Genomic DNA, 72,089 nt, shown 5'->3' on the forward strand with positions numbered 1-72,089 from the left:
TATTAAAGAGGCTGGAGTTGAGTCAGTGTGTTGGTAGCAGCCATTCAATGCTGTTTAACAGTCTGATGGCCTTGAGATAGAAGCTGTTTTTCAGTCTCTCGATCCCAGCTTTGATGCACCTGTACTGACCTCGCCTTCTGGATGATAGCGGGGTGTACAGGCAGTGTCTCGGGTAGTTGTTGTCCTTGATGATCTTTATGGCCTTCCTGTGACATCGGGTGGAAGGTGTTTAGTCTCAGGGTCCTTATCTTAGTGATGAGCTTTGAGGGCACTATGATGTTGAACGCTGCGCTGTAGTCAATGAACAGCATTTGCATCATGTTGTGGATCTGTTGGGGTGGTATGCAAATTGGAGTGGGTCTAGGGTTTCTGGGTGTTGATGTGAGCCGTGACCAGCCTTTCAAAGCACTTCATGGTTACAGATGTGAGTGCTACGGGTCGGTAGTCATTTAGGAAGGTTACCTTAGTGTTCTTGGGCACAGGGACTATGGTGGCCTGCTTGAAAAATGTTGGCATTACAGACTCAGACAAGGAGAGGTTGGAAATGTCAGTGAAGACACTTGCCAGTTGGTCAGCGCATATTCGGAGTACACGTCCTGGTAATCCATCTGGCCCTGCGGCCTTGTGAATGTTGACCTATTTAAAGGTCTTACTCACATCGGCTGCGGAGGGCGTGATCATACAGTCGTCCACAACAGCTGATGTTCTCATGCATGTTTCAGTGTTGCTTGCCTTAAAGCAAGCATAGAAGTAATTTAGCTTGTCTGGTAGGCTCGTGTCACTGGGCAGCTCTCGGTTGGGCTTCCCTTTGTCGTCTGTAATAGTTTGCAAGCCCTGTCACATCCAACGAGCCTCCTCGATTCGATCTTAGTTCTGCATTAACGCTTTGCCCGTTTGATAGTTTGTCGGAGGGCATAGTGGGATTTCTTGTCAGCTTCCGGGTTAGAGTCCCGCTCCTTGAAAGTGGTAGCTCTACGCTTTAGATCAGTGCGGATGTTGCCTGTAATACATGGCCTCTGGTTGCGGTATGTACGTACAATCACTGTGGGGACGACGTCATCAATGCACTTATTTATGAAGCCAGTGACTGGTGTGGTGTACTCCTCAATACCATCAGAAGAATCCCCGAACATATTACAGTCTGTGCTAGTAAAACAGTCCTGTAGCTTAGCAGCTGCTTCATCTGACCACTTTTTTATTGACCTAGTCACTGGTGCTTCCTGCTTAATTGTTGCTTGTAAGCAGGAATCAGGAGGATAGATTTATGGTCAGATTTGCCAAATGGAGGGCGAGGGAGAGCTTTGTATGCATCTCTTTGTGTGAAGGTGGTCTAGAGTTTTTTTCCCCTCTGGTTGCACATTTAACATGCTGGTGGAAATTTGGTAAAACGGATTTAAGTTTCCCTGCCTTAAAGTCCCGGGCCACTAGGAGCACCTCTGGATGAGCGTTTTCCTGTTTTCTTATGGCGGTATACAGCTCATTGAGTGTGGTCTTTGTTCCAGCATCGGTCTGTGGTGGTATGTAGACAGCTACGAAAAATACAGATGAGAACTCTGTAGGTAGATAGTGTGGTCTACAGCTTATCATGAGATACTCTACTTCAGGCGAGCAAAACCTACAGACTTCCTTAGATATTGTGCACCAGCTGTTGTTTACAAACATACATAGACCATCGCCCCTTGTCTTACAATAGGCTGCTGTTCTATCATGTCGATACAGTGTAAAACCTGCAAGCTGTATGTTGTTCATGTCGTTGTTCAGCCACGACTAGGTGCAACATAAGATATTACAGTTTTTAATGTCCCGTTAATAGTTTAATCTTGCTCGTAGGCCATCGATTTTATTTTCCAATGATTGCATGTTTGCCAATAAAACGGATGGTGGGTGGAGGTTTACTCGCCCGCCTATGAATTCTCAGAAGGCAGCCCGACCTCCGCCCCCCTTTTCTCAGTCTTCTCTTCAAGGAAATTATGGGGATTTGGGCCTGTTCCTGGGAAAGCAGTATATCCTTCACGTCAGACTCGTTAAAGGAAAAAGCTTCTACCAGTTCGTGGTGAGTAATTGCTGTTCTGATGTCCAGAATTTATTTTCAGTCATAAGAGACGGTAGCAGCAACATTATGTACAAAATAAAAAAAAATACAAGTTACAAACAACGCAAATTGGTTAGGAGCACTTAAAAAGCCTGTCATCCTCTCCTGCACCATTCTACTCATACAGCAGCAGTAAAGAGTTTGGGCACGTACTCATTACATGGTTTTTCTTAATTTTTACTATTTTCAACAAGTGCTCAGCATATGTGGGAACTCCTTCAAGACTGTTGTCAAAGCATTCCAGGTGAAGCTGTTTTTGATAATGTCAAGGGTGTGCAAAGCTGTCATCAAGGCAAAGGGTGGTTACTTTGAAGAATCTCAAATAGAAAATATATTTTGATTAGCTTAACACTTTTTTGGTTACTACTTGATTCCATGTGTTATATCATAGTTTTGATCTCTTCACTACTACTCTACAATGTAGAAAATAGCAAAAATAAAGAAAAAAACCCTGGAATGAGTAGGTGTGTCCAAACTTTTGACTGGTACTGTATTTCTTTATCAGGACTCTATAACTTTCTCTAAACAGTAAGCCTGGGCTGCACAGTATGTATGTTGCGATGTTTACAACATTACAACACCGGATGGCCTTATATGACTAGAGTAGTGGCGGTGGTGACAGATAGTTTGGCTGCATTTTTTGCACTGTGAAGTAATGTGTTTTGGACAGTGGGTTCACTGACTGGCTTTGTCTGGCTCTTTTCTACTCCAGCAATCAGGCAGGCTGCCAAACAAACAGATGAAGTCAATAGAGACATTTCCTGTGTCTTCTGAGATGTGACTGCAACAGATGCACAATGCTGACACGGCGCTGACACGACACTGACACAATGTGACAACCTGCTGTGATGTAGTGTGTACACAGAGGATTCCACCTCGCCTTATTTAGGCGCTGACACCACACATGATCACACACAAGCTAATGTTTGTCAGCGTGTAGCTCTGTAAAAAAGGGGAAAATAGATTTTGCAATGTAGTCTGAATGTGTGAAAAATCACTGTCTCAAAGAGGAAGCTTGACTTGCGCAAGAAGCTATACATCTGAGATACAGTATTTGAGATATTTGCAGTGCACATCATTCAATCTTTGACTTGTACCATATCCATTCCACCAAGGTCAGTGGCTTATTACTTTAATGCGATTTTAGCCATATCCGTTCCCAGTTACCATCCATTGAAACATCCCAAACAGACAGGTGAAATAGCTTGGAAGCGCAGCAACCGTGGTTTGCCGAGTTTTTACCTTTAGCAGGGAGTTAGGGTGTGTCTGTATACAGGTAATTACCATCTGTGGGGCACAGAGGCCCACTGTGATTACAGATGAGCCCAGTAATAGATTTGACACTTAGAAACGAGGAATGCTGCATTCCTCCAGTCCGACTGCAAGGTGGGTAGATATCTGCAAGATGGATTATGTGGGGTTTGTGAGTTCAACATTGACACAGATTCATCGTAAATCATTATGCCGGAGACCCGAGTGATTTTTGCATTAGGAGCAGAGAATGGAGTTCACCCAGTCAATGAGGAGGGCATATTTCACATCAGTCACCCTACTTTCATGTTACATTTCACTTCCGTTACCAAAAGGGTTCATGGTATATAATAACAATCAGCATGATACCGCGCTAACAATAGGCCCTATACGGCTCCTGCACAGGGGTCACTGCATGGGGTGCTATCTTTCTTTTAAAGCAAAGACAAAGTTCAAACTAATGTTTAACTAAATAAATGCATGTCTAATGTAAAATCTTTAATAGATGGTTTAGAATATAGCGTATTGTCTTTTTAAGGCATTTGGCACAGAGCTGTGAGGAGGACGTCTTTTTGGGGGGGTATTTTTTTGGTGCGGTCCGGACAGACCTTGATTTCAATGTCCACAGATGGTGCTTTTTGGTTCGGTCCAGAACAAATCCAAACCGATCTTAGACGTGTCTGTTTGGTTCAGATTTGGTCCGGACCGGCCTTGATTTCAACATCCACAGACGTCTGGTCTTGTCCGGACCAGCCTATATTTGGCCCAAACATAGTAGTCTATAATTGATTTGGTCTGGACCAAATCTGAACCAATCATAGACATCTATGCTTCACAAGTTTGGACAGCACAGTACAGTAGAGCACATTACAGTACACTATAGTACAGTCTGATGAAACCAAGATTGAACTCTTCGGCATGAATGCCAAGCGTCACATCTGGAGAAGACCTGGCACCATCCCGACGGTGAAGCATGGTGGTGGAAGCATCATATAGTGGGGATGTTTTTCAGCTGCAAAAATCAAATCAAATTACAGTGAAATGCTTACTTACAAGCCCTTAACCAACAATGCAGCTGTAACAAAATAAGTAAAAAATATATTTTTTTAATAAAATAATTAAAGAACAGCAGTAAAATAACAGTAGCGAGGCTATATACAGTACAGGGGGTACTGGTACAGAGTCAGTGTACGGGGGCACAGGTTAGTCAAGGTAATTAAGGTAATATGTAGGTACTGCAGGTAGAATTAAAGTGACTATGCATAGATAATAACCAGTGAGTAGCAGCAGTGTAAAAGGTGGGATGAGGGGGGGGACAACAATGCAAATAGTCTGGGTAGCCATTTTATTAGCTGCTCAGGAGTCTTATGGCTTGGGGTAGAAGCTGTTAAGAAGCCTTTTGGACCTAGACTTGGAGCTCCGGTACCGCTTGCCGTGCGGTAGCAGAGAGAACAGTCTATGACTAAGGTGACTGGAGTCTTCAACAATTTTTAGGTCTTTCGTCTGACTTCGCCTGGTATGGAGGTCCTGGATGGCAGGAAGCTTGGCCCCAATGCTGTACAGGGCCGTACGCACTACCCTCTGTAGTGCCGAGCAGTTGCCATACCAGGCAGTGGTGCAAGCCGCCAGGATGCTCTCGATGGTGCAGCTGTATAACCTTATGAGGATCTGAGGACCCATGCCAAATCTTTTCAGTCTCCTGAGGAGGAATAAGCTTTGTTGTGCCCTCTTCACAACTGTCTAGGTGTGTTTGGACCATGTTAGTTTGTTGGTGATGTGGACACCAAGGAACTTGAAGCTCTCAACCTGCTCCACTACAGCCCCATCGATGAGAATGGGGGAGTGCTCGGTCCTCCTTTTCCTGTAGTCCACAATCATCTCTTTTGTTTTGATCACAGTGAGGGGGAGGTTGTTGTCCTGGCACCACAGTGCCAGGTCTCTGACCTCCTCCCTCATTGTTGTCGGTGATCAGGCTAACCACTGTTGTGTCAACGGCAAACTTAAATGATGGTTTTGGAGTCGTGCCTGGCCATGAAGTCATGGGTGAACACGCACACCTGAGGGGCCCTGTCATGCCAAATAGTGGTCCCATGGTGTTTATACTTGCGTACTATTGTTTGTACAGATGAACGTGGTACCTTCAGGTGTTTGGAAATTGCTCCCAAGGATGAAACAGACTTGTGGAGGTCTACAATTTATTTTCTGAGGTCTTGGCTGATTTCTTTAGATTTTCCCATGATGTCAAGCAAAGAGGCACTGAGTTTGAAGGTAGTCCTTGAAATACATCCACAGGTACACCATCAATTGACTCAAATGATGTTAATTAGCCCATCAGAAGTTTCTAAAGTTTCTGTACATACAGTATATAAGCTATGCGAAATAGATAACATTTCAGGACTATTGAAATTATATTATTTTATTGTAGATAAGGGAAGGGCAGGTTAAAATGAAAACATGACAGCCAGACAATCCAGTGTATGAATCAAACGGATTTGCATATGAATGGAGTGGAAATTAGCTGATTTCGTAATCTGTAAGGTAAATTACTTTAATGTTCCAAGCAGATTACAACCTTTCTTTGCCATTTCCGAAACAGCAATGTTTAAGACATAGATTTCATGTTGTACCGTTAACAAGATACCAAAAGTAGTTTGAATTAATGTTTTCATTTTATTAGCTAAACAAAACTTGTTTAAACAGGAAATTGTCGAGGATTTCAGCCTTGTTTGGATAGCGAAGATGAAAAGAGTGCCGTTTAGGTTGTATAATGATCTCCAAAATTCGAATCATTAGTTCATCACACCGTTGATATACAGACACTAATAGTTTATCGAACCCCATTGTGACGTAGAAGGGGACACTATTTGGCCGGGGGACAATATTTGGCATGACAGCTCCCGTGTTGAGGATCAGCTTGGCAGATGTGTTGTTACCTACCCTCACCACCTGGGGGCAGCCCGTCAGGAAGTCCAGGATCCAGTTGCAGAGGGAGGTGTTTAGTCCCAGGGTCCTTAGCTTAGTGATGAGCTTTGAGGGCATTATGGTGTTGAACGCTGAGCTGTAGTCAATGAATGGCATTCCCACATAGGTGTTCCTTTTGTCCACATGGGAAAGGGCAGTGTGGAGTGCAGTAGAGATAGCATCATCTGTGGATCTGTTGGTGCGGTATGCAAATTGGAGTGGGTCTAAGGTTTCTGGGATAATGGAGTTGATGTTTTTATTTATTTTTATTTTACCTTTATTTAACCAGGTAGGCAAGTTGAGAACAAGTTCTCATTTACAATTGCGACCTGGCCAAGATAAAGCAAAGCAGTTCGACACACAACGACACAGAGTTACACATGGAGTAAAACAAACATACAGTCAATAATACAGTATAAACAAGTCTATATACGATGTGAGCAAATGAGGTGAGATAAGGGAGGTAAAGTAAATACAATATAGCAAGTAAAACACTGGAATGGTAGATTTACAGTGGAAGAATGTGCAAAGTAGAAATAAAAATAATGGGGTGCAAAGGAGCAAAATAAATAAATAAATAAATAAATAAAATAAATACAGTAGGGAAAGAGGTAGTTGTTTGGGCTAAATTATAGGTGGGCTATGTACAGGTGCAGTAATCTGTGAGCTGCTCTGACAGCTGGTGCTTAAAGCTAGTGAGGGAGATAAGTGTTTCCAGTTTCAGAGATTTTTGTAGTTCGTTCCAGTCATTGGCAGCAGAGAACTGGAAGGAGAGGCGGCCAAAGAAATAATTCGTTTTGGGGGTGACCAGAGAGATATACCTGCTGGAGCGCGTGTTACAGGTGGGTGATGCTATGGTGACCAGCGAGCTGAGATAAGGGGGGTCTTTATCTGGCAGGGTCTTGTAGATGACATGGAGCCAGTGGGTTTGGCGACGAGTATGAAGCGAGGGCCAGCCAATGAGTGTGTACAGGTCGCAATGGTGGGTAGTATATGGGGCTTTGGTGACAAAACGGATTGCACTGTGATAGACTGCATGCAATTTGTTGAGTAGGGTATTGGAGGCTATTTTGTAAATGACATCGCCGAAGTCGAGGATTGGTAGGATGGTCAGTTTTACAAGGGTATGTTTGGCAGCATGAGTGAAGGATGCTTTGTTGCGAAATAGGAAGCCAATTCTAGATTTAACTTTGGATTGGAGATGTTTGATGTGGGTCTGGAAGGAGAGTTTACAGTCTAACCAGACACCTAGGTATTTGTAGTTGTCCACGTATTCTAAGTCAGAGCCGTCCAGAGTAGTGATGTTGGACAGGCGGGCAGGTGCAGGCAGCGATCGGTTGAAGAGCATGCATTTAGTTTTACTTGTATTTAAGAGCAATTGGAGGCCACAGAATGAGAGTTGTATGGCATTGAAGCTTGCCTGGAGGGTAGTTAACACAGTGTCCAAAGAAGGGCCAGAAGTATACAGAATGGTGTCGTCTGCGTAGAGGTGGATCAGAGACTCACCAGCAGCAAGAGCGGCATCATTGATGTATACAGAGAAGAGAGTCGGTCCAAGAATTGAACCCTGTGGCATCCCCATAGAGACTGCCAGAGGTCTGGAAAGCAGACCCTCCGATTTGACACACTGAACTCTATCAGAGAAGTAGTTGGTGAACCAGGCGAAGCAATCATTTGAGAAACCAAGGCTGTCGAGTCTGCCGATGAGGATGTGGTGATTGACAGAGTCGAAAGCCTTGGCCAGATCAATGAATACGGCTGCACAGTAATGTTTCTTATCGATGGTGGTTAAGATATCGTTTAGGACCTTGAGCGTGGCTGAGGTGCACACATGACCAGCTCTGAAACCAGATTGCATAGCAGAGAAGGTATGGTGAGATTCGAAATGTTCGGTAATCTGTTTGTTGACTTGGCTTTCGAAGACCTTAGAATGGCAGGGTAGGATAGATATAGGTCTGTAGCAGTTTGAGTCAAGAGTGTCCCCCCCTTTGAAGAGGGGGATGACCGCAGCTGCTTTCCAATCTTTGGGAATCTCAGACGACACAAAAGAGAGGTTGAACAGGCTAGTAATAGGGGTGGCAACAATTTCGGCAGATCATTTTAGTAAGAAAGGGTCCAGATTGTCTAGCTCGGCTGATTTGTAGGGGTCCAGATTTTGCAGCTCTTTCAGAACATCAGCTGACTGGATTTGGGAGAAGGAGAAATGGGGAAGGCTTTGGCGAGTTGCTGTGGGGGGTGCAGTGCTGTTGACCGGGGTAGGAGTAGCCAGGTGGAAAGCATGGCCAGCCGTAGAAAAATGCTTATTGAAATTCTCAATTATGGTGGATTTATCAGTGGGGACAGTGTTTCCTATCTTCAGTGCAGTGGGCAGCTGGGAGGAGGTGTTCTTATTCTCCATGGACTTTACAGTGTCCCAGAACTTTTTTGAGTTAGTGTTGCAGGAAGCAAATTTCTGCCTGTGTATAAAGGGGGGCTGTTCGATGCTAATGCAGAACGCCATAGGATGTTTTTGTGTTGGTTAAGGGTAGTCAGGTCTGGGGAGAACCAAGGGCTATATCTGTTCCTGGTTCTAAATTTCTTGAATGGGGCATGCTTATTTAAGATGGTTAGGAAGGCATTTAAAAAAAATAACCAGGCATCCTCTACTGACGGGATGAGATCAATATCCTTCCAGGATACCCCGGCCAGGTCGATTAGAAAGGCCTGCTCGCTGAAGTGTTTCAGGGAGCGTTTGACAGTGATGAGTGGAGGTCGTTTGACCGCTGACACATTACGGATGCAGGCAATGAGGCAGTGATCGCTGAGATCTTGGTTGAAGACAGCAGAGGTGTAAGGGCAAGTTGGTTAGGATGATATCTATGAGGGTGCCTGTGCTTAAGGCTTTGTGGAGGTACCTGGTAGGTTCATTGATCATTTGTGTGAGATTGAGGGCATCAAGCTTAGATTGTAGGATGGCTGGGGTGTTAAGCATGTTCCAGTTTAGGTCGCCTAGCAGCACGAGCTCTGAAGATAGATGGGGAGCAATCAGTTCACGTATGGTGTCCAGAGCACAGCTGGGGGCAGAGGGTGGTCTATAGCAGGCGGCAACGGTGAGAGACTTGTTTTTAGAGGTGGATTTTAGAGGTGGATTTTTATAAGTAGAAGTTCAAATTGTTTGGGTACATACCTGGATAGTAGGACAGAACTCTGCAGGCTATCTTTGCAGTAGATTGCAACACCGCCCCCTTTGGCAGTTCTATCTTGTCTGAAAATGTTGTAGTTTGGGATGAAAATGGTGGTCTTCCTAAACCAGGATTCAGACACAGCTAGAACATCCGGGTTGGCAGAGAGTGCTAAAGCAGTGAATAGAACAAACTTAGGGAGGAGGCTTCTAATGTTAACATGCATGAAACCAAGGCTATTTCGGTTACAGAAGTCATCAAAAGAGAGCGCCTGGGGAATAGGAGTGGAGCTAGGCACTGCAGGGCCTGGATTCACCTCTACATCGCCAGAGGAACAGAGGAGGAGTAGGATAAGGGTACGGCTAAAAGCAATAAGAATTGGTCGTCTAGAACGTCTGGAACAGAGAGTAAAAGGAGGTTTCTGGGGGCGATAAAATAGCTTCAAGGTATAATGTACAGACAAAGGTATGGTAGGATGTGAATACAGTGGAGGTAAACCTAGGTATTGAGTGATGATGAGAGAGATATTGTCTCTAGAAACATCATTGAAACCAGGAGATGTCATTGCATGTGTGGGTGGATATTGGTTGGATAAGGTATAGTGAGCAGGACTAGAGGCTCTACAGTGAAATAAGCCAATAAACACTAACCAGAACAGCAATGGACAAGGCATATTGACATTAAAACTTCTTTCTCCTACTTGAGACGCAGACGTCTCAAGTAGGCACCTGGAAATGCAAATGTGCTACGCTAAATGCTAAATGTACTCATTAAAACTCAAACGTTCATTAAAATACACATGCAGGGTATTGAATTAAAGCTACACTCGTTGTGAATCTAGCCAACAAGTCAGATTTTTAAAATGCTTTTCGGCGAAAGCATGAGAAGCTATTATCTGATAGCATGCAATACCCCAAAATGCCTGAAGGCGACGTAAACAAAATAATTAGCGTAGCCGGCGCTACACAAAAACGCAGAAATAAAATATAAAACATTCATTACCTTTGATGATATTCTTTGTTGGCACTCCTATATGTCCCATAAACATCACAAATTGGTCTTTTTCCCGATTAAATCCGTCCATGAATGCCCAAAATATCCATTTGTATAGCCTGTCTGCATCAGGAAAAAAGCTCTCTTCCAACACGCAACGTCATGTTTAAAAATTATATAAGTTGCCTATATTCTTTGACAAAACACTTCAACCTACTTTTATAACCCAACTTTAGGTATTTGTAAACGTTAATAAGCGATCAAATTGATCACTGGGCGATCTGTATTCAATAGCAGCTACTCAAGAAAACAGTGTCCATTTTTCAATCTTCCAAAATCGATTGAGGTAGGCTGGATGGAATGACGGATCTATTGGTAATGTCTCAAAGGATTTTTGTCAATGAAAATGACGCTGTAGGAATTGCATCCGTCCGTTTCCTTTAAACAATACATGAAAGGGGCGCATGGATACTTTTTTCAGCTTTCAGTGACCAGTTTTTCTTGCGCTTTTCGATGAAACACACGCTCTGTTATAGTCACAGCCGTGATTTAACCAGTTTTAGAAACTTCAGAGTGTTTTCTATCCACACATACTAATCATATGCATATACTATATTCCTGGCATGAGTAGCAGGACGCTGAAATGTTGCGCGATTTTTAACAGAATGTTCGAAAAAGGAGGGGGTAGGATGAAGAGGTTAAGGAGAGGCATGTTTAGTCGAGTGATCAAAAGGGTCCAGTGAGTAGTGAGGTTGGTTGGGGTCACGGCGATTTAGACAGCTAGCCGGACCATCGGTAGCAAGCTAGCATAGGATGGAGGTCTGTTATTAGCCACCTCGTGCGTTTCCGTCGGTAGGATTAGTGGGGTTCCGTGTGGTAGAGGGGATGAATCCAATTCACACAAAAAAAAAAAAAAAACAATAGATATAGTTATAGAGGCCCAAGAATTTTTATTTTTTTTTAATTAAAAAAAATTGTCCGATAGGTCTATTCAGATAGCAGCCGATAAGACAGCTAACGGTTAGCGGACCGCAGATGGGCGTTCAGGTAACGTCGCGACGGAGGAGCCAGCCGGATAACTCCCTCGGGTAGATAACGTCGTTAGTCCAGTTGTGAAGGCCCGGTGGGGCTCCGCGTTGGCAGTAAAACGGGTCCAGATAGGTGATTGTAGCCCAGGAGTGATTGATGGAACTCTTCAGCTGGCTAGCTCCGGAACAATTGATGTTTGCTCCGGAATCGACAAAAGCCGGATAGCAGCTAGCTAGCTACGAGATCCAGGTATAAATGTCCAGAGTTAGCGGTTGAAATCCAGGGACATGGAGAGAAAAATAGGTCCGGTATGTTCCGGTCCGAGCCGCGCCGTACAAAACTGGCGATAGATTTTCGAGCTAAACCGTGGTTAGCTGAATACTAACGATTAGCCAGTAAAGAAGCTAACTAGCTTCTGATTAGCTTCTGATTAGTTTCAGGCTAGCTTCTGGCTAGCTTCTGGCTAGCTTCTGGCTAGCTTCTGGTTAGCTTCTGGAAAGCTTCTATGGAGGATTACAGATGAGGTAAATAATACTTTCTTTTTTTTTATAAATATAAATTGGTGAGGTGGGTTGCAGGAGAGTGTTTTGAAGATGAGTTTATGGAAAATAAAAAATATATATAAAAAGGTATGCGAAGAAAGTTGTAAATATATATATATATATAATATATACAGTACCTGCGAAAGTATTCGGCCCCCTTGAACTTTGCGACCTTTTGCCACATTTCAGGCTTCAAACATAAAGATATAAAACTGTATTTTTTTGTGAAGAATCAACAACAAGTGGGACACAATCATGAAGTGGAACGACATTTATTGGATATTTCAAACTTTTTTAATAAATGAAAAACTGAAAAATTGGGCGTGCAAAATTATTCAGCCCCCTTAAGTTAATAATTTGTAGCGCCACCTTTTGCTGCGATTACAGCTGTAAGTCGCTTGGGGTATGTCTCTATCAGTTTTGCACATCGAGAGACTGACATTTTTTCCCATTCCTCTTTGCAAAACAGCTCGAGCTCAGTGAGGTTGGATGGAGAGCTTTTGTGAACAGCAGTTTTCAGTTCTTTCCACAGATTCTCGATTGGATTCAGGTGTGGACTTTGACTTGGCCATTCTAACACCTGGATATGTTTATTTTTGAACCATTCCATTGTAGATTTTGCTTTATGTTTTGGATCATTGTCTTGTTGGAAGACAAATCTCCGTCCCAGTCTCAGGTCTTTTGCAGACTCCATCAGGTTTTCTTCCAGAATGGTCCTGTATTTGGCTCCATCCATCTTCCCATCAATTTTAACCATCTTCCCTGTCCCTGCTGAAGAAAAGCAGGCCCAAACCATGATGCTGCCACCACCATGTTTGACAGTGGGGATGGTGTGTTCAGCTGTGTTGCTTTTACGCCAAACATAACGTTTTGCATTGTTGCCAAAAAGTTCAATTTTGGTTTCATCTGACCAGAGCACCTTCTTCCACATGTTTGGTGTGTCTCCCAGGTGGCTTGTGGCAAACTTTAAACAACACTTTTTATGGATATATTTAAGAAATGGCTTTCTTCTTGCCACTCTTCCATAAAGGCCAGATTTGTGCAATATACGACTGATTGTTGTCCTATGGACAGAGTCTCCCACCTCAGCTGTAGATCTCTGCAGTTCATCCAGAGTGATCATGGGCCTCTTGGCTGCATCTCTGATCAGTCTTCTCCTTGTATGAGCTGAAAGTTTAGAGGGAAGGCCAGGTCTTGGTAGATTTGCAGTGGTCTGATACTCCTTCCATTTCAATATTATCGCTTGCACAGTGCTCCTTGGGATGTTTAAAGCTTGGGAAATCTTTTTGTATCCAAATCTTTTTGTATCCGGCTTTAAACTTCTTCACAACAGTATCTCGGACCTGCCTGGTGTGTTCCTTGTTCTTCATGATGCTCTCTGCTCTTTTGACGGACCTCTGAGACTATCACAGTGCAGGTGCATTTATACGGAGACTTGATTACACACAGGTGGATTGTATTTATCATCATTAGTAATTTAGGTCAACATTGGATCATTCAGAGATCCTCACTGATTTTCTGGAGAGAGTTTGCTGCACTGAAAGTAAAGGGGCTGAATAATTTTGCACGCCCAATTTTTCAGTTTTTGAAATGTTAAAAAAGTTTGAAATATCCAATAAATGTCGTTCCACTTCATGATTGTGTCCCACTTGTTGTTGATTCTTCACAAAAAAATACAGTTTTATATCTTTATGTTTGAAGCCTGAAATGTGGCAAAAGGTCGCAAAGTTCAAGGGGGCCGAATACTTTTGCAAGGCACTGTATATATACGGGACACGACAAGACGAGGACAAAAGACGTCTGAACTGCTATGCCATCTTGGGATAAGATGTGAGCCATGGCCAGCTTTTCAAAGCACTTCATGCTACAGACGTCATTTAGGCAGGTTCCCTTAGTGTTCTTGAGCACAAGGACTATGGTGGTCTGCTTGAAACAGACTCAGGGACAGGTTGAAAATGTCAGTGAAGACACTTGCCAGTTGGACAGCGCATATTCGGAGTATACGTCCTGGTAATCCATCTGGCCCCGTGCCCTTGTGAATGTTGACCTGTTTAAAGGTCATACTCACATCGGCTACGGAGAGCATGATCACACAGTCATCTGGAACAGCTGATGGTCTCATGCATACTTCAGTGTTGCTTGCCTTGAAGCGAGCATAGAAGTAATTTAGCTTGTCTGGTTGGCTCATGTCACTGGGCAGCTCGGTGCTGTGGTTCCATTTATAGTCTCTAATAGTTTGCAAGCCCTGCCACATCCGACGAGCGTCGGAGCCGGTGTAGTGCGATTCAATCTTAGTCATATATTGACGCTTTGCCTCATTGATGGTTCGTCTCAGGGCATAGTGGGATTTCTTATTAGGGTCGGGTTAGAGTCCTGCTCCTTGAAAGCGGCACCTCTACCCTTTAGCTCAGTGAGGATGTTGCCTATAATCCATGGCTTCTGGTTAGGGTATGTGCGTACAGTCACTGTGGGGACGACGTCACCGATGTACTTATTGATGAAGCCAGTAACTGATGTGATGTACTCCTCAATGCCATTTGAAGAATCCTGGAACATATTCCAGTCAGTGCTAGCAAAACAGTCCTGTAGCTTAGCATCTGTGTAATCTGACCACTTCTTTATTGACCGAGTCACTGGTGCTTCCTGCTTTAGTTTTTGCCTGTAAACAGGAATTGAGAGGATGGAATTATGGACAGATTTGCCAAATGGAGGGCGAGGGAGAGCTTTGTACGCGTCTCTGTGTGTGGTGTAAAGGGCTTTTTCTGGTTGCACATTTAACATGCTGGTAGAAATTAGGTCAAATGGATTTACATTTCCCTGCATTAAGGTCCCCAGCCACAAGGAACACCGCCTCTGGATGAGCGTTTTCCTGTCTATCTTGGTAAATAGTGTGGTCTACAGCTTTTCATGAGATACTCTACGTCAGGCGAGCAAAACCTTGAGACTTACTTAATATTAGATTTCGTGCATCAGCTGTTGTTTACAAATATACACAGACCGCCACCCTTTGTCTTACCGGAGGCAGCTGTTCTATCTTGCCAATGCAGCGTAAACCACGACTCGGTGAAACATAAGATATGTCCCATTGATAGGATATTTGTGATCGTAACTTGTCTATTTTCTTATCCAATGATTGTATGTTGGCTATTAGGACTGATGGTAGAGGCAGATTACCCACTCGCCGTTGAATCCTTACAAGGCACACAACCTACGTCCCCAATATCTCCATCTCTTTCAAATGCAAATGACGGGGATGTGGGCCGTGTCGGGTGTCTGAAGTAAATCCTTCGCATCCAACTAGTTAAAACCTTTTAAGGATAATCCCCTTTTTTTCAATTTTCACCTGAAATTACATACCCAAATCTAACAGCCTGTAGCTCAGGACCTGAAGCAAGGATATGCATATTCTTGATACCGTTTGAAAGGAAACACTGTGGAGTTTGTGGAAATGTGAAATGAATGTAGGAGAATATAACACATTAGATCTGGTAAAAGACAATACAAAGAAAAACAATGCGTTTTCCATTTTTTGTACCATCATCTTTGAAATGCAAGAGAAAGGCCATAACGTATTATTCCAGCCCAGGTGCAATTTACATTATGGCCACTAGATGGCATCAGCACTGTGCAAAGTTTTAGACTGATCCAATGAACCGTTGCATTTCGGTTCAAAATGTTGATTCAAGACTGCCCGAAATGTGCATAATTGGTTTATTAATAACTTCACAAGTTCATAATTGTGCACTCTACTCAAAAAGTAGCATGGTAGTATTTCACTGTAATAGCTACTGTAAATTGGACAGTGCAGTTAGATGAACAAGAATTTAAGCTTTCTGCTCATATCCGGTATGTCTATGTCCTGGGAAATTTTCAGGACAAGTCTCTGAATGTCCGTGAGTGGTCCAGTCAGAGCCTGGACTTGAACCCGATCTAACATCTCTAGAGAGACCTGAAAATATCTGTGAAGCGACGCTCCCCATCCAACCTGACAGAGTTTGAGAGGATCTGCAGAGAGGAATGGGAGAAACTCCCCAAATATAGGTGTGCCAAGATTGTAGCATCATACCCAAGCAGACTCAAGGCTGTAATATCACTGCCAAAGGTGCTTCAACAAAGTGCTGATTAAAGGGTCTGAATACTTATGTAAACGTGATATTTCAGTTAGAAAAAAAGTGTAAATGTGCAAAAATGTCTAAAAATCTATTTTTGCTATGTCGTTATGGGGTTTTCAATCCATTTTAGAATAAGGCTGTAACGTAATAAAATGTGGAAAAAGTCAAGGGGTCTGAATACTTTCAAATGCACTGTAGGTAGGGGTAAAGTGTATAGGCAACAGGATAGATAATTGACCGTTGCAGCAGAGCGTGTGAGTCTGTGAGTGTGCAAATGTTATGTGTGTGTGGGTGTTTGTAGTGTGTGTGTGTTTGTAGTGTGTGTGTTTATATGTTTGTGTTGGGTTGTCAGTGTAAGTATGTTTGAGTTTGTGGGTAGAGTCCAGTGTGTGTGCATAGAGTCAGTGTAAGAGAGTTAGTGCAGGTACTCCGGGTAGTCCGGGTAGCCATTTGATTAGCTATTTAGCAGTCTTATGGCTTGGCTGTAGAAGTTGTTCAGGTTCCTGTTGGTTCCCGACTTGGTGCACTGGTACAGCTTGCCGTGCGCTAGTAGAGAGAACAGTCTATGGCTTGGGTGACTGGAGTCTTTGACACCGCCTGGCAGAGAGGTCCTGGATGGCAGAGAGATAGGCCCCAGTGATAAAACTGTACTGTCCTGTACCGTACCATACCATACTGTACTCTACTGTGCTATACTGAACTGTGTCATACTTTACTGTGCTGCTCAAACTTGTGAAACATAGCCTAGAGGGTTATGATTCGTTCAGATTTGGTCAGGTCAGGAACATCAAAATGTGTCATTGTTTGGGGGTGGAGCTTATTAGAATAATACCCAACAGGCTTTGCAATTGTTTGTTTTTAAATTTGCATTTGGTCATTCAACAGACAACCTTATCCAGAGCAACTTATAGTGCATTCAAGGTAGATAAACAACAACATGGTCTGTTGGAAAGCAGACTGAACCAGGCATCCCTCTAGGATTTTGCCTGTGCTTAGCTCTATTATGTTCTTTTTTATCCTAAAAAAACTCCCTAGTCCTTGCCGATGACAATCATACCCATAGCATGATGCAGCCACCACCATGCTTGAAAATATCAATAGTTTTACTCAGTGATGTGTTGTGTTGGATTTGTCCTAAACATAACGCTTTGTTTTCAGGACAAAAAGTGTATTTATTTGCCACATTTTTTTTGCAGTATTACTGTAGTGCTTCGTTGCAAACAAGATGCATGTTTTGTAATATTTTTATTCAGTACAAGCTTCCTTCTTTTCATTCAGTCATTTAGGTTAGTATTGTGGAGTAAGTACAATGCTGTTGATCCACCTTCAGATTCCTCCTATCACAGCCATTAAACTCAGTAACTGTTTTAACGTCACCATTGGCCTCATGGTGAAATGGTTAAAATTCAAATCCTTATTTTAACAGGTAAGTTGACTGAGAATACATTCTCATTTACAGGAACGACATGGGGAATAGTTACAGGGAAGAGCAGGGGGATGAATGAGAAAATTGGAAGCTGGGGATGATTAGGTGGCCATCATGGTACGAGGGCCAGATTGGGAAGTTTGGTGCCACCTTCATTGGGTTGAACGGGCTTGTGGTAATGACTGGAGCGGGATTGGTGGAATGGGATCAAATACATCAAACACATGGTTTCCAGGTGTTTGACACAATTCCATTGGCTCCGTTCCGGCCATTATTATGAGCCGTTCTCTCCTCAGCAGCCCCCTATGCCCTACTCTTACAACAAGTACCATGGGATCTTTTGTGACCACAGAGAGTCATGACAATAGTTTAACATATATGTTTCTTGTATTTTAAATAAATCACTGAGAGTGTCACCAGCAAAGCACCCCCACACCATCACACCTCCTCTTCCATGCTTCACGGTGGGAAACACACATGCGGCGATCATCCATTCACCTACTCTGCATCTCACAAAGACAGCGGTTGGAACCAAACATTTCTAATTTGGACTCATCAGACCAAAGGACAGATTTCCACTGGTCGAATGTCCATTGCACGTGTTTCTTGGACCAAGCAAGTCTCTTCTTATTATTAGTGTCCTTTAGTAGTGGGTTCTTTGCAGCAATTCAATCATGAAGGCCTGATTCATGCAGTCTCCTCTGAACAGTTGAGATGTGTCCGTTACTTGAACTCTGTGAAACATTTATTTGGGCTACAATTGCTGAGGCTGGTAACTCTAATGATGCTATCTGCAGCAGAGGTAACTCTGGGTCTTCCTTTCCTGTGGCGGTCCTCATGAGAACCAGTTTGATCATAGCACTTGACCATTTTTGAGACTGCACTTGAAGAAACTTTAAAAGTTCTTGACATTTTCCACATTGACTGACCTTCATGTCTTAAAGTAATGATAGAGTGTTGTTTCTCTTTGGTTATTTGATCTGTTCTTGCAATGATATGGACTTGGTCTTTTACCAAATAGGGCTATCTTCTGTAAAACATTCCACTATTTAACTTTTACACCTGTCAATTGAAATGCATTCCAGGTGACTACATCATGAAGCTGGTTGAGAGAATGGCAAGTGTGCAAAGCTGTCATCAAGGCAAAGGATGGCTACTTTGAAGAATCTCAAATATAAAATATATTTTGATTTTGTTTAACACTTTTTTTGGTTACTACATGATTCCATATGTGTTATTTCAAAGTTGTGATATATTCACTGCTATTGTACAATGTAGAAAATAGTAAAAATAAAGAAACACTCTGGAATGAGTAGGTATGTCCAAACTTTTGACTGGTACTGTATATATATCTACCAATAGGTGCCATTCTTTACAGGGCATTGGACAATTGTCCTGGTTGAATCTGTATTGGAATTGCACTGCTTGACTGAGGGACTTTACAGATTATTGTATGTGCGGGTTACATAGATGAGGTAGTAATTCAAAAATCATCTTGAACACTATTATTGAACACAGTGTGAGTCCATGCAACGTATTATGTTGTGAACGTACTCTTCAATACGTTTTAAACTTCAGTAGTGATCAGTTTAATAGTTAGATTTTAAAAAACGATTTGAGTCGTGTGATGACTTGGGAGGACAATCTGCATCATTCTTGGACAAGATGCATCGATGCATATCAATATAATGATAGGTGACAAGCAGACAATAATCTTAGGGGCAAATAAGCAGCAGCTATACCTTGAGGACACTTTGTTTAGGATACGGTCAAGTGGCAATAGTTTGTTAACACGCCAAAGTTGACTTTTCCGACATGTTCCCATGGTCCTTTAGACACTGCACACAAACTCTCTACTGTAATCAGAATCCGGATATGATGAAAATGTTTTAGACCAAACTTTTATCAAGCGAACCAGCAGAACGTCGAGGACATTAGGAGTAATATTACAACTCGTCCCGCGCGATAATCGGAATAACGCGAATCATTGGAAACGTATGGAAAACTTTGGAGATATTTGAATTTACAACTAGTGCTGCATTTTCAAACGAGAAGGCGTTTCACTATGGAGGAGGGATGGGAATGAGTCAAACTTGAGGCAGGGAGTTGTCATGTTTGTAAGGTACTTATCAACAAACTTATTATGCATGTGTTTACAGTGCAGGCCTATAATAAATAACCATATATGTAGAAATGTAAACTACATAGTTGCAGGTTTCCTTGTCGTTTGTATAGTTTATGTAAGGCAGTAAAGGGGGAAAACTCCACTAACTTTTAACGACATATTGTGGGTTGACGTCACTCATACTCTGCTTTCTATGAGAGAGAACCAGCATTGTCGTTCACTTGAGTGGTAGTTTGTTACTCACGTCTATATTCAAATCCCCAGGGTTAAGGGCTAAGGAGGAAAAGGAGAATCTTCGTTATCTGTCGTGTATTTCTCCAAGAGGACTGTCTCATGTCCACGGATACCGTCTTTCCTCCGGAAGGGCCTGCTGGGCCAGGGGAGAACCTTCAACAGGAGACAAGTCCTCTTCTCCCAAACTCTCACGGTATGACAATATACTGCTTGTATACTGCTGACAACATGACTCTTATGCAATTGTTGTTTACTGGTTTGGTGACGGTGTTGTACTTGTGCTCTACATCGCTTTCACTTTCAATGAACACTGGTGTCAATTTACCATTGAGGGAATATTCCATCAATAATAACTTGTTCGAGATTAGCCATCCTTGAAGTCATGATCTTGCATGTCAAAATCCACCAGTTCACCCAGAACAATAATAACAACCAACATCAACCCATTCCTGCTAAATTATATTCCTGTCGTTTTACCAGACATCAGTAATTATTCACCAGCATTAGGCATGTTAATGTTTTCATTATTTCGCAATAAAGATTGAAGGAACGCCTTGGCGACTATTAGCAGGAACCACAGCCAATTATAGTTTTTAATTAACTTTCTAGTTGCCGTAAGATTATCACATGTAAAATAAGCTTAGCCCTGTTTTTTAAAAATATTTTTTTCTTCTTTCAAACAGTCAGTGAACCGTTACCCCATCCTATTTATACCAAGCATCATTACAGCACTGTCAAAAATAGCAAAGTAGGACAGAGTAAGCAATCACAGGGACGGGTGGCAAATGAATTTTCGCTGGACCTTCAAAGCCTTTCTCAGTTAAGACTGGATTTCCCCTCTCTCAGGAGGCTGTAGATGTTCTGAGAATAGGCTAATTTATTTCTAACTGTAGTCACTAAATACAGCGATGCATCACACACTGCTACTGTAAGTGTGCATCGATCTGAGAGGGAGGGAGTCACACCAAGACTAAAGACTTGCCATCTATCAGCCCCTGCCTCTGGCTAAGATTGGGCCATATCTATCTAGAGCCACTGTGGCTCGTTCATCTATCTGCCATTGCTTACTAAACAGAGCGGCAGCATTACAGGCCTGCAACAAATACATCATCCGTCTAAGGAAAATAACATTTGCCATGTTGCGCAGTGCCATTCGTCACCTTCTTTTCCAGAACCAAACAACATGAAAGGACTATGGTTACAACCAAAACATAACCCTCCCTCCCCCCCAAAAAAAAACATACAGGAATTGTCTGAAGCAAACAGAATTTGACATTGTAGATGTTTTTGATGTTGTAGCCAATTAGCTAAACATAACAGGAATGGAGATGGCATTTTTGCATTGATCATTTAATGTACAGTATTTGATGAGGGATCACATAGTACTAATAACGTCACTCGGAGAGATGGATCTGACCATTTTTCATAGTTATCGGAGCAGGTTTTTGCCTAAATACTTTTTTCAATGTAGATGAAGGCTGTCTTTATGGTTGTAACAACCTTGGCAGGTAGTGCACACCCGAGAGTAGAGAAAATGAGATCCAGAAATCTGGCTTTGGCTTTTACCTGAAACCGCCTTGCTCCCGACTCTGTTGTGTAACCTTTCGACAAAGGACAATGTTTCCTCTGGAAAAAAATAAGGCAGCCCTGACTTGGCTTGTCCTTCTGTCCCTGATATTAGTATTGCGTCCACCGAAGTTGACCTTCTCGTCACCGTTTACATCTGTTTCTAAGTAGAAGTACATAGTGCAACTTTATTTTGTCCAGTTGAGTTGTTCAGTGGGAGTGCATGCAAACAATCTCTCTGTCTCTCTCTCCCACCTTCTTCTTCTGCTAAACAGTTGTTCATTTTCTTATGTTCTGTGCTTTGATCCTAGATGCTTGTGACCGTAACGAATCATCTGAAACTACAAACCCATCCGGAACATCGTGTCCCAGAGGCACGTCCACCGAAGGTCAAAGTCACATGACAGGGGGAAACGCGGCCTATTGTGACCCCGTTCGAAGTAAGTGTTACAATAAGGGGCACTTCGGGGAAATCCTGCTCTTACGTGTTTGCCCAGATCCTCATCTGTTACTTTACTGGGATCCACACAAAACACAATACCTAACAATTGTATTGTACGCATTGACAGAAACAATGACATTGCGACAGAAACACTCTAAACATGTATAGCCTTGTGCAGTAGCCAAGCCCAGCTATCATACCTGAGTAATGTTTTTGTCATGAACATGTTCTGTCAGGACCTTTGGACTTGTCATAAGCTGGCATCATCAAAAAACACTTGTTGTCACTAGGCCCTGTGGCAGAGTGACATATGCCCGTTGACAGATGGTCCCTCTGAAAAGTTACCCTCCCAGTTTCAGAGAGAAATGGCAAGATGGTTTTGAAGTCCAATACAATGGTCTTGTGGGATTAAATAACAATCACATGGGATGAAGTAGCATGCGTGTTCTCTCATTCTGCTATAATGACCAATAGTTGGCATGGTTGCTCTTCTAACCCTTCGGCTTTCTGTAGTGTGAGTGAGGAAATCCTGTTGTGGTTTGACTTTGACTGTCTAGGCCCAATTGTTTCAGCTTTCAGTGCACTTGAATCTTTTTAGAAGGCAAGCATAGTGTTTTACATGGCGTGTTTGCACTGAAGCCATGTTTAGAGTGAAGCGGATAACATCAAACTCAAATCAAATCAAATTTATTTATATAGCCCTTTGTACATCAGCTGATATCTCAAAGTGCTGTACAGAAACCCAGCCTAAAACCCCAAACAGCAAGCAATGCAGGTGTAGAAGCACGGTGGCTAGGAAAAACTCCCTAGAAAGGCCAAAACCTAGGAAGAAACCTAGAGAGGAACCAGGCTATGTGGGGTGGCCAGTCCTCTTCTGGCTGTGCCGGGTGGAGATTATAACAGAACATGGCCAAGATGTTCAAATGTTCATAAATGACCAGCATGGTCAAATAATAATAATCACAGGCAGAACAGTTGAAACTGGAGCAGCAGCACGGCCAGGTGGACTGGGGACAGCAAGGAGTCATCATGCCAGGTAGTCCTGAGGCATGGTCCTAGGGCTCAGGTCCTCCGAGAGAGAGAAAGAAAGAGAGAATTAGAGAGAGTATACTTAAATTCACACAGGACACCGGATAGGACAAGAGAAGTACTCCAGATATAACAAACTGACCCTAGCCCCCCGACACATAAACTACTGCAGCATAAATACTGGAGGCTGAGACAGGAGGGGTCAGGAGACACTGTGGCCCCATCCGATGATACCCCCGGACAGGGCCAAACAGGAAGGATATAACCCCACCCACTTTGCCAAAGCACAGCCCCCACACCACTAGAGGGATATCTTCAACCACCAACCTACCATCCTGAGACAAGGCCGAGTATAGCCCACAAAAATCTCCGCCACGGCACAACCCAACGGGGTTCTTTATTTGTGAGATAAAAAAAATCTCCCTTACTAGCGCTGACTTTGCTGATAGCTACTTTGAGGAGAAATGTACTGTGATACGTGGTTGTCCCGCCGAGCTATCTTAAGATGAATGCACGAACTGTAAGTCGCTCTGGAGAGGAGCGTCTGCTAGATCAGGGTTTCCCAAACTCTCTGGTGGGGGCCCCCTAGGTGCACGTTTTGGTTTATGCAGTAGCACTACACATCTGATTCAAATAATCACAGCTTGATGGTGAGTTGGTTATTTGAATCAGCTATGTAGTGCTAGGGGAAAACCAAAATGTGCACCTCTGGGGGGGGGGGGGTCCCAGGACTGAGTTTGGGAAACCGTGTGCTAAGTGACTCAAATGTAAATATGCTACACTCCTGAAATATCCAGTTACTAACGAAAGAAGGGGCCATAGCAACAAAGGAATCTGTGGTTATTTTGCAGTCAAGGTGAGACACACTTGGTTGTTTCTTAACCCTTTACACTCATACCGGTATACAAGTTGAAAATAATAAGCGTCTACATTGGAACGTTGTGGCTGTACAGTAGCATGCTATACATGACATCAGAGCTCTGGCTCTGTGCTTCACAGCGCTGTATGGGTTTTGACTGGCAGGCGTTCTGAGGTTGAGCACCGCACGCGAGAAGAGTTAAAGACTGTTCTTTGCGTTTATAAAAGTGCATTGAAATTGCTTAGGAGCTGTGCACACTTTGGTGAGGTGTGTGGCCACTTGGAGACCCTCAACCAAACCTGTCATTTTTTTGGGGGGGGGGGGGTCTTATGATGCACCTACCCCACATTTCCCAGGAATAGTCTTATCATGTTACTGAATGTCTCCGGAGTATTTTCAGATTTCGTTATCAACAAATGCGGCAAAATGTACAGTAAATGTGAAATGCAGATAAAATCAACAGTGTAATGGTTTGGATTCAGTCTTGTCAGGTGAACTGTTGTGTCCTCACCTTTTTATAGTGTAATAATTGTCCCATTATCTCCAAACTGTTCCCTTTCAGCTGCTACCATGGTTATGCAGTGTAATGGTTTGGATTCAGTCTTGTCAGGTGAACTGTTGTGTCCTCACCTTTTTATAGTGTAATAATTGTCCCATTATCGCCAAACTGTTCCCTTTCAGCTGCTACCATGGTTATGCAGTGTAATGGTTTGGATTCAGTCTTGTCAGGTGAACGGTTGTGTCCTCACCTTTTTATAGTGTAATAATTGTCCCATTATTGCCAAACTGTTCCCTTTCAGCTGCTACCATGGTTATGCAGTGTAATGGTTTGGATTCAGTCTTGTCAGGTGAACTGTTGTGTCCTCACCTTTTTATAGTGTAATAATTGTCCCATTATCTCCAAACTGTTCCCTTTCAGCTGCTACCATGGTTATGCAGTGCAATGGTTTGGATTCAGTCTTGTCAGGTGAACTGTTGTGTCCTCACCTTTTTATAGTGTAATAATTGTCCCATTATCGCCAAACTGTTCCCTTTCAGCTGCTACCATGGTTATGCATATGCTTTTCACATTTCTTCTGTAAAACATTTCAATTCCCAACGAGTGTAAAGGGTTAATAAGCAATGTAAACACTTCCTTGTGCGTCGTTGTGCCCTTTTGTTCAGCAGAAATAATAGGGGAAACAAATAAGTTGATTGGAAAGTTCTCACCGTTTTTGAATGGAAAGTGAATGTCAACCTATTTCCAACTCTGAGTCCCACGGAGTTAGAAACGGAACAGGTTGTTTCTATTATCACAGTTCTTTCCAGAATGTTCTGCCAGTTCATTACCAACCCAATCTCTTGTCTTGAGGTGTCACTATTAACCCACTCACAATGCCTCTTACTGCTTGTCATTTAGCCTGCCAAGTTTGCCAAAGCAATATTTTACACTTAAATCACACTGTCTTTTGCCAAAGAGGCTAAAGCAATCTCATTACCTCAAGATTGACTGTTTGAAACAAACTCGATAATCCACATTCCAGGTTAGTACAAGCAGTAGAATCAGAAAAAACTCAAACTCCTCTAAAACCCTGTTGTGTTTGCCACTCCATAAGGAGAGTGTGTTGTCAGGCAACACTAATAGCAACAACAACCTGATTGCTTCCATCCATGTAGCTGTAAGAGGATTGTTTACATTCTGATGCAGCAGCTCTTTGTTTCTAGGCTGTTAAACTTTTCCAGGGCGCCTTTTCGCTCTTACGCTAATTGACTTGCCATTGGTTTGTTTACCGGCGCAGCTTCAAACAGGTCTCTACTGTAGCTAGCAGGTTTAAGTAGGTGTTCTGATGGTCATGGAATTTTGGATGATGGGAATTGGCCACCCAAATGACCACGGTCACCGTAATAACGGAATGGCAAAAAAAAGTATTTAAAAAAAACGTTGAGGTAAATTTTCTCCTCTTCCTTCCTGACAAAAATACATTCCAATGCATCATTTTAATGGACTTTCTACATTGCCATTACAATTATTGCATCACAATACCAGGCAGCCATTGCGAGTGTACGTGAGTAAAATTGCCACACTAATGTAGGCCGTCCTGTCTTCAGTCAGCTGTTTGTTCCACACCCATATTAAAAGATAGCCCTTTAAATATATATATATATTTTTAAAGGGCTATGACTGTTATTTTATTTTCATGTAGTTCTTCATTCGTAACTTTCGGTTACAAGGTTATTGTGCCAGCCCTAAGTGTAGGCTATGTAGTGTACTCCATGGTGTTCTGCCTTACTTGCATGTGAAATGCATCACTTTCATCTACAAAATAAAGAAGTCTGTGCCAACAGTTTTTTAATGTAGCAATTGTAGTCAACCCCCCACAGACTGTGTTTGGGGAATATGAAAGTGAGGGAGACGACAAATCTCCTTTTGAGCGATAGGTACAGGAACATGTGTTAGTCACTTCAAATAATGATTTAAAATACCCAACCTGTGTATAGAGGGCCTGCTTGACTCTAATGAAGCCCTCGCTTACTGAAACAGGAAATCATCTTACCGACCACATAGTGCCACTTTACTGCTTTTTCTTTCCTCCCGCTGTCCGACTTCCAACTTGTTGGGTGCCCTAGGCTGCATGGGATCTGTCTGGGTCTGTTGTTTTTTTATTAGCCTGAATCAAAACAGAGAAGCTGGCGCTTGTTATTTGAACATGTTGACTATTTCTGTCTTAAAGGGTAACTTCAGCTTTTTTTTTTTTTTTTTACACCTTTTGTCAGGTGAGAAGTTGTGGGTGGGGAGATGCTCATAAATATTTATTTTGCTGGTGGGTAAACTTAGTTTTTCCTGATCCTAACACTTTCTCACTAAAGCATACTTACCAGAAGTCCACTGGCACTCTGATAATACAATTCTGTGCATTGCGAGTATATTAGGCTCTGGACAGTTGACGCACAGTGGTAAGGCGCTGAGTTCTTTATCTATTGCCACCTGTGGTGTAAGTTCGAGTCCCCAATGGGGCACAAAAATAATTGAAATGTGGACTCACATTTATTCCGTTCTTGCTTTGGGAAGAAAAGTGCAATCAGCACCTTCAAAATGAAAATCAGGGAATCAATTAAATCCAACCCGCATTGCAGTATTTATGCAGTAGCTCTTTTTGGGGGGGCTCACGAGTGGCACAGTGGTCCAAGGCACTGCATCTCAGTGCTAGTGTCACTACAGACACCCTGGTTCGAATCCAAACTGTATCATAACCGGCCGTGATTGGGAGTCCCATAGGGCGGCACTCAATTGGCCCAGCTTCGTCCGGTGTAGGCCATTTTTGTAATTAAGAGTGTGTTCTTAACTGACTTGCCTAGTTAAATAAAATGGTCAAATTAACTCTAATTGGTTTTGGGCACTGTAAAAAAAAAAACTACTGCTACCAGGGGGTAGTAGTTACAGGTATGGTTTCACTTTTCAGAATAAAAAGTATTTGGGCACAGGAAAAATATCTGCCCCTTGTGGGATTAGAACTCACAACCAGTGAACTATGAGCCAACTGTTGTAGTAGACTGCCAGTCATAGAGATTGGGAAAATAGTTGTCATGACAATGGTGGTCATCTGTCTTTTGACGATGGATGTAGCAATGAATATAAACGTATAATCCTCATAGCCTAAACTACCGTTCAAAAGTTTGGAGTCATTTAGAAATGTCCTTGTTTTTGAATGAAAGGCAAAAAAAAATTGTTGTCCATTTTAAAATAACATCAAATTGATCAGAAATAGTGTAGACATTGCTAATGTTGTCAGTGTAGACATTGCTAATGTTGTAAATTACTATTGTATCTGGCAATGGCTAATTTATATTTATTATTTATATAATAATAATACATTTATGGAATATCTACATAGGTGTACGGAGGCCCATTATCAACAACCATCACTCCTGTGTTCCATTGGCACGTTGTGTTAGCTAATCCAACGTTATCATTTTAAAAGGCTAATTGATCATTAGAAAACCATTTTGCAATTATGTTAGTTACCACAGCTGAAAACTGTTGTCCTGATTAAAGAAGCAATAAAACCATCAGTATTTTTGGGTTCGATTCAATTAAAAATCTGCCGTTTCCAGCTACAATAGTCCTTTACCACATTAACATTGTTTACACTGTATTTCTGATCAATTTGATGTTTTTTTAATGGACAAAAAGTTTAGTTTCTTTCAAAAACAATGACATTTCTAAGTGAATCCTAACCTTTGAACTGTAGTGTTCATGTTTGTTTTTTCTTCATAAAAGCACATAGGTGTGTGAAACGGTAAGCAAAAATGTTGAATTTGATCATGTGTGGAAACGTGCCTTACTGCCTTTTTGAATTTTGTGTAACGTCAGTGGTCAAGGAAGCATGTAGCTAAATGTATTGGCACACTCCACATACCAAGGCCATTGCCAAATAAGGCGCGCTGTCACCTGCTTTTATAGTAAGCATTGAGGTGGTACCACCCAGCACATCTAGAAGGGAGTGGATTTCATACTGAATCTCTCCCTTTTTATAGTAAGCATTGAGGTGGTACCACCCAGCACATCTAGAAGGGAGTGGATTTCATACTGAACCCCACCTTTGAGATAACATAGAAGAACCTTCTCAAGCTAGAGTAGAGTTGATCTTCTAGGGGTAAAACGAGCTAGATTTACTACTAAAAGACCAATATATCACTTGCAACAAACTGTTAAAATGAAGACCAGAATTTAAGTGTTTCACTACAACTTAGCCTAAAACAACTGGTTTCAGATTTAAATTAAGTTACTCTTCAACAGTTAACTTGAGCTAAATAACGCAAGTTTATTTCTGACCTTAATTATGCAAAGCGTGAAGGGCATGTATGTTCAGGTCACTGTTTTTTTTGTTAGAGCCCTTCACCTATAAGGCCCCAGTATGTGGCAGCTAGCAGGGTCTTGTGAGGCTCGGCCCCTAGGGGAATACACTCAGGTGATATCTCCTCCAGACTGGGCTTTGGCTCTGCAGGCCCGGGCCTTAAATAAATTGCCATGACCTAACGCCAGTTTTAGGTGTTTAATCGCCACATTATTCACTGTGATTGTCAAAGAGTTGAAGTGCTCTCGCCGTGGATAAAGAAGAACCCTGGCTGCTCAAATGATTCTGTCGCCTTGAAAAGAAAGACATTAGTGTGGCCTTTGTGTGAATCCATGATGGTGCTTTTACTCTGGAAGCTTCAAGGTTATTACCAGGGTGTAGAAATGACCTTTTTAGGTAGTTCATATTTGACACTTCCAATGGTAGATGTGTTGATGAATTGTTGCAGAAGAGCTTGCTTATTGATGCCTCAATATAGCATCTATGAAATCAATGCAGAATAGTGAGATGTCCAGGAATCGTCATTGTTTTGAATAGTGTTGTGTCAAGACGAGTTAGACCCACATACAAAATGTAGCACCCTAGTAAACAGGCTAAGATCCTGTGAACTTCGGAAACGTTCCTATATCATCAATATTCAAAACATGTGTCTCATCAATTTTGTTGTGCTATTCTTTCTGCCAAAAAGAACAGCATGGTTGTTGTTATCCATGAGCTAAATCTTTCTTGTAATCCAGTAGACCCCTGTCTCTACTGAACAAAATGTGTCTAAAACAAGAGTGCATTAAAAACAGAGGCATCATTTTCAAGTGATTACTTACCCGTGGGTCATGGAATCAAAAACAGTATAAATAGGGTGAAAAGGTAGCACAGGGGTTGATTAAAATGGCCATTGTAATTATTTCCTCATTGTCTTGCTGTAGATGGATTTCATATGGGACAGTTTAAGCATTCAAATGAGCATTTCCAGAAGTGTTGAAGCATTTTCATTGTGGATGTTTTAAACAAAAAAAAAAAGAGATTGAAAATACTAAAGTGAAATGATTAGATACAATGCCTTCGGAAGGTATTCAGACCCCTTGACTTCCACATTTTGTTAGGTTACAGCCTTGTTCTAAAATTGATTAAATAGTTTTCCCCCCTTATCAATCTACATAAAATACCCCATAATGACAGCAAAAACAAGTTTTTAGAAATTGTTGCTAATTTATTAAAACATCACATTTACATACGTATTCAGACCCTTTACTCAGTACTTTGACACACTTTGCTAGCTTGGCACACCTGTATTTGGGGAGTTTCTCCCATTATTCTCTGCAGATCCTCTCCAGCTCTGTCAGGTCGCATGGGGAGCGTTGCTGCACAGCTATTTTCTGTTCTCTCCAGAGATCTTCGATCGGGTTCAAGTCCGGGCTCTTGACTGGGCCACTCAAGGACATTCAGAAACTCCGGTGTTGTCTTGGCTGTGTGGTTAGGGTTGTTGTCCTGTTGGAAGGTGAGCATCATGAGGTCCTGAGTGCTCAGGGGCAGGTTTTCATCAAGGATCTCTCTGTACTTTGCTCCGTTCATCTTTGCCTCGATCCTGACTAGTCTCCCAGTCTTTACCGCTGACAAAACATCAACCCAGCATGATGCTGCCAACACCATGCTTCCCCATAGGGATTGTGCCAGGTTTTCTCCAGATGTGACGTTTGGTATTCAGGCCAAAGTGTTCAATCTTGGTTTCATCAGTCCAGAGAATCTTATTTCTCATGGTCTGGGAGTATTTAGGTGCCTTTTGGCAAACTCCAAGCCATTGTCATGTGTCTATTACTGAGGAGTGGCTTCCATTTGGCCACTCTACCATAAAGGTCTGATTGGTGGAGTGCTGCAGATATGGTTGTTCTACTGGAAGGTTCTCCAATCGCCACAGAGGAACTGTGGAGCTCTGTCAGTGACCATCGGGTTCTTAGTTACCTCCCTGACCAAGGCACTTCTCCCCTGATTTCTCAGTTTGGCCAGGCTGTCAGCTCTAGGAAGAGTCTTGGTGATTCCAAACTTCTTCCATTTAAGAATGGTGGAGGCCACTGTGTTCTTGGGGACCTTCAATGCTGCAGACATTTTTTTGGTACCCTTCCCCAGATCTGTGCCTTGACACAATCCTGTCTCTGAGTTTTACGGACAATTCCTTCGAACTCATGGCTTTGTTTTTGCTCTGACGTGCATTGTCAACTGTGTTATATAGACAGGTGTGTGCCTTTCCAAATCATGTCCAATCAATTGAATTCACCACAGGTGGACTCCAAACAAGTTGTAGACACTTAAATGTAAACAGGATGCACCGAAGCTCAATTTCGAGTCTCGTAGCAAAGGGTCTGAATACTTATGTAAATAAGGTATTTCAGTTTTTAATTGGTAAAACATTTATAAAAATTCCTACTAACTTGTTTTCCCTATGGCATTATGGGCTATTGTGTGTAGAAGGCTGAGGATTTTGATTTAATCCATTTTAGAATAAGGCTGTAATGTAACCATGTGAAAAAAGTCAAGGGGTTTGAATACTTTCTGAAGGCACTGTATTCACACCCATCTGTGTACTGAAATCTTATACACAAATATTTCTAATGTGTGGATATCTTATCACCGCCATAATGCAAATAAACAAGGTTATTGGCTATGGAGAACAAAATATTGTTTTGCCGTGTTGGAGGGAAGATTTGAATACTCAAACACATTCAAATTGTCAGTTTTGTAATCGGAGTAAAACACACAGGCCTAGATCTCATTCCCTAGTTTACCTGTCTTCTTGGAGCAGTCAGAGCAGGTGTGCACAGAGCTCCGCTATATCAACTCTACTGCAAAGGCTCTGCTGCATTCCCTGAACAGCAATGCCCTGGTGCAGCTCCACTGTGTTGGTTCCCGAACCAACTCCACAATACAGCACAGAGAGAGTGCCTTGGAGAAGAGAGAAGGAAACCTCTCTCTCTCTCTCTCTCTCTCTCACACACACACACACACACACACACACACACACACACACACACACACACACACACACACACACACACACACACACACACAGGGTCCCACTTCAAATGAGAGCAGTGCAGGGGGGATTACTTGGCTTCTAACAGGGTTTTGGCTCCAACATTAAGGTTAAAACCCTTTTCTATTACAGAGATCTCTAGTGATGTTGCCCTCACGATGTTTGCAGGTTCACCACCTCTCTGGTAGGTCATTCTACCAGGGCTCTGATCACTGGACTGTGACTGGGGACCCGGCTGGGCTGGCTCCATTCAGACACCGTGCAGACGGCGCTCCCTGGCTAGAGCTGAAATCAATACGGCCGTCTCCGTTAAAAACCCACTCAGAGGCAGACTAGCACCTCTGTCCCCTAGTCTGATCACACAGCTTAAGGCCCTGATTGGCACCTCTGAAGACAAAGACCATTGACCCACAGCTGTCCCATTAGCTCTGGTTAATGCTCAGATTGATACTGAGCAAATAAAGGAACCATGTCTATAGATATTTTTTATAGACTGACTGCCCCATACAGACCCTATACTAGCTGGCCGTTATGGACAGCTCAGTTTTGCCTAGTTCCTTTTGTAGTTTTTTGTTGCTGTGTGTTGATTTGGAATGCATCTGTCCTCCTCTCAGGTGCTGTTAGTACAGTAATGCCCTCCCTCCAGATGCACTGTGCCCCTTTTTGAATTTCAAAAGTCTGTTTCCTGTGGAATTTGTAGCTAACTTCAGCATAGAGATTTAGAAATTTGTGGAATCTGTGAGTCATCAATGTAACTGAAGCTGAAAATAATCTCCTCACTCTACTTCGCTGCTGCTTAATTTTGGTTTTGAGTCGTCAGAGAGGGTGGAGCACTCTGCGAGTATGGAGTCTGGCAGCTCCCCTAGGCCTGCTCTGAGTCACGTCATAATTGATCTTTCTAGAAAATGTGGTAGATGCTATGTGCTATATGTGAATTTTCTTAAACTTGTGAAGACATGTTTACATTTGATTTTACTACGTTCCTCTCTTGCTCTCAGATGGAAACAGATTGGGGAACATTTTGGATTTTATAAAGTTTAAGACAGTCACAGCACAGGTCTTTTGTTGTTGTGTTTTATGTTGGAGGAAAAGGAGGGAGAAAAGTATAATTTTTAAGGCTGTGGTGGATGTCTTTGATCTGTTCGTTTATGCTACATTAGCACCACTCAAATTAGCAGCACACCAAATTCCACACAACACAAGAGGGGGAACGAGAAGAACTTCAACGCCTGTGAGCTTTTGGCGTTTGCACAATGTGAATGATTTCCCTCTCAATGTGATTCATTTAAGAGAGAACGACATCTCATTGGGTGATTTTTAATGATTTGGATAGCAGTCAGACATATTAATCTCGCCAAATGTTCCGTTTTGAAATCGAAGGGTAATTGATGATAGCCTCCACCTCCCCCAAGAGCGCCTGAAAGGTTCAGGTCGTCGAATCAAGCTCTTGTCTTTCAAGTTGCCTTCTCCACTGTAAAATGTAATTAAGCAGAACAAGGTCCGAAGGGGTTATTTCCCCCCCCCCCCAATCAGCGGCGAAATTACCAAATTTGAAATGAGTAAATCCCAGACGCCCTGCTTTCCTTGTCATTGTTATCAAGAGGGTGAGAGAGAGGCAGTCTAAAATAGGGAAGAGACTGCAAACAAGGGAAAGAGAGGATGGCTCAGAATATTAAAACACTCAAGTGTCAGATCACTACAGCAGGTTACATTTGAAGGCCCAAATTTGAATGATAATTTGTCACAGAGAATTAAGTGTGCCACGGTGAAAACCAGCTGAGTAGTAGTAACTTTCCTCATTCAAAACGGCAAGAAAATAAGACATTACTGTAGATATGGATGTTTCTCCAGGAATTAGATGCTATATTATAAAATACCATCAGAATGGAGGGTAGGAGGGCTAATGGAGTTAAAACACTACTGTCGCATAACCTGTCACGTCCTGCTGATAGAGTATCCTATCAGAGAAGGTCATTTAGTTCCCTCAACAGGCACAGATGGCCGATGGTCACTAGGCTAAGATGAATAGAGCTGTGTGTGATCAGTTGGGTGGTTACTTTCTTACTATAGGAGTGATCTGACATTACCACGACAACCACCACAGAGTCATCCTGAGATTGTCACATGTTTTATTCTGTTGAAGCATGATACATTTTCCTGTTACGCTGCATGTGTTGAATGCCTTCCTGCTATACAATTATTTTTTAGGTGAATGCTAGTGTCCATTAATTAGTTAGACTAGGCTTGTTGGACTAGTTTATCTAGGCTATTCTAAGCTACAGCACCCTAACACTCATCAACATTTTCACGCTAGATTTGAATCAATTTGAATGCAATTAAAATGCAATTTTTTTTACGCCTGATGCTCACATGTGCGATGATCACAGCCTGGGTTGTGTTGAGTTGGAGGAGTTGAAAGGACAACTCATGATGACTCTGACATTGCATGTCGCTTCCAACAACCTGTCCTCTGACACAATAAAGAAAGTCCTTGTCACAGAGTTGGAAGGTCAAACTGTAAATGAGCTTTGATATGCCGAAGGATTTTTTTTAAATCAGAGCCTTTGTAATAACATTTATGGTGCTATTCCCCCCCCCCCCTCCTTCTCCACATATAATTCCCCTGGTTTTGCGTCTATAACTATGGGAATGGGAGACGTATAATTTCTAATGAGAAAATCTATCCCTTTTTGGATTGAGCAACCCAGCCAGCCAGACATTACAGGGGTGTTTGTTAGGAGGGGAAACGCCACCCCAGGCTGTTTAGGGGACGATGAGACTGCTGCTAGGTCATGGGCACATTCACAAATTAGCATTTCGATCAACCAGGTATAAGGCCAGAACATGTACAGGAGACATGTTTATAATATGTACATATGTAATGAGTACAAAGATAAACAAACAAGTTACTTGGAGAATTACCATTTTAAGTGTCTTTCAGTGTTTCTGAAAGAGATGCTCCTGTTGGATTAGTTTACATCTTGTTTGTCATATTTGTCCGCCCCCCCTGTGAGTATTCCACAGTGCATTTGACAAGTGTGCTGTATCTGGCTAGCTGTTAGGAGATGTTGCTGGGTGGATCTGTTTAGCCTGCTGACGTGTGACATTTGAATAACTAACTGTATGTTCCTTATGATAGGCATCCTAATAGGTCTCTGCAAACAGAACTCTCTCTCCCGTTTAATATTACAAAGGATTGAGCCATAGAAGCACAGCGTTCTATGTTTTTCAATCCAGCTCCTGCCTTACCTATGACTTACAGTGTAGTAATGTGCAAATGAGAATTTCCAAGCTGCCCTGTTTTGACCTCTTAGTCGTATACAGCACATTTGAGTTGATGTTCATATTCCTGTGTCTTCCTGGTGGGTCAGTGCTATACTCGTGTCTTTTGGGTGCAATTTTGAATTCTTCCTGTAGGACCTATTTTCTGGCACACAAAACAAAACGTAGGTGTTTATACCCAGTTTTACATACAGAGCGATCCCGCACACAGACCGTAGCGCGCTCTAGGCGCACCGGTGCTGCTGTCCCCATGACGTGGGGGTACTACTTGCTGAAAACTTGGTGACAAATGGCAATTTATATTTGTGTGTTCTTCATGAATCCATCAAACAATGGCCTTTAAAAAAAAAAAAAAATGTTTTAAATGCTCCCAAGATATTTGAGCCTGTCAGATATAAGGGACCAAATTGGGATGCTGCTTAGACAGTCAAGAACCACTCACCCCCAGTTCCCTCTGATATGTTTGACAGCCTGTGTAGAGGAATACTCCATGTATTATTCAACTACAGATGTACACTCCCAACAGTTGTTGTGTTAGAAATAGGGTGGTTAGAAGTCCAATTTGAAGTGTGCTTTTTTTCTTCATCGCCTAAACATGTTTTTTTAATGCGATCTGTCAGGTTGTGTACGTCCACCAGCTCCGAACAAGTTTTTGTGGTAAACCACTCAACTGTTCAATTTTAATCGCTTATGATTATTTAAACTTCTGGGGGGATTTTTTAATATATTTTTTTTTGTTCCCTTGTCTGGGTAGGAATATTGACTTTGTAGTGCATTTATATTACATAGGCATTTATATTGTATACCTGATCTATAGAGTATACAGTTGTTATCCAAGTTGATGTTTGACTGTTATTGTCTATTGCTGCTAGTTCTATTTCTCTCTTATTACCAGAAGGAGTTCTACAGTATATTCTATGTTCTACAAGCTGGCTTGGTTCAGTGTGGTTACATGGTTCATCATGTCGTCATCTTTGGCAGGATCATCATTAACGTGATCAATGATTCTGAATGTTACCCTGTTCATTCATCTTTGTCTCCCATTGCCTTCTCTGGGTAAAAAATAAAAATGTCTGCCAGAGACACTGGGAACCTGTCCCTGGAAATGTGTCTTCCTTGGCTCGCACTTGAACCACTTTCTAGGCTTTCTAGTGTGTCGGAAACCCAAACCGCTGCTGTTTTATCTGGTGGTTTCCTAATAACTATTTATACTTCGTAAATTGAAAGCTTGACTTTCTCCAAAGGGAAAGGTAATTATGCTGGCTGAGGCAGGGAATAGACAGACTGTGTGTTGGTCGTTTGTGGATGCCTCCATGACCTCTGTATGAGAAAAGAGACTGCTTTATTACACAAGCTGCTATGGGTAATTTATTTCATAGGCAAATGTAGTCTTTTAGGCCAGAGTGTGGCGTCACATAGTCCTGCCTACATACTGTGTTTGTACCCACCCAGTAGGCTATTTCAGTAAAGGGTATTGAGCTTATTATATTATCACTTTTTACATTTACCCCCTTTTCTCCCCAATTGTGTGTTATCCAATTGGTAGTTAGTTTTGTTTCATTGCTGCAACTCCCCTACGGACTCCGGAGAGGCGAAGGTCGAGAGCCATGCGCCGCACTGCTTCTTGACACACTGCTCGCTGAACCCGGAAGCCTGCCGCACCAATGTGTCGGCGGAAATGCCGTCCAACTGACAACCGAAGTCAGCTTGCAGGCACCCGGCCCGCCACAAGGAGTTGCCAGAGCATGGTGAGACAAGGAAATCCCGGCCAGCCGAACCCTCCCCTAAGCCGGACAACGACGGGCCAATTGTGCGCCGCCTCATGGGTTTCCCGGTCACGGCCTGCTGTGACACAGCCTGGGGTCGAACCCGAGGCTGTAGTGATGCAGTGCCTTAGACCGCTGCGCCTCTTGGGTGGCAAGCTTAAGATAACTTTTGTACCAGTTTATATTATGGTGTGTTTGTTGCCGATTCTGAATTCCACTGTTACAAAATGTGCCTTATCACAGAATAGATTGTTGATGTTCACTATAGAAGAACAAAATTGATATCACACAAGTTACATGTGGATATGGTGAAAGAAAACAACAAGTAATTGTTGAATCTCCTTGTTAGCCACCATAGTTTACTAACAATGTCACGTAAAAAGCTGTCAAATCCATCAACCTGGGTTTAAACCAGAGCATAATGAATTCTCCTTTGTGCTAATTCAATTTGCATTGAAACCTGATCCCAAAAGTCTTATTTGTTTATAGAGGCAGCATGCGGACCACTGTACGAGGAGACAAAGCAGTGTCTCTCTTTAATTGCATAGTTTTGCATCTACATTCTCGTCAGAGAAGTCTCTGAGTGGGTGCTGAGTGTTGTAAAAAAAAAAAAAATAAACGTTTGGCTAGAGCTCCATTTTCCTTTCTCTTGTTAACAATTTGTACTAGTTGGTGAGCAGACAGGAACGAAAGAATGGGCATTTTCAGATCGCTGTTTGGTGCATCCACTTTGACTTGGAAAAGTTCAGGTACAGTCGTAGCACTCTGCAAATCAACACTACATCGTGTGGCTGTCGCCAACAAAGTTCCCCTGTGAGTGTTGTATTGCTGAATGGGCCGCCGCTTGTACAGCACTCGCACCCTAAAAATGCAGAGGTTGTGAAAAAGAAAGGGGGAGAAACCCTAAAGAGCTGAATAATTCAACGGAGATCAATAAGTCACCGTGCTGCTACTTGTCTCTCCTTTGTGATGCAGATGGGACGTAAAATGCAGGCGCTAGCTAGCTCCCTGTAGAGCTGGAGGTGCAGGAGTCTCTTCCCCTGGAAATGTCACCGCTCCCTTTATTTTATCAGATGCCCGACGTTCATTTGTTCGGGGGTTGACTCTTCATGGCTGGCTGCTACCTGTCACACGTGGAGCGACTGTAAGAGTGTGAAGAGCCAGAGCTTTGCGAAAGGGGAAGGGAAATCACTACTCTACTGTAGCAGAGGCAGGAATGCATGATCAGTCTCTCTCTCTCTCTCTCTCTCTCCGTCTTAACTCACCTGGGTGCTTCTCCAAGAAAACGCTGTTCAATCACTGTTCACCTACAGGGATACTGTACTGTGTGATCATTTGGCTGTGGTGAAGGTTGCATCCTCTTCTGTGCTCTTGTATTTGTTAAGGATCCACAATGACAGTACAAGAAAAGGACAGTTGTTGAAGGTTTAGCCTCGGGATTCCCATATCTGCTCTGATGGTATAAAAAGATCAAAACGAGAAATCTTGAGGGTTACAAAAAAAGTAACCTTAAGTGACTTATTTGGTACTTGACATGAGCACATAACAAAGACACGCAGTACCTTGAACCTTCTAAACATCCTTCTCTATATAACCTGAGTAGAGAATAAATGCCATGTTCTCTGTCAAACATGCTCAAAGCACAGTAAGTCCTCACTAACTGAAAAGAGAGGAGTGTGACCTTAAAAAAAAAAACTTTTCCCATCCAGCTCAACCTCAGCCGCTGCCCCAGCCAACCACCTCTGCGCAGGGAGAGCCCGACGAGGGAGGAGAAGATACTGCTTCTACCAGCAGTCAAAATGACCACCAATCCTCCACCGGCCTGAGTAACGGCAATGGAATTCGCCGGCAATGTACCTGTGGGGTGGAGCAGCACCCATCGCCCGGCGTCTCCCAGAAGATGCAGAGCCAGCTTCGTTCCAGCCTGTCGGTCAACAGCGACAGCAGCAGACAGAGTAAGGGAAGCTCCACCGGATCCCACAAGCCTGGGACATTACCAGAGGGTGAGTTATAAGTACTGGGCGCCGACTGTACACACACATACTCTGTCTTATATAGAACACACTCTCTCACCAGGAGGTAAGTACTGTGCTCCAACTTAAGGTCATTAGAGTCACTCACACACGAATAATCACACAATGAACACGCACATCCTTCATCTGCTTGGCTTGACTTTCCCCTATAGCACTTCATCAACACCTTTAGGGCACGTCTTCCACTATTTAAAATGCTATTTGTGGAGGGGACAGAATAGACAGTCAAAAATGGACAGATTCTGTCGGTTGTCTTATTTTAATGATGAAAGTACACTTTCATTTGGTCAAGGCCTGCTTCCTATGGCTTTATTTTACTCAACAACAACCGAAAGGATGGATTTTAGAATTCAGGAGGAACCATCATTTTCTCTGGTGTTGTGCGGAGGTGAGTGTAATGAAGGTGATTGGTGTTCTGAATGACTAGTGGTCAGTAAGGTGTGACCCGCTAATGAGGCTGAGCCGCCCAGGTTGCCTGCGAAGTGTCATCCCTCCTTTCATACCTTCCTCCCTCTGCATGGGCTCATGTCTGTCCTCCAGTCTCCAGCCCCACTGTGGCTCCTCATTAACAGTGGCTCTGTCTGTCTGGGAGTCACACACACACACACATCCTCTTTTTTTATCTTGTAACAGCTGTCTGCTATCTGTTATCTGCTATCCATTATCTAACCTGCCTGCTGCTCCCTGCTTATCATCGCCTCGTCTCGGACTCCTCTCAATTTGTCTTTTACTTTGTCTTATAGAGGAAGAGGGAGTTAAAATAAGATTGGATGATAGGAAGTGTGATACAGTGAGTTCCAAAAGTATTGAGACAGTGACAGTTTTTATCTTAGCTCTGTACTCCAGCACTTTGGATTTGAAATGATACGATGACTGAGGTTAAAGTGCACACTACCAGCTTTCATTTTTGTGTATTTTCGTCCATATCGGGTGAACCGTTTATAAATTACAGCACTTCTTGTACATAGTCCCCCCATTTTAGTAGACCGAAGGTATTGGGACAAAATTCACTTATGTGTGTGCAAGTAGTCAAAAGTGTATTATTTGGTCCTATATTCATAGCTCAGAATGATTACATCAAGCTTGTGACTCTTACAGACTTGTTGGATGCATTTGCTGTTTGTTTTGGTTGTGTTTTCAGATGATTTTGTGCCCGATAGAAATGAATGGTACATGATGTGTTGTCCTTCTGGAGTCACTTTGATTGCAAATAAGAGTAGAATATGTTTCTAAACACACCTTCATTCATGTGGATGCTACCATGATTATGGGTAGTCCTGAATGACACCCTCAAATTAAAGCTTAACGGTCTGCACTTTAACCTCATAGTCATTGTATAATTTCAAATCCAAAGTCCTGGGAGTACAGAACCAAAACAAAGTACTTTTGGAGCTCACTGTGTGTTTTTTTATATGGATTGGGGAATTTGAGATTGTCTTCACCAAGGTTACGCTATTTGAAATATGCAGCAGATTGGCGGTAGGGCTAAGACTAACAAGTGATAGAGTTCCCTATAAATATAAGGTATGATACAAGTTAAATATTCTCCAATGATGTATTCCACCGGTGTCATGTTTTCTTCCACGTCTTAATTGGCAAACTCAAATAGCAGCAACAGTTCAATAAGTCTCATTACAGCTTTTGTGTTGCTTATTTTCCCGACTTGTGTTTTCTAAGTCAATATGTTCACACTCAAGTATTTATTTCCCGGCGGAAAACAGCAAGCTGTTGTGTTTTAATGTTTACATGGATTACCATAATCTGTTTGCCTGTGAAATGAGCTACCAAACAGCTCCTCTGGAAGAGGACCTAGCTCAGGGGATTCTACAACAGAGCATTCTTGGCACATGATCTCTAGCACTGAAATAAAGCTGTGATAAGTTCTGTATTTCCAACTGACTGAAGAGTTGTTTAGCGCTCGTCCTTTAGTCAGGCTGGGGGTCCGTTGGGGCCTTTTTTGTGTTTACATTTTTTTTTTGTCAATTATGATTTGAGCTGTCCCATTCAATACTTTTTAAGGGCTTTGTGGTGACTGATTTGGAATGCTTTCTTTGCTCTGTAGTCTGCTTGCTCTGTCGTCACACCTTGGTTGGTGTGTATATTCCCCATAGCCACAGGTTTGACCCTCATTCATGCGTTATGGACTTGCACTGTAAAGGCTACTGCATGGGGTGGGCCTCTCCTCTCAATCGCTCTCCCTCACCCTCCCTCTCTCCCTCCCTGTGTTTTTGGCAGGCAGCTAGGCGGTATCCTGGCCCTCCATGCAACAGTCTCTCTTCATTTGAATGTTTTCGTTTTGGCTTGATGGTGTGCACCCATTCCAGCTTGTTTTATGTCATGCTGCTCCTCTTTTTGATGTGAGCCTTTGGAGTTTTTTTCTTTCTCCAGATGTCTCAAACAATTTCCTCTGATGCGCTCGCCGCTGTTTTTGGCCCTCCAGAATCTGGGCATCTTCGCCGCGGCCTGACATTAAACATGAACGATCTCTCGCTGAGGCGGTGTCAATTTCCGCCGTATTTTTCTTTGTGGTAGGAGAGATGTCTGGCGTTCTTGTGTACATGACCCGGCCCCCTTCCTCGCCCCCCTTCTGTAAGGTTTTTCACTAATCGCTGCTGTTGAATCATACATCCAAGTGAATAGCTAACTAAGATGCCCTAACTGCTTGACGCTATGGCCAGTATTTAGATAATTTTGTATCAGAACCGTGTACTGTTCTGGTACTAGCTTAATTATTGCAAGGCGTTTTTCAAGGTTTGAGAGGCTTTGAGGTTTCATAATTTGACATTGGCAAAGTTCTGCTCGTTCCACTGTCTCCAGTAGTACACAAGCGCTTTCAGTTCTAGAATACGCTGCACAATATGTATAGGCACAGTATCATGAATTCATGATTTTTCAGTAACTTAATGCCATCGTTTCAAATGCTGACAAATGAAGCGTTTTTTTTTCGAAAGTGTCTCCGTTGTAGTTTGCCTATGATTTAGCTGCGTTCAAACATTTTGGGGAACACAATTGTATCGTTCCATGTTGGCATTCTATCTGGTTTGTATCTGATACAGCGCCACTGGTCAAGCTTTGCGGCCTGCCTGTGTGAGGGAACAGGGGGGGGGGGGGGGGACTTTGATTGCTCAAACATGAGCTTTCAGCATTCCTCAGCCCGTCCCGTCCCATCCTCTCCTCTTTTCCTTCTCCTTTGTTCTCTTCCTCAAACCCAGTCAGAAAGGAGCCCTGTCTTTCTGACATGCTGAGGATTGTCTGATGAAAGTTCTGAAAATGCACTCTGTTTGTACTGGCATTTTTCTGCATCCATATTCATATCTTGCAGCTCCAAAGCTCTGCTGGGCTGGCTCTGCTGGGCTGGCTCAGCTGGGCTGGCTCTGCTGGGAGAGCCTTCTCAGCTCCTTGCTTGGTACAGAAAACAGCCCGGCAGAGGAGATCTGTGACGTAGTACACAGGACTTAGTACAAAGCTGTTTATTCATTTCATTTGCATGTGCTTTGATTTTTTTTAAATTCTACATGTTCTTTACTTATCGTTTTTGTCTAAATCTAAATTTTTGTTTTTACTGTGTACCACCTGATTTTCATGTAACGGCCGTTAGTGCATGACATCACTTACATTCTGAACAAAAAACGGAGTAATAATTTCCATAAAATAAAATGACAGCTGTCTCATTGGTGAAGCAGAGAGGGTTCTCCATCCGTTCATTGGAAGACAACAGTGATTTGGCGTCGTGCTCCCCAGCCACGTAAAAGGTCGAAGAAGAGGTTGAATGTTAATCAGTGATGAGGAAAACGGCAGCATTGGCACAACAATTTGCCAGGGAGAAGAATTCGGATTTTGCTAATCAGCTTTACGTAATCATGTCTGCATTTGCATGATAATGCCCCAATTATTTAGAAAGCTGCTAATCAAAACTCAAAAGTGGAATTCAGTCCCTTTTGGAATTTTCCCTGATTCCATTTGGCCCTCCTTCCTCCTCCCTGCTTAGTCTGCACCTTTTACTCAGTTTACACTCTCTCTTATGCACCTGAATGCGCGCACACACACACACACACACACACACACACACACACACGTTCATGCCCTCATACACACACACACACAGGTTCACGCCCACACAATACACACATCCAGTCATGGACACAGTTTCATCCATAGAGACAATATTCTACTATTGACTATTCTACCGTTGTTCCATTTAATTCTGTGGTTTTGTCTGTTTTGCAAATGATTTTGTCAGTTAATAGTGATAGTCTGTTATCTTGCCCTATTTATTGTTAGGACATTATCATACTGTATGTGTCTGAGTAATTGGCCAGTCTGATTTGTGACTGTATAACTAACTGCCTGAGCCCTGCTCAAGGCTTCTGATTACAAAGGACCCAGGGATTAACTCGCTCTGTTCCAGGCAGGGGTTTTAATCAGATTTTTCCCACTGGCTTTTAATATGCTTTAGTTCTTGGTTTCTGTTTGTTTTCTTTGTATTTGATCATGTTTTCTGTGTTTTTTTTTTTCATGCATCCTTCATCCTTTTTCATCATCATCCTCCACCCGTCTCTATGGACATGGTGTGTGTTGGACCCAGACTGCTGTGTCCACTGCATCCTGGCCTGTCTGTTCTGTGAGTTCCTGACCCTGTGCAACATGGTGGTGGCCCAGGCTAGCTGTGGCACCTGCACGTCGGAGGTCTGCTGCTGCTGCTGCGCTGAGGACATGGGAGACGACTGCAACTGCCCTTGCGACGACATGGACTGTGGCATCATGGACGCCTGCTGCGAGTCCTCCGACTGCCTGGAGATCTGCATGGAGTGCTGCGGCATCTGCTTCCCCACATAGGAAGGGCCATGATGGGATTGGGAATGATGGCCGTATTGCTACTGTAACCTGTACTTTACACTCCAGCAGAGGGAGGGAGAGGGGGGAAAGTGTGTGTGGGTCAATGGGGGGGGGGGGGGGGGGGGGGGCGGCGGCGTGCCTTCGATATAAGCCTACACAGAGAGATCTGTTAATCTACACTGGGCCTCTCTGCCAACATGGCCAAGCAGGGGCCAAAAATAGTTTAGAAATGCTTTTGTTACATACCACAAGTATAAACATGTTGTTTTAATTAACCAAAGTGTGTTCACTGTTAACAAGCTCTGTTATGTTAATCAGCTCTTTAAACAGTATTACTTTAGATGCCTTATTGGATAGGAAGATCTCTATCATTTCAGGAATCCTATCCGACTGACATATTTGCCTTTAAAAGTGTTCTTCTTTTTCTCAACCAAACTGTCAATCCCTGACGCAAAATCAAAGGAATACATATTTTACTTTGATATTTAGCAGCCTTTTAGTGTGTTTAGTAGAGGTCGACCGATTATGATTTTTCAATACTGATACCGATTATTGGAGGACCAAAAAAAGCCGATACCGATTAATCGGCCAATTTTTATTTATTTGTAATAATGACAATTACAACAATACTGAATGAACACTTATTTTAACTTAATATAATATATCAATAAAATTAATTTAGCCTCAAATAAATAATGAAACATGTTCAATTTGGTTTAAATAATGCAAAAACAAAGTGTAAGAAAGCTAACGTTTAAGTTCCTTGATCAGAACATGAGAACATATGAAAGCTGGTGGTTCCTTTTAACATGAGTCTTCAATATTCCCAGTTAAGAAGTTTTAGGTTGTAGTTATTATAGGAATTTTAGGACTATTTCTCTCTATACCATTTGTATTTCATATACCTTTGACTAATGGATATTCTTATAGGCACTTTAGTATTGCCAGTGTAACAGTATAGCTTCCCTCCCTCTCCTCGCTCCTACCTGGGCTCGAACCAGGAACACATCGACAACAGCCATCCTCGAAGCAGCGTTACCCATGCAGGGCAAGGGGAACAACTACTCCAAGTCTCAGAGCGAGTGACGTTTGAAACGCTATTAGCGCGCACCCCGCTAACTAGCTAGCCATTTCACATCGGTTACACCAGCCTAATCTCGGGAGTTGATAGGCTTTGAAGTCATAAACAGCGCAATGCTTGAAGCACAGTAAAGAGCTGCTGGCAAAACGCACGAAAGTGCTGTTTGAATGAATGCTTACGAGCCTGCTGGTGCCTACCGTCGCTCAGTCAGACTACTCTATCAAATCATAGACTTAATTACAACATAATAACACACAGAAATACAAGCCTTAGGTCATTAATATGGTCGAATCCGGAAACTATAATTTCGAAAACAAAACGTTTATTCTTTGAGTGAAATACGGAACCGTTCTGTATTTTATCGAACGGGTGGCATCCCTAAGTCTAAATATTGCTGTTACATTGCACAACCTTCAATGTTATGTCATAATTACGTAAAATTCTGGCAAATTAGTTTGCAATGAACCAGGCGGCCCAAACTGTTGCATATACCCTGACTCTGCGTGCAATGAACGCAAGAGAAGTGACACAATTTCACCTGGTTAATATTGCCTGCTAACCTGGATTTCTTTTAGCTAAATATGCAGGTTTAAAAATATATACTTCTGTGTATTGATTTTAAGAAAGGCATTGATGTTTATGGTTATGTACACGTTGGAGCAACGACAGTCCTTTATCGCGAATGCACACCGTATCGATTATATGCAACGCAGGACACGCTAGATAAACTAGTAATATCATCAACCATGTGTAGTTATAACTAGTGATTATGATTGATTGTTTCTTATAAGATAAGTTTAATGCTAGCTAGCAACTTACCTTGGCTTCTTACTGCATTCGCATCACAGGCAGGCTCCTCATGAGGCAGGCGTTGGACTAGTTAACTGTAAGGTTGCAAGATTGAATCCCTGAGCTGACAAGGTAAAAATCTGTCGTTCTGCCCCTGAACAAGGCAGTTAACCCACCGTTCCTAGGCCGTCATTGAAAATAAGAATGTGTTCTTAACTGACTTGCCTAGTTAAATAAAGGTGTAAAAAATAATAATAAATCGGCAAAATCGTTCGTCCAAAAATACAGATTTCCGATTGTTATGAAAACTTGAAATCGGCCCTAATTAATCGGCCATTCCGATTTAATCGGTCGACCTCTAGTGTTTAGTCAGTACTGTATGACACTGTAATAATGTTGATGTTTCTGGGATGTGTTTTTCCTACTCATATTAATACACCTTCATGACACACATTCATGAACAATATGCGTCAACCGATCAGAACAGCCGTAGTTCTAGTCCATATCTACTGTAGTTTGCAAAACCTATACGTATTGAAAAGCTTCATGTAAAGAAAGTTTGAAGATCAGCACTAAATCCGGTAGATTAATGTATACCTTTTCTGTCAACAATGTATTTAATCACTTTTTGTTCTGTGCCATTTAAATGATGTAAATGTACATGCTTTGTAGGACACATTTTAGTTGTCTTTCGGGTTCAAGTGTGCTTGAGTTACTTACAAGACTGCGCAAATGAAGCTCCATTACGTATAGCCAATGCTAATCTCGGACACCTAGAACTAAAATCTCCATCGCTTGTTAGTTGTCCCATCCCAGTGTCTTTTGACAGATGTTACGATACCATTTATGCTATGTAGTCTAATAGCAAAATATTTACCTCCTGTGTCAACAAATCTCTTTGAGAAGGAGTGATGGATCACAGGCAGGGTTAACTACAGGGTTAACATTGAGTTAAAGGACATCTGGGTTGTCAGGCTTTGGGGTATGCTGCCATTGCTGTTATTAGATCAGAGGAGATTTTGATTTAGGCCTACCGTCAGCAGTTCACTCCAGATATGAGTAGTATTAATCTTGTCAGATTGTTCCTGATTGTTGGCCTGATATAACTAATGATTTAATTAACATTTGAGTTATGCTGTAGCGTGTGCCCTTACGCAATGTTAAAGCCATATTGTTGGAAATAATGGTTTTAGTCTATCCTGAAGACTCTCATCATGGTTTTCACCTGTCGATCTTTCAAGACGGGAATATACTGGATATACATTGGAAATACTGGCTACCTGGAATATACAAGGGCTAAGAAATTTGTCCGACTGATGAATTGCACAACGTTTTCATATTGTAGGAAACAATGTTTTTACATTGACGACGACCAATTATTTGCTCAGTCTTACACTCCACTTTGATTACATACTGTACGGTACGACGGTTACTTCTGTGATGTTATTTTGGCATGTATTTGGGATACTGCCTCCAGTATTACCACTTCAACTGCACTCTTTAGAAACAGAACGTGATAAGGAATTATGACATGGCTGACCCTGTTTGCCATAAGCGGCTTTTGGATTACAAGTGAATGACTCGCAACACAATAAGGAAGTATTCTGGACTGTCAGTCGGAGGAGAAGAGAATCCTAAACTAATGCGCAACATTTATTTTTTTTTTTCAGCAGATTTTTTTTTCTCTTCTAAATTCTGTGTATCAAGTTGAGTTTGTGGTGAATCATTTCCCTCGGCCTCGAAGAAAAGATTTGCTTTGATCTTGTTTTAGTGATACTTAACACGGGGACTCATTAGTGTGTAGCTATTCTAAATGGTAATGTTCCTCCTCTTCACACCATCAAAAGATAATGTGCTGTCAAATCTTAGGCTTGCTTCTCTAATGGTGGATTGTCATTACGTTTAAAGGAGTTGGAAGGACACCTCCGCAGCCGATAGCGTTCCGTCGCACTCTGTATGAAACGAAGCCGCAGACCTCTTAACGTTTGTATGACAAACTAGCCACAGTCTTTCTCTGGATATGCAGGCCTATTAACAGGAACAACACTATAGATAATGTGAAGACCTAGTATTTACATGTATTTATCTTCTTTTTTTTTTTCAAACTAGTATGTTTTTATATTCTGTCCATGAGTTGATGTGTATGTGGTATACTGCACCGTCTTCACCGTTTCTATCTTCTAGAAGACCTCTTTTCACTGCATTTAGCATACAACACACTCTGTAGGTTGTTATACATGAATTCAGAATCATGTCTGAAATAATAAAACATTTAAAAATAAGTATGAATGTTGTAAATGTACTTGTATTACTTGTCTTCAGAGTTGCTATGAGCCATTGTGTAACACTTTCCTGGCATGGAAGCAGATCTGTTGGCACTTTAGCCAACTGTTTTGTCTCTCCTTGTCATGCCGTACCTAGCATTGGCATGAGATGAACAGGATGAACACATGGCTAAAGCACATGAAGTGCATTTGGAAGGTATTCAGACACCTTCACTTTTTTTTCACTTTTTGTTACATTACAGCCTTATTCTAAAATGGATAATATGTTTTTCCTCATCAATCTACACACAATACCACAAAGACAAAGCAAAAACAGATTTGTTTTGATTTTTTTTTTTTTTTTTACAAATCTATTACTTTTTTAAAAAACGATAAGTTATTTACTATAAGACTCAATTGAGCTCAGGTGCATCCTGTTTTCATTTATCATCCTTGATTTTTCTACAACACCAATGGTCAATTCAATTGGTTGGACATGATTTGGAAGGGCACACACCGGTCTATATAAGGTCCCACAGTTGACAGTGCATATCAGAGCAAAAACCAAGCCACGAGGTCGAAGGAATTGTCCGTAGAGCTCCGAGACAGGATTGTGTCGAGGCACAGATCTGGGGAAGCGTACCAAAAAAAGTCTGCAGCATTGAAGGTCCCCAAGACTATGTTGGCCTCCATTATTAAATAGAAGAAGTTTGGAACCACCAAGACTCTTTCTAGAGCTGACCGCCTGGCCAAACTGAGCAATCGGGGGAGAAGGCCCTTGGTCAGGGAGGCGATGGTCACTGACAGAGCTCCAGAGTTCCTCTGTGCAGATGGGTGAACCTTCCAGAAGAACAACCGTATCTGCAACACTCCACCAATTAGGTAATCATGGTATAGTAGCCAGAAGGAAGCCTCAATAAAAGACACATGACAGCCTACATGCAGTTTGCCAAAAGCCACCTAAAGGACTCTCGGACCATGAGAAACAAGGTTCTCTGGTTTGATGAAACTAAGATGGAACTCTTTGGCCTGAATGCCAAGCATCACATCTGGAGGGAACCTGGCACCATCCCTACCATGAAGCATGGTGGTGGCATCATCATGCTATGGGGATGGTTAGACGCTACCCATCCAACCTGACAGAGCTTGAGAGGATCTGCAGAGAAGAATGGGAAAATCCCAAAATACAGGTGTACCAAGCTTGTAGCGTCATACCCTTGAAGACTCGAGGCTGTAATCGCTGCCAAATGTGCTTCAACAAAGTACTGAGTAAAGGGTCTGAATACTTATGTAAATACGATGTTCAATTTTGTCCTTAAAGCAAAAAGTTGTTATTATTGTGTGTAGATTGAGGAAAAAATACAGCGTTATTCTAAAAATTGATTAAATTGTAACAATGTGGAAAAGGTCAAGGGGTCTGAAAACTTTCGAATGCACCGTATGTCATATGTACTGTACATCCTTAATTGGTGGGCAGCAGTCAGTGTGGTGGTCTCCAAGTCAGGTCTGTGTGCTTTCTACTTTGACCAACTCTATTAGCTGGTGCTCTGTAATTATACTGTCTGCTTTCCAAAATACTTATGAATTGGCAATTAGTTACAATATTATGCAATTTATAGTATTATAGTATATATATTTATTAATCCAACTATAGTGTAACATCAAATGACACCGGTGTGTCATGTGGGAGGTCAGTAGTATGACTACGGCACTGACCAGAGACCCTATGATACTCTGTTGCGCTACTGTCCTTTTTCATCTTTCCCACTATTCATCACTGAGACAATAGGTAGTCTGTAGTACGGCTCAGTGTGGCTCCCCTCTGCTCTACTCTCTATTAGAAAGCCTCTCACATAGACGCAGCGGAGGAACACGGAAACACGGCCACCAACACACGGCGAGGTTAGCAGGGACCATGGAGACCACGGGGCCCCCTGCTGGGTAGAGCACAGCACTGACCTTTGACTGACACAACCTCCTGTTAACCTCTCAATTAACCCCCGCGCCTAGCCCACCTGGGTGATGGCAGGCGAACTCGCTGAAAGCTAACAGAGACATGGAGGATCATTCCCTTTTGTAATTTTCTGCCCGGATACACACTGCCCACGAAATTACCATCTTATTTCACTAATGCATTGTAAAATATCGTCCCTGGCACCCGAAACGCCTTTCCTTACTCTTTTTATCACATAGGAGTTTGTTCTTTTTTTTTTCTCCTTTTTTTTTTGGAGAGGAAAATACGTGAAAACCCCAGGTGTATAAGTGTGCGATGACCTTTTCACAAAGTCACCCACTTTTCCCGTCCTTTTAATCAGTCCCCCTCTGTTCCTGGCTGTGCGAGTGCCTGTAATGTCACAATTAAGACGAATCCATTGTTTCTGTTTTCAGTCTTAAAAGTTGGCGCTTCTTGGACCTGAGGTCATCTTTCTTACAATATTAAATAAGTCAGTGCATTGCCACCCCTCTTTCTCTTCCTCGCTTTCTCGCGCGCACGCTCTTTCTCTCTCACTTCCTTCCTCTCCTTTCTGGGTGGGATGGAATTGTCACTTAGAAAATGAATGTCTGCTGCCCTTAGCCATGAGAACAAATTTATTCTGTCACTTTTTATTGCATAAAGGGACGGGGGTTTAAAGGGACGGGGATTTAATGGTGTTTTTAGTTGCCTCAGTTTCACATTAGAGGTGGACTTCATTCACATGTTGATAAGATTAACCACACCGGTAATTATATCTAGTACAAGTCATTTGATAGGAAACGAGGATGGGTGCATTACATGGCAATTTGCCGCAGAGGACTGTCTTCCAAATGGCTCCAGCTATAGTACTCTTCTGTTTAGCATTACAGTGGGATTTGTCTGTTTTTGTGTGCTTTTGTACTGCTGTCCTTTTCAGCCTGTGCAAATTTAAACCTTGTTACCTGGTAATTAGTACAGAGACGCAGCATGTTTGGTAATAAGGCACATCTCATGTTCCATTTCACTTATCTGGGGTATTTATTTTATTCTCTGCCAAACCTAGGAACACCATGCAAGCCCGGTGTTGCACCTGCTCCGCACATCACATGTAATGATGCATAATGCAAGCAACGTCCTTTCTTCTCAGAGCCCCGTGTCAAAGTTTGAAGGACTCCTGCTATTTAGGCTTGTAGCGCGGTAGAAAATAAAATGAGACAGATTTTTTCTGAGGGGGTAAGCAAGAAAGAGGGGCGGAAAAAAGTTCAATTCATGTCACTCTCAATTAATCTCCTCAGGTAGTGGCCCCATTAGGGTTCACACACGGGCCCGGGTTTACTATGCAAATAGGGTCATTACCTGGAGAAGTTAATTGAGTCTGACACAGGGCCAGAACGGTGAAATCACGTGATGTTTATTTGCTTGTTTTGAAAATGCTTGAGGATGTGGCTAGAGTCTACACACATGAAAATTATATTGATGGATTAAGATGAAAAGATAGTGGAAGTCACGTAAAAGGGATTTTTGAGAGAGTTGAAAAAAAAATGTTTTAATCATTTTGATGGATGATTATTTATAGAAATGTCTAGATATCTGAGCCTTTATAGATGTATTTTTAACATGCTGATTTGATGTATTTGCATTTAATGATGTATGAACGCTTTTATATGAAATATTCCTCCATCACCTCACATAGGATATCACTGTCATACAAACAAATGTATTATCTTGTACAAAAATATTTTTTTTGCCGTTTTTCTAAACTATAGTTACCTACAAAACAGACATCCAGGAATTAAATGTAAATGGTTAGATTTGTATTATTTTTTTTATTTTGCGCAGCAACGTGTCATTCTACTCATACCCTAAATATTTAAAGACCCCCTTCACTAAAGCTTTGCTGATGTACGAGGGCATCTCACTGTGCTTAATCTCTCTGTTACCTGGAGGCGCTGCTGACAACATGTAAAGACAGCAAGAGCCAGGCGCTTATAAAGATCACGAGCTGAGCCCAAAACCTGCCAGATGAATGGGGCGCAGAGGTTCAAAGTTTCTGCCACTTGACTCTGTGAAGTGGGGACTGACAACACCTGCCTGAGAGAATGAAAGGAAGAAATGAAGTAAAGAAAGAAGGCAAGGAGGGATGGAAGGAAATAGGGTAGACACATTGAGATGTTTTCAAATCATTTCCGCTCGATTGCACAAAGTGCACCCCCACCCGTTTCAGCCTTCTAGCCCCCCACCCCACCCTCTGGGTTGTATCTGTAAGTAAGCGTGCATGTAAATGGACCATTTGTGTCAAGGCCTGTCAGCTTGTTTCCTTTGTTTGGGTGGGGGGGTAGTTTAAGACTGGTGGGCTGTGGGCTCAGGCCTCTGCACTGCAAGTGAGACATCAGACTAAAGTTGTGCACTTTCAACTTTTTTTTTCCTTCCAAAGGCAATGGACCGTGGGAGAGGCAAATTGAGAAGGACGTGTGGAACAGAAATGCCTGTTTGTTTGCTTGTGCACGGTCCTTGAACTATAAATTAGATGTCACCATTGTTACCCGTCATTTACTGATGTGGATGTGTTGTATTTTCTCCCCGGGTCGCTGGTTTGATTGTTTGATCTTAACATCACTTAAATGAACGGCTCCAAGTGGCCTCCAGTCATCTCGTTAGGTTTGACAGTTTGTTTGGAACGCTGAGTGCTTGCTTCATTATACTCAGGGTATTTACAACCAGGTAATGCTGCCATGCTTGTCAAAGGTATGTAGCTAACTAATGCAAACAATAATATCAGATATGTACAGTGCGGTATCCCTCAGGGCAGTTGCCTTGGGCCATTACTCTTCTCTATTTTTACAAATTACTAATGTAAAACATAAATTAAATGCAGTCTCAAATAGCCACCTGTCCCTTTCTAATAGCCCGGTATTGGCCCACATTTAAGGTAATAAATGCCTGTTTCAAATAAACGCTGGGTTTAAATGAATTGTTTATAATGTTACCATGAATTGGTTGAGGTTTGTTAGATTTGTTACATTAAATAATTCAGTAATGTCAGCAAAAATCTGGCTGCTAACAGCTGAGAACTGCCAGCTAATTGGCAAGCATAAAAAGTCAACTACTTACAGACCCCTAGAAATCGTCTGATCACCCTCTAGTGGCGAAAGTAAGAACTGTTAAATGCACAGTGAGTCGTCAGGTCAGCAGCATACCACCCTGCATCCCATTGCTGGCTTACCTCTGAAGCTAAGCAGGGTTGGTCCTGGTCGGTACCTGGATGGGAGACCAGATGCTGCCGGAAGTGGAGTTGGCAGGCCAGTTGGAGGCACTCTTTCCTCTGGTCAATAATAATAATAATAATAATAATAATAATAATAATATCCCAATACCCCAGGACAATGTGATTAGGGACATTGTCCTGTGTAAGGTGCAATCTTTCGGATGGAATGTTAAGCGGGTGTCTCATGGCGCTTAATGTAAGAGTAGGGGTGTTAACCCCGGTGTGCTTGCGAAGTTCCCAATTTGGACCTCGTACCATAATGGCCACATAAGCTTCCAATTGGCTCAATAATCCCCCCCCCCCCCCTATTCACCAGGTTGTTGCTGTAAATGTGAATGTGTTCTCAGTCCAATTTACCTGGTAAAATAAATGTAAATGTTGGAATTAAACAATGAACTATGCAAATGAGCCAAAGCTTTGTGCATTAAGGAAATAGAAGCCTGGCTCTAAGTGCCTGTTGGGCTATTAATTAATGTGCTGATTTCACACTCTACACATCAGCACCTACAGCCAGTGAAGTCATTGAGACTCTTAGCAAGGAGTTACAGTCAGTGTCAGAATGGGTAATTAAGAATAAACTGTTCTGAAACATATTGTATTTGGTTCAAAACATTCTCTTAGACCTCAACTGGGGTTGTACGTAAAGAGTGTTACCATTGAACATGTTGAAGAAGCTGAACTTCTGAACTTTTTTGCAAACTTGTAAATAAATAACCTTTGGTAAACTCCAAGCGGGCTGTCATGTACCTTTTTTCCTGAGGAGTGGCTTCCGTCTGGCCACTACCATAAAGGCCTGATTTGTGGAGTGCTACAGAGATGGTTCTCCCATCTCCAGAGAGGAACTCGTGAGCTCTGTCAGAGTGACCATTGGGTTCTTGGTCACCTCCCTGACCAAGGCCCTTCTCCCCTGATTGCTCAGTTTGGCCATGCGGCCAGCTCTAGGAATAGTCTTGGTGGTTCCAATCTTATTCCGTTTAAGAATGATGGAGGCCACTGTGCTCTTGGGGAGCTTCAATGCAGAAGAAATGTTTGGGTACCCTTCCCCAGATCTGTGCCTCCTCGTGGCTTGGTTTTTGCTCTCACATGCACTGTCAACTGTGGGATATTTTATATAGAAACGTGTCTGCCTTTCCAAATCATGTCCAATCAATTGAATTTACCACAGTTGGATTCCAGTCAAGTTGTAGAAACATCTCAAGGATGATAAATGTAAACAGGATGCATCTGAGCTCAATTTCGAGTCTCATAGCAAAGGGTCTGAATACTTATGTCAATAAGGTATTTCTGGTTTTGCTTTGTCATTATGGGGTATTGTGTGTAGATTGCGGTGGATTTTTATTTATTTAATCTAAGAATAAGGCTGTAACATAAAACAATGTGGAGAAAGTCAAGGGGTTTGAATACTTTCCGAAGGCACTGTATACCACCTTTCCAACAAGTCAGTTCGTCAAATTTCTGCCCTGCTGGAGCTGCCCCGGTCAACTTGAAGTGTTATTGTGAAGGAATTGTGGAGGAATAATGGTCTGGGGCTGTTTTTCTTGGTTCGGGCTAGGCTCCTTAGTTCCTGTGAAGCAAAATTTTAATGCTACATTTTGCTACAGCATACAATGACCTTCTAGACAATTCTGTGCTACCAACTTTGTTTTAACAGTTTGGGGAAGGCCCTTTTCTTGTTTCAGCATGACAATGCCCCTGTGCACAAAGCGAGGTCCATCCAAAAATGGTTTGTCGAGAGAGGTGTGGAAGAGCTTGACTGGCCTACACAGAGCTCTGACCTCGAACACCTTTTGGATTAATTGGAACGCCGACCTAATCATCCAACATCAGTGCCCGTCCTCACTAATGCTCTTGTGGCTGAACGGAAGCAAGTCCCCGCAGCAATGCTCCTTATCTAGTGGAAAGCCTTCCCAGAAGAGTGGAGGCTGGTATAGCAGCAAAGGGGGACCAGCTCCATATTAATGCCCATGATTTTGAAATGAGATGTTCGAAGAGCAGGTGTCCACATACCTTTGGTCATGTAGTATATGCATATTGTGTAGAGTATTTTTCCAAAATATAGCTCGTATTTCATTTTTCATTTTGAATTTAAACCTCTTCGGGATTAGTGTCCCTACACTGGGACGGTTGTTGCTAATGTTGTTGCTAATGTGACGATAATGACTTTGTAAGTAACATCCAACTTTCCAGGACGTAGACATGTCATATGTGCGGAAAGCTTAAATTGTAGTTAATCTAACTGCATTGTCCAATTTACAGTAGCTATTACAGTGAAAAAATACCATGCAATTGTTTGAGAAGAGTGCAGAACAACAACTTTTATCACGGAACTTGGTTTGATACATTCACCTCCTGAAGGTAAACAATATACTTACATTCAGTAATCTTGCTCTGATTTGTCATTTGATGATCCCAGTGGTAAAATGTAGCATAGCTTTGTTTGATAAAATCCATTTTTATATTCAAATATAGGAACTGGGTTCTAAAGTTTGAAACCCTGCTGTTTCTGGCCCCACACCCACCGGCCATCTAGATGTGTGTAGATTAGTGTCTTTTCTGTAGGGAAGCTAATTTTCAATCATATATGACCTCTCTGAGAGTGTGTAAACTTACATTTGTTATTACCATATCATTTTTTTTATGTACTTGAAAATGTATCATTTGACCAATTCGGGCAGACTTGATACAACATGTTGTGCAGTTTTGCAAAACTTCACTGGATCAGTCTGAACTTTCCAAATACACTGCTGCCATCTAGTGGCAAAAATCTAAATTGTACCTAAATGCCAATATTATATTATGGCCTGTCTCTTGCATCTCAAAGATGATGGAACAACAACAAAAAATAGAAAACATGTTTTTTTGTTTGTATTATCTTTTACCAGATCTAATGTGTTATTCTCCTACATTAATTTCACATTTCCACAAACTTCAAAGTGTTTCCTTTCAAATGAAATCAAGAATATGCATGCCCTTGCTTCTAGTCCTGAGCTACAGGCAGTTAGATTGGGTATGTCATTTTAGGTGGAAGTTGAATAAAAGGGTCCGATCCTTAAGAGGTTTTCTCTTGTCTATAACTGTTCTGTACTTTGTCATGTATTTGTATGTTTTATGTGGACACAAGGAAGAGTAGCTGCTGCATGTGCAGTAGCTAATGGGGATACGAATAAACTAAACACAGACAATGGTTTATTTTTCAAGATTGTTCTTAAAAATACAATCTTCGCTTTATTACGTATCCTATTTTCAGATCAATCATTACTTTGCTCCCATGTTTATTCCATAGTAAATAGACGGAATGTATAAATAACTAGCATAATTAACATTCATGTTACTCTGTAGATTCTTCATTGTAGAATGTCTTCCATTTTAAAACTATCACTATGCAACTACCCCCCCCCCCCCCCCGTAGTTTACCTCCTCCCATGCAGAAAAAAACATGGGCGGATGGATAGAAGGTCTTAATACTACCAGCCCTGTGCTGCTATTGGACTCAAATTTCTGCTTGGAACAGCCCTCTTCACATTGAGTTAACATGACTGACAAGTGAAGTCTCATATACACAGAGGCAAGCACACACACACACACACACACACACACACAGCAATGTGGCTGCACATTGAGAAAGGCAGTACAGAGATGAATAAATGCCTACTGTGGTTTTAGATTAAATGTAATAATTGATCAATCGCGTATACCTATTGAGGCGTTTCATATAGCACTTTTAACAATGCGTTTTTACTCTTTCAATCTCACTGTAACAGAGATACCACCCACCGTAGGCACACATCTACACCTGAGACTCTCAACTCAGACGCATCGCCTTGATGTGTTTGTTTCCCTGTCAACCCCTTAATCGTCTCATCCAAAGTCAACAAATACATCTCTGTTTACATCCTTGTTTACCAACCGTTCGTTAACAACCTGTCACTGTTACACACAAGGGCTTTGTTTGTGATTGTGAAGTCAGCACCATAACATAAAGAAGGAATCTGCAGGTTTCGCGCATGTGTAACCTAGGGGAATATGTGAGAAACTTTGCAGGTGTATGTGCATTGAAACACCTGTCTTCACACTTTGTCTCAACGTACTTGATGAATATATCAAGTATTTTATGGCCCCGTTAGTAGTACTGTGTTACAATTATGTTCATGTGAACTCTGTGACCCAGCCTCTTACTTGATTGTTTGTCAGTGCTCTGCAGGTGTTAACTAGTTTCTACGGTAAGATACTTAATTTATTAGTTGTCTTTCACACTGTTATCTCTTCTTTTTCAATTGTATATTTTATCATCAGTTAATCATCTTTAGGGTGTGTTCTTTAATTCTTTACTTCATGGATAAGTCTTCAATATGTTTGCAACAGTTGAAGTCGGAAGTTTACATGCACAAAGTCCTCACCGACTTAAGTGTAAGTAATTTTTCCAACAATTGTTTACAGAGAGATTATTTAACTTATAATTCACTGTATGACAATTTCAGTGTGTCAGAAGTTTACATACACTGTGCCTTAAAACAGCTTGGAAAATTCCAGAAAATGATGTCAAGGCTTTAGAAGCTTCTGATAGACTAATTGACATCATTTGAGTCAATTGGAGGTGTACCTGTGGATGTATTTCAAGGCCTACCTTCAAACTCAGTGCCTCTTTGCTTAACATCATGGGAAATAAAAAAAAAAAATCAGCCAAGACCTCAGAAAAGACTTCCACAACTCTGGTTCATCCTTGCGAACAATTTCCAAACGCCTGAAGGTACCACGTTCATCTGTACAAACAATAGTACGCAAGTATAAACACCATCGGACCACACAGTCGTCATACCGCTCAGGAAGGAGATGCGCTCTGTCTCCTAGAGATGAACGTATTTTGGTGCGAAAAGTTCTAATCAATCCCAGAACAACAGCAAAGGACCTTGTGAAGATGCTGGAGGAAACAGGTACAAAAGTATCTATATCCACAGTAAAACGAGTTCTAGATCAACATAACCTGAAAGGCCGCTCAGCAAGAAAGAAGCCACTGCCCAAAACCGTCATAAAAAAAGGCAGACTATGGTTTGCAACTGCACATGGGGACAAAGATCAGACAAATATTCTCTGGTCTAATGAAACAAAAATATAACTATTTGGCCATAATGACAATTGTTATGTTCGGAGGAGAAAGGGGGCGTATTGCAAGCCGAAGAACACCATCCCAACCGTGAAGCACGGGGGTGGCAGCATCATATTGTGGGGGTGCTTTGCTGCAGGAGGGACTGGTGCACTTCACAAAATAGATGGTGTAATGAGGATGGAAAATTATGTGGATATATTGAAGCAACATCTCAAGACATCAGTCAGGAAGTTAATACTTGGTGGCAAATGGGTCTTCTAAATGGACAATGACCCCAAATATACTTCCAAAGTTGTGGCAAAATGGCTTAAGGACAACAAAGTCAAAGTATTGAAGTGGCCTTCACAAAGCCCTGACCTCAGTCCCATAGAAAACTTGTGGGCACAACTGAAAAAGCGTGTGCGAGCAAGGAGGCCTACAAACCTGACTCAGTTACACCAGCTCTGTCAGGAGGAATGGGTCAAAATTCACCCAACTTATTGTGGGAAGCTTGTAGACGGCTACCCAAAACATTTGACCCAAGTTAAACAATTTAAAGGCAATGCTACCAAATACTAATTGAGTGCATGTAAACTTCTGACCCACTGGGATTGTGATGAAAGAAATAAAAGCTGAAATAAATTGTTATTACTGTTATTCTGACATTTCACATTCTTAAAATAAAGAGGTGATCCGAACTGACGTAAGATAGGGAATATTTACTAGGATTAAATGTCAGGAATTGTGAAAAACTGAGTTTAGATGTATTTGGCTAAGGTGTATGTAAACTTCTGACCTCAACTGTATAAAGACCTTGACACTTCAAACCAGTTAGTTTAAAACCTGTTTCTGTATGTGCCTGCTTCTTTTAGACAAACAGCTGCAGAGACAGGATTGTGGGGCGGAGGAGCTTTCAGATCGTATTGCCATAGCTCATATGTTCTAGGTGATGAAGTGTTGATATCTGCCCTTAAAGAAGTGGCCTGCAGACATTCACACACATTTGCCTTTCTCCTATTTTTTCCCTCACCCCATCCTTCAAAATTCAAACGCACGTAACAAAGAGAAATATTCCTCATGCCTGCCTGGCAAGAATATTCATGATTCGGCTTCCAGGTTAAAAATGTATATGCAAATGTGCCTACATTAGAGCATGCATAGGTTGTTAATAAATGAACACGTGGCAGAAATAATTCAGTTTTAGCGTGATGCTCCTTGACGTGAGCTGTCAGCTGTCGCATTGTTCCGGATTGAACGTGACTGAGGCGGCAACACAGTGCAGTGAACTGTGATGTTTTAGTGTACCTAACTCTCAGGGTTCAGTCTGAGAGACACGCGCGCGCACACACACACACACACACACACACACACACACACCCACTGAATTAGGATGTTTTAGTGTACCTTACTGTTAACTCTTGGGGGTCTCTCTGCCTCAACTCCTGACTTTTGCTCAGGTAGTTTTTTATTTTTCTTGTTTCATTCTGAAGGTGTAATATTCCCCTTTCGCTGAATGTTCTTCTGAATGATTGTGTCTGCTTACAAACACAGCATCCCACAGCCTTGTTTATGCACAAGCGAAACAAGATACTTCTGGGGTTAAGCATCTGTGGCTGAGATTTGTCGCCCGTCCAGAGATGTGTTATGTCTAACGTTAAAACCGTTAATTTCAACAATTAGAAGAATTAACGAGTGAACAGTAAGAACTGTGTGTTTTTCCTCCTCGGTTGCTGTGGCAGCCAAACTAAGCCCCTGATTGTAGGAAGCTTTAACGTCTTGACGTGCCAGCATGGTGTGAAGCATGGCACTTCTCTTCTCCATCTCCTCGCTTCCTCCCATCCCAAAGATTTACATAGTGGAATCCAGGGACTGGCACCGTGTGACAATCTGTTTGTGTAGCTCTATGTGCAAGATGTGTGTTTTAATAAGCACCAGTTGTTCAAACACTCCTCTTGCCTTAGCGACGTATCCTTAAAGACTATGGCCCTATCTTTTAATTAACTCCCTGGCTAATGTGCCACTTAATTTGCTAATCAGGAGATTTTGTTTTCTCTAATTTACTTGAAAACTATCTCCGGTTAAGCTTTTTAATATCTGTATGACTGAAAGGATACTTACCGGTGCCTCTCTGAAGGGGAAGGCCTACTGTAGCAGGGGGAAAACAAAGTACAGTTCATTCCTTATCACTCTTGGTTCTTGCTAACAAGGCCTAGGTGTGATTCTTGGGCATCTTTTCTTAAATGCCTGTGCTGTTTTTTTTTTTTATAACAAAAGCTTCGTGTTCTATGCAGTGCTTGAGGTTCTTGATATTGCACTGTTGTAGTGGTTTTATCAAAACCTGATATACATTAGCAAGCCATACAGTTCCTGGTTGGATTGCATTTTTCCGAGGTAGAAGTGTATTCTCTGCGGCCGGCAGTGACACAGAAGGCTAATTCAACAGTAACTTTTTCCAGGGGTGTTGCCAACATGCTCTGGGAACATTACCCTGCAGCCTGCGATTCCATTTAACGTTCCAGTGAGGTGTATGTTTGTATTTACTTGGTGCATTCTGAAGTGGTAAAAATGTTTGGTCCAGAAAGACCTGTAACATTTAGCCCTAATATGTTTTGATTTCTGAAAGTTTTTTTTGTCGGTTTGAAATGTTACGCTTCCACGTTGTTGATATTCTTCTTCATCTTCTAAAGTGCTTGACATGACAGATTCCAATGACAGATTCCCAGCGGACAAACAGGATGGTCAAGAGGCCGGTGAGAGAGAGAGTATCTCATTTTATAGAGGATACTTAGGCACAGCTTTGTGTCATGTAGCGACATGCAAAGGTTGTGATTCAATGGAAAAGTGGCGTCACCGTCGTTTGATAGCATGGCAGAATGGAAAGGCCTGTAAACAATGACTCATCCTGCTGCTAGCTAGGGAAGGAAGGCAGATCGCCTGTCTGTGCTGCTGCAGCCTACATTCCTCACACAGAGTACCGGAAAGCAAAGGCAGGCAACACAAAGACAATCAGGACTCTGTTTACAAGGCTCTGTCAGCCAGGGGATTGAGTTGTCTCTTTCACACACATACACAGACGCACATACGCACATACACACACACACATTCACATTAACACACTTTTTCATACACTGACAGTGGCGTCGCTAGACCTGGGCTTCCGTGGCTGAATCCCCGGATGTTTTTGGTCCAGCCCCGAATGTTTTGATGGTCCAATAATTATTATAGCTATATTTTGATACGAGTTTCCATACCCTCACATCACTTGTGCAATGCAGTATTTACACTGGACAAAAATATTAACGCAACACGTAAAGTGTTGGTCCCATGTTTCATAAGCTAAAATAAAATATCCCAGAAATGTTCCATACGCACAAAAAGTACAATTGGCATTCGATTAGCCGGTTAGACCGTACTGACATTCTCTATTCCAACATCTAGTGGAACACCTTTCCAGAAGAGTGGAGGCTGTTATCGTAGCAAAAGGGGGGGACCAACTCCATATTAATGCCCATGATTTTGAAATTAGATGTGCAACGAGCAGGTTTCCACATACTTTTGGTCATGTAGTTTATGGATAATACTTACTACTGGTCAAAATTTTTAGAACACCTACTCATTCAAGAGTTTTTCTTTATTTTTTTTTTGTTTAGTTTGTCTTTACAATTAATATACAATGAAATAACACATATGGAATCATGTAGTAACCAAAAAAGTGTTAAACAAATCAAAACATATTTGAGATTCTTCAAATAGCCACCCTTTGCCTTTGACAGCTTTGCACACTATTAGCATTCTCTCAACCTCCTTCATGAGGTAGTCACCTGGAATGCATTTTAATTAACAGGTGTGTCGTCTTAAAAATGTGTGAGTGGAATTTCTTTCCTTCTTAATTTTAATAGGGGCGGCAGGTAGCCTAGTGGTTAGAGCGTTAGGCCAGTAACCGAGCTGACGAGGGAAAAAAAAAATCTGTTGTTCTCCCTCTGAACAAGGCACTGTCCCAAGTAGGCCGTCATTGTAAATAAGAATTTGTTCTTAAACCCTCTTAAGGATCCGCTCCTTTTTCCCCATTTTCGCCTGAAATGACATACTCAATTCTAACTACCAGGCCCTGAATCAAGGATATGCATATTCTTGGTACCATTTGAAAGGAAAAACTTTGAAGTTTGTGGAAATGTGAAAGGAATGTATGAGAATATAACACAATAGATCTGGTAAAACATAATACAAAGAAAAAAACAACTGTTCTTTTGTATTTTAACATCTTTGAAATGCAAGAGAAATGCCAAAATGTATTATTCCAGCCCGGGTGCAATATACATTTTGGCCACTAGATGACAGCAATGTATGGGCAACGTTTTAGACTGATCCAATGAACCGTTGGATTTCTGTTCAAAATTTTGTATCAAGACTGCCCAAATAAGCCTAATTTGTTTATAAATAACTTTTCATGTTCAAAATTGTGCACTCTCCTCAAACAATAGCATGATATTATTTTACTGTAATAGCTTCTGTAAATTGGACAGTGCAGTTAGATTAACACAAATGTAACCTTTCTGCCAATATCAGATATGTCTATGTCCTGGGAAATGTTCTTGTTACGTACAACCTCATGCTAATCCCATTAGCCTACATTAGCTCAACCTTCAAGTGAAAGGGACACTGATCCCGAAGAAGTTTTAAAGTAATGATGAACTGTCATTTCTCTTTGCTTATTTGAGCTGTTCTTGCTCTTTTACCAAGTAGGGCTATCTTTTGTACACCACCCCTACCTTATCACAACACACCTGATTGGCTCAAACACATTAATTATTGAATTATTATTTAGCAAGTTAGTTAAGACACGAAGGTCAGTCAAAGTGGAATATTTCAAGAACTTTGAAAGTTTCTTCAAGTGTAGTCGCAAAAACCATCAAGCGCTATGATGAAATTGGCTCTCATGAGGACCGCCACAGGAATGGAAGACCCAGAGTTACCTCTGCGGCAGAGGATAAGTTCATTACCAGGCTTGGAAATTGCAGCCCAAATAAATGCTTCACAGAGTCAAGTAACAGACACATCTCAACTGTTCAGAGGAGACTGCGTGAATCAGGCCTTCATGGTCGAATTCGTGTAAAGAAACCACTACCTACCTTTTAACAGGTCAATATTCGCAAGGCTGCGGAGCCAGATGGATTACCAGGACGTGTGCTCCGGACATGTGCTGACATTCACTGACATTTTCAACATGTCCCTGATTGAGTCTGTAATACCAACATGTTTCAAGCAGACCACCATAGTCCCTGTGTCCAAGAACACTAAGGTAACCTGCCTAAATGACTACAGACCCGTAGCACTCACGTCCATAGCCATGACGTGCTTTGAAAGGCTGGTAATGGCTCACACCAACACCATTATCCCAGAAACCCTAGATCCACCCCAACAGATTCACAGATGATGCAATCTCTATTGCAATCCACACTGCCCTTTCCCACCTGGACAAAAGGAACACCTATGTGAGAATGCTATTTATTGACTACAGCTCAGCGTTCAACACCATAGTACCCTCAAAGCTCATCACTAAGCTAAGGATCCTGGGACTAAACACCTTCCTCTGCAACTGGATCCTGGACTTCCTGATGGGCTGCCCCCCAGGTGGTGAGAATAGGTAGCAACAAAACATCTGCCACGCGGTCCTCAACACTGGAGCCCCCCAGGGTTGCGTGCCCCCAGGGGTGCGTGCTCAGTCCCCTCCTGTACTCCCTGGTCACCCACGACTGCATGGCCAGGCACGACTCCAACACCATCATTAAGTTTGCAGACGACACAACAATGGTAGGCCTGATCACCGACAATGACGAGACAGCCTATAGGGAGGAGGTCAGAGACCTGACCGTGTGGTTCAAGGACAACAACCTCTCCCTTAATGTGATCAAGACAAAGGAGCTGATTGTGGACTACGGGAAAAGGAGGACCGAGCATGCCCCCATTCTCATCGACAGGGCTGTAGTGGAGCAGGTTGATAGCTTCAACAGCAAACTAACATGGTCCAAGCACACCTAGACAGGCACGACAAAACCTATTCCCTCCCAGGAGACTAAAAAGATTTGGCAATGGTCCTCAGATACTCAAATGGCTTTACGGCTCCACCATCGAGAGCATCCTGGTTGGGTTGCATCACTGCCTGGTATGGCAGAGGGCAGTGCATAGGGCCCAGTGCATCACCTTGGCCAAGCTTCCTGCCATGCAGGACCTCTGTACCAGGCGGTGTCAGACGAAGGCCCTAAAAATTGTCAGACTCCAGCCACCCTAGTCAGACTGTTCTGTTACTGCACGGCAAGTGGTACCGGAGTGCCAGGTCTAGGTTCAAGAGGCTTCTAAACAGTTCCACCCCCAAGCCATAAGACTCCTGAACAGCTAATCAAATGGCTACCCATTTGCACTGTGTGCCCCCCCTCCCCAACCCCTATTTTACGCTGCTGCTAACCTCTGTTTATCATATATGCATAGTCACTTTAACTATACATTTATGTACATATTACCTCAATTGGCCCGACCAACCAGTGCTCCCGCACATTGGCTAACCGGGTTATTTGAATTGTGTCCCGCCACCCACTACCCGCCAACCCCTCTTTTGTGCTACTGCTCCTCTCTGTTCATCATAAAGTGGGGCAAAAAAGTATTTAGTCAAATCAAATCAAATCAAATGTATTTATATAGCCCTTCGTACATCAGCTGATATCTCAAAGTGCTGTACAGAAACCCAGCCTAAAACCCCAAACAGCAAGCAATGCAGGTGTAGAAGCACGGTGGCTAGGAAAAACTCCCTAGAAAGGCCAAAACCTAGGAAGAAACCTAGAGAGGAACCAGGCTATGTGGGGTGGCCAGTCCTCTTCTGGCTGTGCCGGGTGGAGATTATAACAGAACATGGTCAAGATGTTCAAATGTTCATAAATGACCAGCATGGTCGAATAATAATAAGGCAGAACAGTCAAGTGGACTGGGGACAGCAAGGAGTCATCATGTCAGGTATTCCTGGTGCATGGTCCTAGGGCTCAGGTCAGTTGAAAGAAACTGGAGCAGCAGCACGGCCAGGTGGACTGGTGACAGCAAGGAGTCATCATGTCAGGTAGTCCTGGGGCATGGTCCTAGGGCTCAGGTCCTCCGAGAGAGAGAAAGAGAGAATTAGAGAACACACACTTAGATTCACACAGGACACCGAATAGGACAGGAGAAGTACTCCAGATATAACAAACTGACCCTAGCCCCCCGACACATAAACTACTGCAGCATAAATACTGGAGGCTGAGACAGGAGGGGTCAGGAGACACTGTGGCCCCATCCGAGGACACCCCCGGACAGGGCCAAACAGGAAGGATATAACCCCACCCACTTTGCCAAAGCACAGCCCCCACACCACTAGAGGGATATCTTCAACCACCAACTTACCATCCTGAGACAAGGCTGAGTATAGCCCACAAAGATCTCCGCCACGGCACAACCCAAGGGGGGGGGGGGGCGCCAACCCAGACAGGATGACCACATCAGTGACTCAACCCACTCAGGTGACGCACCCCCTCCAGGGACGGCATGAGAGAGCCCCAGTAAGCCAGTGACTCAGCCCCTGTAATAGGGTTAGAGGCAGAGAATCCCAGTGGAAAGAGGGGAACCGGCCAGGCAGAGACAGCAAGGGCGGTTCGTTGCTCCAGAGCCTTTCCGTTCACCCTCCCACTCCTGGGCCAGACTACACTCAATCATATGACCCCCTGAAGAGATGAGTCTTCAGTAGAGACTTAAAGGTTGAGACCGAGTTTGCGTCTCTGACATGGGTAGGCAGACAGTTCCGTAAAAATGGAGCTCTATAGGAGAAAGCCCTGCCTCCAGCTGTTTGCTTAGAAATTCTAGGGACAATTAGGAGGCCTGCGTCTTGTGACCGTAGCGTACGTGTAGGTATGTACGGCAGGACCAAATCAGAGAGATAGGTAGGAGCAAGCCCATGTAATGCTTTGTAGGTTAGCAGTAAAACCTTGAAATCAGCCCTTGCTTTGACAGGAAGCCAGTGTAGAGAGGCTAGCACTGGAGTAATATGATCAAATATTTTGGTTCTAGTCAGGATTCTAGCAGCCGTATTTAGCACTAACTGAAGTTTATTTAGTGCTTTATCCGGGTAGCCGGAAAGTAGAGCATTGCAGTAGTCTAACCTAGAAGTGACAAAAGCATGGATTAATTTTTCTGCATCATTTTTGGACAGAAAGTTTCTGATTTTTGCAATGTTACGTAGATGGAAAAAAGTCAGCCACCAATTGTGCAAGTTCTCCCACTTAAAAAGATGAGAGAGGCCTGTAATTTTCATCATAGGTACACTTCAACTATGACAGACAAAATTAGAAAAAAAATCCAGAAAATCACATTGTAGGATTTTTTATGAATTTATTTGCAAATTATGGTGGAAAATAAGTATTTGGTCACCTACAAAAAAGCAAGATTTCTGGCTCTCACAGACCTGTAAGAGGCTCCTCTGTCCTCCACTCGTTACCTGTATTATTGGCACCGGTTTGAACTTGTTATCAGTATAAAAGACACCTGTCTACAACCTCAAACAGTCACACTCCAAACTCCACTATAGCCAAGACCAAAGAGCTGTCAAAGGACCTCAGAAACAGAATTGTAGACCTGCACCAGGCTGGGAAGACTGAATCTGCAATAGGTAAGCAGCTTGGTTTGAAGGAATCAACTGTGGGAGCAATTATTAGGAAATGGAAGACATACAAGACCACTGATAATCTCCCTCAATCTGGGACTCTACGCAAGATCTCACCCCGTGGGGTCAAAATGATCACAAGAACGGTGAGCAAAAATCCCAGAACCACATGGGGGACCTAGTGAATGACATGCAGAGAGCTGGAACCAAAGTAACAAAGCCTACCATCAGTAACACACTACATCGCCAGGGACTCAAATCCTGCAGTGCCAGACGTGTTCAGGCCCGTCTGAAGTTTGCTAGAGAGCATTTGGATGATCCAGAAGAAGATTGGGAGAATGTCATATGGTCAGATGAAACCAAAATATAACTTTTTGGTAAAAACTTAACTCGTCATGTTTGGAGGACAAAGAATGCTGAGTTGCATCCAAAGAACACCATACCTACTGTGAAGCATGGGGGTGGAAACATCATGCGTTGGGGCTGTTTTTCTGCAAAGGGACCAGGACGACTGATCCGTGTAAAGGAAAGAATGAATGGGGCCATGCATCGTGAGATTTTGAGTGAAAACCTCCTTCCATCAGCCATGGCATTGAAGATGAAACGTGGCTGGGTCTTTCAGCATGACAATGATCCCAAACACACCGCCCCAGCAACGAAGGAGTGGCTTCGTAAGAAGCATTTCAAGGTCCTGGAGTGGCCTAGCCAGTCTCCAGATCTCAACCCCATAGAAAATCTTTGGAGGGAGTTGAAAGTCCATGTTGCCCAGCAACAGCTCCAAAACATCACTGCTCTAGAGGAGATCTGCATGGAGGAATGGGCCAAAATACCAGCAACCGTGTGTGAAAACCTTGTGAAGACTTATAGAAAACGTTTGACCTCTGGCATTGCCAACAAAGGGTATATAACAAAGTATAGAGATAAACTTTTGTTATTGACCAAATACTTATTTTCCACCATCATTTGCAAATAAATTCATTAAAAATCCTACAATGTGATTTTCTGGATTTTTTTTCTCATTTTGTCTGTCATAGTTGAAGTGTACCTATGATGAAAATTACAGGCCTCTCATCTTTTTAAGTGGGAGAACTTGCACAATTGGTGGCTGACTAAATACTTTTTTGCCCCACTGTATATGCATAGTCACTTTAACCATATCTACATATACATACTACCTCAATCAGCCCAACTAACCAGTTTCTGTATGTAGCCTCGCTACTGTATATAGCCTCGCTACTGTTGTTTTTCACTGTCTTTTTACTGTTGTTTTTATTTCTTTACTTACCTAATGTTCACCTAATACCTTTTTTTCACTATTGGTTAGAGCCTGTAAGTAAGCATTTCACTGTAAGGTCTACTACACCTGTTGTATTCGGCACACGTGACAAATAAACGTTGATTTGATAAAGGACACCAATAATAAGAAGAGACTTGCTTGGGCCAAGAAACACAAGCAGTGGACATTAGGCGTGTGGAAATTTGTCCTTTGGTCTGGAGTCCGAATTTGAGATTTTTGGTTCCAACCGCAGTGTCTTTGTGAGTCGCAGAGTAGGTGAACAGATGATCTCCGCATGTGTATTTCCCACCGTAAAGCATGAAGAAGGAGGAGGTGTGATGGTGTGGGTGTCCTCCACAATCCCCTGACCTCAACCAAATTGAGATGGTTTGGGATGAGTCGGACCACAGACTGATGGAAAAGCAGCCATCAAATGCTCAGCAGATGTGGGAACTCCAAGTCTGTTGGGAAAGCATTCCAGGTGAAGCTGGTTGAGAGAATGCAAGGCAACGGGTGGCTATTTTATTTTGTTTTATACTTTTTTGTTTACTGCATGATTCCGTATGTGTTATTTCATAGTGTTGATGTCTTCACTAATATACTACAATGTAGAAAATAGTACAAATAAATAAAAACCCTTTAATGAGTAGGTGTTCTAAAACTTTTGACCGGTAGTGTAAATAGTCATGTGTGACACACATGTTTATTACATATGTGTCCCTGATATGTCATATGTTACCTTATGTACTCATATGTGACTCATGGTATTGAAATGTGCATTGCATATACCAAACATTAGGAACCTCTGGGTTTTGAACCATTCATGAAACTGTTGAGCTTGAAAAACCCAGCAGCATTGCAGCTCCTGACACAAACTTATGAGCCTTGCAACTATGACCATAGCCGTTCAAAGGCACTTAAATATTTTGTCTTGCTCATTCACCCGCTGAATGGCACACATACACAATCGATGTCTCAACTGTTTCAAGGCTTAAAAAGCCTTAACATGTCTCCTCCCTTTCATCTACTCTGGTTTTAAGTGGATTTAACAAGTGACATAAATAAGGGATTATAGCTTTCTCCTGGATTCAGCTGGTCAGTCTGTCATGGAAAGAACAGGTGTTTCAAACACTCAGTGTACATCCTGTACCACAGCCATTTCCCATAGAATTAGAAAGAATAAAACAGGCAGTCCCATCCGAAACAGTGTTGGTTTGGGTGAACAGCAATTAGCCTTTTTTCACAGGTGATGTATCACCTGTTATCCTTATATGTGCAATCTGAGAAGGGGACCCCCCAAAAATGACCCAATGTGATTGAATCTTTTCAAACTTGGAGACAAAATGATATCGAGCCTGAGAATGCTTCTCCCTAACACCCAAGGCTCAGCTCCTCCTAGCCATGATCTAAGGGCTATGCCCTATTAGTTCTAATTTTACGATCTATGCAATCTCTGTACATACCTCTCAGGTTGCTTTTCAGCAACATGTCAACATCAAAAGCACCCAACTGCACTCTTGCCATCGCAGTGAGACTGTTTGCCTGGTTGCATGGCCGCCCTTCAGATGTTCCTTGGGACCGTAACGTTGGAGCCTGGGGGAATGCAAAACATGAATAATTCAGTCAGATGTTGTAAAAGACTTGAAAGTATTGCAAGTACAGTAACATAATGCATCCTCTATTTTTAAAATGGTCACGCTAGCTAAAACATTGACTTGTATTAGAAAATGTGTCTTCTCTGTATTTGTCTTAACCTCAGATGATATAAAAGTTAACAATAATGTACTGTTTCAATAAAAATACATGCACATAAGCAAGTCTGTTTAACCTTCATAGCTAAATTAACTATAAACCAGTGCATCTCAAGACTGAGCCTGCTAATGGTAGCCGCTAAGCTAATAGCAACCATATAGGTTTGACAGGCTAGCATTAGCGCAGTTAGCCTAGCGTATGATTATACAGTAAAAAAAAAAAAAGTATAATACAACTGTAATATTTAACACTTGGATGGGGAGATGTCAGGTCATATAAAAATAAAATCCTTAGATAGGGAGATGTTATGACTAGAAAATAAAACGGAGTAGGAAAGAAACCACAATATTACCTCAGAGGAGCGAAAGATCAATACGTTCAAACCAGAAAATTGGCTTGCACTATTTTTTCTTATGTTATTCTATGGGCTAGCCTAGCCTCAAACCCAGTCATCTCTGTGAAGATTACTAACCGTTTTCACTTGATCAATTTACACATTTAAACTTTACAGTTTCTAAATAAAAGGTATGTATCACTCGGACAACCATTTTGACTCTAACATTTTCTATAGGAAAAATGCTTTCGTACACCACATACCCGTTTAACAGAACAAATAAAAAGGAGACGGGAGAAATGTTAGTTGTCACAAATGTCATCTTCGAATGTTGAGGGGAGGGGAGACTCTGCCCAAAACCATAGTGGATTACAACCATATACAGCCATTGATTACAACAATATCCAAACCATGTTTTATAAATACAATGTGATGCCATAACCTTATGGGCAGCCACAACTATAGTGTATGAAAATAAACATTCATACTTAGCTTTCTGTGCGTTTTCAAAACTTGTAGAAAACTTTGGACACACCTACTCATTCGGGTTTTTCTTTATTTTTACTATTTTCTACATTGTAGAATAAAAGTGAAGACATCACAACTATGAATAACACCTGTGGAATTATGTAGCAACCAAAAAAGCTGCATCAGATGATCTGGCCTCCAAAATTATCTGACCTCAACCCATTTGAGATGGTTTGGGATGAGTTAGACCACAGACTGAAGGAAAAGCAGCCAACAAGTGCTCAACATATGTGGGAATAATGTTCGAAAAGCATTCCAGGTGAAGCTGGTTGAGAGATTATTAAGAGTGTGCAAAGCTGTCATCAAGGCAAAATGTGGCTACTGTGAAGAATCTAAAATTTGTTTAATAATTTTTTGTTTACTACGTGATTCCATGTGTTATTTCATAGTTTTGATGTCTTCACTATTATTCTACAATGTAGAAAATAGTAAAAATAAAGAAACACCTACAGTACTCATTTAAGGGTTTGTCTAAACGTTTGACTGGTACTGTATGTCTCGTTTTTCAATATATATAAAGCCATATATGGATGGGTAGCACATAGCAAATATGGATAAAAGCAAGATTAAAGCAAGCAGGTTGAGTATGAGCAGGCAGCAGGGAGTGAAGTGGCGAAGGCATAACAGCCAGAAAGTCACTGCAGCAGAGTTAGCGACAGGTTTGTGCAGGGTTGGTGGTAGCTAAGTAGCTAGCTAGTCTCCCTCAGCATAAGGGTTGTTGGTAGCTAGCTAGTCTCCCTCAGCATAAGGTTTAGCTAATGCTTACAAGCTAGCGTTAGCGCTCAGCATCCATAAGCTATTGGGTCAGTCAGAGGTATTTAACAGTATTTTTAGTGAAGAGGGATTCTAAGGATGTTCTTATAAGTCATGCTGTTTTCCATTCTACAGCCAGAAAGAGGGGCCAGCTTTGTGGTTAGATTGTAGGTGAACAATACATTGAAATTTCATAGGCCATTAAGTTATAGTTCTCAAATATAATCTAAAAGTCTCACATTAGCTGGTATAACTGACGAAAATGTATGAAATTAATCATATAATTTGCAAGTGATGTGAAATGGCTTTTAAAACAGCTGTTTACTTTTACACTTTGCACAACAATGACAGGGCCAGAGAGGAGGGTAAACAAAGACTGCAACCGAAGAAGGAAGATCAGAGACAGCAACAGATAACACAACAAGAGATGCAGAGAAGTGGTATGGAGGGTTTTGGCAATACACTGTAGATATGTGTTCCAGAAGTAAGGAGTGTTTAAGAGTAGAGAGCCCCACAGTAGCTACTGTAAATACATACTGGCAGTGTCTGCTATGGAAGGTGTAAGTTACCTGAATGTATTGTATTATAATTTTATTTTCACTAAATATTTATGGAAATATGATAACTGAAGATATTAATTGATACAGTATTTGTCTGAATATTATACCTGTATAACCCCCAATTGTAAAACTGACAAACTAAATAAATTGTTCACAAAAAAAACTTATTAGATC

At 42.2% G+C, this 72,089-nt stretch overlaps 1 protein-coding gene across 1 annotated transcript; it reads left to right on the forward strand.

Moving 5' to 3' along the window:
• The first annotated feature begins 18,987 nt into the window (after window positions 1-18,987).
• On the forward strand, window positions 18,988-47,751 carry LOC139393203 (myoD family inhibitor domain-containing protein-like). The gene is made up of 5 exons (XM_071141638.1): window positions 18,988-19,689; window positions 19,957-20,119; window positions 21,804-21,932; window positions 38,440-38,733; window positions 43,349-47,751. The coding sequence occupies exons 2-5, from the start codon at window positions 20,026-20,028 to the stop codon at window positions 43,597-43,599; spliced, it is 768 nt and encodes a 255-aa protein (XP_070997739.1). The 5' UTR covers window positions 18,988-19,689; window positions 19,957-20,025; the 3' UTR covers window positions 43,600-47,751.
• Window positions 47,752-72,089: the final 24,338 nt, after the last annotated feature.

Source organism: Oncorhynchus clarkii, chromosome 33, assembly GCF_045791955.1.
Source record: "Oncorhynchus clarkii lewisi isolate Uvic-CL-2024 chromosome 33, UVic_Ocla_1.0, whole genome shotgun sequence".
Classification (NCBI taxonomy): Eukaryota; Metazoa; Chordata; class Actinopteri; order Salmoniformes; family Salmonidae; genus Oncorhynchus; species Oncorhynchus clarkii.

Coding starts and splice junctions, on each gene's coding strand:
- LOC139393203 (XM_071141638.1), top strand. CDS start 20,026: ATGTCCACGGATACCGTCTTTCCTCCGGAAGGGCCTGCTGGGCCAGGG. Junction 21,933..38,439: donor CTATTGTGACCCCGTTCGAA/GTAAGTGTTACA, acceptor TTTCCCATCCAG/CTCAACCTCAGCCGCTGCCC. Junction 38,734..43,348: donor GCCTGGGACATTACCAGAGG/GTGAGTTATAAG, acceptor TGTTGGACCCAG/ACTGCTGTGTCCACTGCATC.